Source organism: Zeus faber (genome assembly GCF_960531495.2).
Source record: "Zeus faber genome assembly, chromosome: 8".
Lineage (NCBI taxonomy): Eukaryota > Metazoa > Chordata > Actinopteri > Zeiformes > Zeidae > Zeus > Zeus faber.
The window spans coordinates 3,118,307-3,190,395 of record NC_137195.1 but is presented as its reverse complement, the minus strand read 5'-3'; the positions used below and the strand labels follow the sequence as shown (position 1 = coordinate 3,190,395).

General features: G+C 43.4%; 2 protein-coding genes across 2 annotated transcripts in view; one reads left to right on the top strand and one right to left on the bottom strand.

Annotated features, from left to right (window-relative positions):
• The window catches only part of fhl3a (four and a half LIM domains 3a), a 35,172-nt gene extending 19,580 nt beyond the window's left edge, over positions 1 to 15,592 (top strand). Inside the window, exons 2-6 of the mRNA XM_080005374.1 lie at positions 5,653 to 5,825; positions 9,212 to 9,386; positions 11,568 to 11,737; positions 13,213 to 13,399; positions 13,966 to 15,592. Of these exons, the coding sequence (XP_079861500.1) occupies positions 5,670 to 5,825; positions 9,212 to 9,386; positions 11,568 to 11,737; positions 13,213 to 13,399; positions 13,966 to 14,117 (840 nt within the window). The 5' untranslated portion in view covers positions 5,653 to 5,669 and the 3' untranslated portion in view covers positions 14,118 to 15,592. The remainder of the gene's footprint in view (positions 1 to 5,652; positions 5,826 to 9,211; positions 9,387 to 11,567; positions 11,738 to 13,212; positions 13,400 to 13,965) is intronic.
• Positions 15,593 to 34,148: 18,556 nt separating this feature from the next.
• rspo1 (R-spondin 1) lies at positions 34,149 to 46,807 on the bottom strand. The gene is made up of 5 exons (XM_080005775.1): positions 46,546 to 46,807; positions 43,722 to 43,913; positions 41,471 to 41,614; positions 39,595 to 39,804; positions 34,149 to 34,832 (listed from the first exon to the last, which is right to left on the bottom strand). Exons 1-5 carry the CDS (start codon positions 46,640 to 46,642, stop codon positions 34,693 to 34,695), a joined length of 783 nt encoding a protein of 260 aa, XP_079861901.1. The 5' UTR covers positions 46,643 to 46,807; the 3' UTR covers positions 34,149 to 34,692.
• Positions 46,808 to 72,089: the final 25,282 nt, after the last annotated feature.

Below are 72,089 nucleotides of genomic sequence, written 5' to 3'. Positions count from 1 at the left end.
CTCGCGCCGTCCTCTCCGTCACTGGACTGGACGGTGTTTATCTGATGCAGCGAGAGCCAGCGACGGAGGGCGACGCTCCAGAAGTGCAACCAGATGGAACCGACACCGAGACTGAGGGTCGCTCCGTCGTGTCTGAGCCCGGGAGTCCAGAGCGTCTGGCGAAAACCGATTCCCCCAAGAGCCGCCGGCGCCTCAAAGCGACGCTCCTGCGCCAATCCAGTCCCCTCCAGCTCGTGTTGTGTTGTTCGCCATGAACGAATCGTTTGCGAGTCGTGCGTCACCACCATCAGTATTCCATGACAACCGGCGTGGCTCTCTGTGTTTCTGATGTTTTGGTGGTTAACATGATGCTGCTGCCGTGGGATTATATCATTATTCTCAAAAGGCTGGAAACACAGCTCCAGACGTTGAGAATGTGAACATCCCGAAGCTTCTCCCCGAGCTCCGTGACAACGGGACGGACTGTCCCGTCACACTGTGACCTCAGGGACGGACTGTCCCGCCATCGCAATCTCTCAGACGCCCCCCCGACTCAAACAAACGTCGTGGTCCGCTGAACATCGAACGTGTCTTTGTTTTGAAATTCACTCCGTCGGCAGCAATGCGTGAGCGACCAAATGGAAAAGGCCCCCCTCTCCCCCCCAAGGGCGTCCCCGACACCGTGCTTCAGCTTTCGATGGCCTCAGATGATTAACTCAAGTGTGTTTTGCTCCCCGCATGGAGCCAGAGAGCGTCCGTCCGTCTGCTCCCAGACATCCCCCGTCTCGGTGGGATGACCCCACGTGTTTAACCGCCGCCTCTTCCGTTCCTCTTCCCCTGGTTTCCTTTGACTCCTCCCAGGTTGAAGATCCCGCTCCGACCTTCACTTGCCTCTGAAAGTGGCCCCCGGCTGCTTCCGGGTTTGTTTGTTTTTTTTCCTTTTATTTCTTGGTGCCGGAATCACTTTCTCTGGTTCCTTTGTTGTCGCCGTCTCTGGGATGTGAGGGAAAGCAGACGCTCGGGTTCCCACACAGACCTCCACTTTACACTTCACAATAAGTCCCACTGCAGGACAACTGTCATTTGAGATCTTTCGATTTTTTTTCGCCAAAAGACAAAAGAGAATCGCTGTGTTAGTATATGTCACAGACCTGCTTGTAATATGTGTGTATGTGTGTGTGTGTGTGTGGGGGGGGGGCTGCCTTCAGGGCATGCATGTACAGTACACTGTGTCACCATAGCCTGGAATTGGTAAGAAATGACACTAGACTTAGTACACTTTTACATTTACACTGTGTAACACATCGTGCACATATAGAGACGTAGGAGACATCAACACATAGAGACTGGAAGCCCAGATATTTGTTTTTGAAGTGTGTGTAGGCGCAGGAGAAGCTGTGTGAGCGTACAGGTCGTCAGATATCTGCTCATTTATTCCTCTTATTCCGAGAGTTGAGGGCTGTAACACGCCGTCTGTTTCAAGGCCTTTCTTCAAGGACCCTGCATCGAAGGAAAAACACAGACGGTCGTTCCAAACCTTCAACTTGACATTTATCTCCCTGTTTCTTAAAGCGGTGAAACCGGGGGAGTGACGTTAAGGCTGCGTCCCTCCCGCTGATGGTGACGGCTGCGGCTCAGGTTTCTTTCTAACCGTCAGAGCGGCTTCTAGCGTTGCTCTCGCTGGGCGGAGGCCCAAAGGTCGGGCTGGGTGTCTGGACCCGTCGTTGAGTACAGTCCTGGTCTCGCCCTGGGAAACCCGACAGACGTTTCCCTTGTGGATTCAGCTTGTGGGAGATGGCGGGTTGGGGGGGGTGGCTGGTGATGACGGCGGTGATGGTTTCATCAGCGTTTTCCCACTCCCAGTGAGGGGATATGGTCTGCCGCCAACTGGAGCGTGAGCAGAGTTTGGGCAGGGGATTAACGGGCCGGCCGGCGGGATCCCAGCGGACATGTTGTCCGGACAACAGGCAACCGCACGGGGCTCGCGGTGTCAGCGGCCGCCCCGGCATGGCGTCGCCGCCCCCTGGGTTCCTCAGCGCGTCCCATGATGCGAGCGTCCCTATCAAGGAAGTAGTTCAGTGACGTAGAAGTGAGCAGCCTCTGCCAAACGTCTGCGTGGGAGGGAGCCGCTGTTCTGATGCATCCGTCCGCTGGCCCGGGGAGGGTTGTGATGTCTGTGTGTCATAGCCTTGACGTTCCTCCACTATCTAAACAACCAGTATTTGGAACAACTGCCCCAGACCGGAGCACAGCCAGCACAGCCAGCACAGCCAGCACAGCCAGCACAGCCAGCACAGCCAGCACAGCCAGCACAGCCAGCACAGCCAGGCCTTGACACGGTTAAAAAATGCAGGAGAACAGAACAGGAGGGAGTATCTGCAGCGGAGTGGGTTTTTGACCGGTAGCTGCTGGGTTTCCCAACTACCCCCAGATGATGATTAGGAGAACTGGATGATAAGCTGGGTACTGCCTCCGCTGGATGTGGTAGTGATTTCCTCAAAGCCCCCCCCACTCCCGTGGAGCTGAGCGGGTCACAGCTCTGGTATTTGGGAATTTAGGAACGTTATGAAGGCAGATCCCGGTTCTTAGTCACTGCGTCTCACGGAGGAGACGTGGATCCAAAAAATCTGTGAGAAGCGTCTTCAGGACCCGGAGTGGATGCAGCCTCCCGACTGCATTTCCCTTCTCTCCTCCTTCTTATCCTTCCATTTTTGTCCTCTGTTCCTCCTTTCTGCTTTTTTTTCTCCTCTCCGCCTTTCATAAAACACACACACACACACACACACACACACACACACACACACACACACACCACCCCCCAACCCCCCGCCCTCGGCCTCCGCTGCGAGGCCGGCGCTGAGGAAGTGATGTCGGTCGGAGGTTTTCTAGGTCGCTGCTTTCTGGGTTTAGTCACGTATTTGTGCGGAGCGCCGGGAGGTCAGCGCCGACGTCATGCTCCTCTGGTTCCCGTGCACGACTCATCACTCAGAGCCTGTTCCTCTAAATCAGAACTTCCCAAATGTTTGTTTTTTTTACCCCAGTGCCAGGAGCTGGGGGTTAGAGTCAGAGCCGGAGCCGGAGCTGGAGCTGATGAAAAGAGACGTTCACGTCGGGTCACATGAAGCTGTGTTTTATTATGGGTTACGGTTAGAAGGCATTTAGGATAAACCCCAGGAGGTGGAGTCCTGCCGCTGGGGGTGATGAAGAGCTGCAACCGCTGGTGTTTTATATCAGAAATACCGGAAAAAAATCACATTTAAGAAGCTGGAATGGCAGATGTTGGGAAAATGATTAATTCATTGTCAAAATAGTTGGCGATACATTTAATAGTTGGCAACTAATTGCTTTATCGACTAATCGTTGCTCTGCTGTAAACCAGGGTGTGTCTGAGGAGGAGGAGGGAGTACAGGTGAGATAAGATAAGATGAGCTAAGATAAGAGAGTTTGTGTTTAATCCGTGTGTGTGTGTGTGTGTGTGTGTGTGTGTGTGTGTGTGTGTGTGTGTGTGTGTGTGTGTGTGTGTGTGTGTGTGTGTGTGTGTGTGTGTGTGTGTGTGTGTGTGTGAGCGTGTGCACGACACACCTGCGTGCGGGAATCTGTGTGGTAGTTGTGCGTTCCAAACGCAGGTGTGTGAACAGTGTGTGTGTCCAAGGCCGCTCATCCTTTTGTCTCTGTCGGGTCCTTGGATTCCATGACTTTATTCCATGACTACTCCCACTTTTATTATTATGATTATTATTATTATCCACTTCGCTCCTATTTTGTTGCTGTTGTGTAAGACAGGCAGCCGTGGCATGATGTCTGATTTATTATGGTATTGGAATGTGATTATTATTCCGCCCGGGCTTCCTTCCAGCTTTGCTGTAATGTGCTGGCACAAGGCGTTCAATGTTCAGGGAAGAGTCACCGCCACCGACATCACTACACTGCAAATACATGTTTATCGAACTAAAAATCTAAAAGAACCCAGCTGAGCTTCGGCACATCGCGGCGTACGGTAAATGTAGAGAATGATTCGGCAACGGTTGCCCAGTTGCCCCCGGGCAACCAGATTTGCGTCGGGGCAACCATCTTGTGTGGCCTGGTTGCCCAAGTTGTCAACCACTTTTCACATCAGATTCTTATCACTTATCAATTATGAAAATTGGGCAGATTGCGTCGTCGGTCTTGACAGCCAATGGCTGATGCACGGTTGCCAACTTGGCAAGTTGGCATCGTGGAAGAATTGAGGTCAAATCTCCTCGACAGCTTCTGGATTCCGTGTCACAATGTGACGTTGATATGAATTTCACCACAATACGACCGGACGCAAAAGGTTGATACTGACGAGTGATTTCTGCACCTTCTGTCACACACACACACACACACACACACACACACACACACACACACTCAGCTGGTGGTCCAAACATAAAGCTTCTTGTCTCCTAAATATTCACAGTGAAGTGGTCATAGCGTCTTCCTCATAAATCTGCCTCTCCCTCTCTCTCTCTCTCCCTCTCTATCTCTCCCCCTCCCTGTCGCTCTCTCTCTCTCTCTCTCTTTCGTCACCAGACAATAAAAGTTAATAAGAGTTTGTTACTGATGAAAGTCGAGTCACAATCAATCTCCTGTTACACATCTCTCTCTTCTCGTCCTTTCCCCTTCTTCTCCTCTTTCCTCCCCTTCTTCTCTTCTTTCTCCCCTCTCCTCTTCTTTCCTCTCCTCTCCTCCTCCTTTTCTTTCCTCTTCTCTTCTCGTCATCTCCCCTTCTTCTCTTCTCCTCTTTCATCTCCTGTTCTCTTCTTTTCTCTCCTCTCTCCTCTTCTCTTTTTTTTTAATTTCCCTCCCTCCCTTCCACCTGTTTGTTTGACTTCTCTCCCTCCTCGGTGGCGTCGTCTGAATGCATCCCAGCTCCTCGCAGCTTCCTCCCACTGAGTTGACGTCCTGTTTGGAGATACTGTGATGTCATCTGTAAAAATCCTTTATTTTAATATTATTTTATCCCAGGACACCACGATGTGGGACTTACCAAAAGGGTTCATGTCAAATGGCTAAACAAGACGAAAACATCTTTAATATTCATTTTTTTAGATCTATATATTTTTTGTTGTTCAGAGATTTTTCTTTTGTTTGTTTGAGATGTTTTTAGTTGTTCAAGATGAAGAAAATCTTTCTCAAATTTGCTTTTTTTATGATTCAATAAAGTGTAAAATAGGCCAAGAATGTGAGATTTGTGAGGCTAAATTAGCTAATTTTCACATGGAAAAATCTGAAAGTTTAACCATGAGATGTCTGAGACTTTGGGGGAAATTTCAGGAGTAAGAAAAATTATGAAAATATAGAAAATAATTGAACAATTACTTTGGGTCATAGGGAAAGGTGTCAGTACTCTGTTCATAAAGAAATCTTAAAAATGGTGGCAAAATAAGGTTGGTTCCCACAATGGGAAAAATGCAGCTTAATGTGCCTTAAAGGAGCTTAATTCTTATTCCCAGTCTCTTCTAACCCTCTACCCCGGGTCATCTCTCAGTCATATCACCTCCAGTTTCTGGTCAAATGTTTTCATGTTTTTGTGTATTATGGGCTCATTAAACCACCATGTTTGACATGGCCCTCTGCATCCACCGTGGTGATTGGTCTCTGCTTGTGTCCTCGTTCAGACATTTTAAAAGCCGCCTTCCTGTGTTTCAGGCTGAGACGGCGTCAAGATGGCCGACCGCTTCGACTGCGACAACTGCAAGGAGTCTCTGTACGGCCGCAAGTACATCCAGTCGGAGGAGAGTCCGTACTGCATCCCCTGCTACGACAGCCTCTTCTCCAACACCTGCGACGAGTGCAAGGAGCTGATCGCACACGACGCACGGGTGAATATGGAGCATCGCAGAACATAATCAATACAATATCACATTAGCTGGGTGGAGGACATTTGGTCCCACAGCCACAAGAACATGACGGCATAATAACAGCACAACACAGCAGACGAATGTAAAGTACATGAGAGTATTTGAGACTAACAATTATTTTCATTATCGATTCATCTGTCGATGAATTTCCCGATTCATTTATTAGTTGTTCTGTCCATAATATGTCAGAAAATGCTGTAAATGTCGACCACTGCTTCCCGAAGCCCGATGCCGCATCCTCAAATGTCTTGTTTTGTTCACAACCCATAGATATTCATTTTCAGTCAGGACTAAAGAAACCAGATAATATTCATATTTTAGAAGGTGGAATCAGAGAATTTGGAAATGTTCTTCTTAAAAAATGACTCAAAACAATTATTCGATGATCAAAATATTCTGTGATTATTTTAATAGTTCGCAACTAATCGATGAATCAACTATTTGTTGCAGCTCTACAGTGCATAGAAACAGAAGTCAAGTTAATTTATAATTTGTTGGGGGCATTGATAAATACAATATGCATTCTGTATATACATCCAACATATCAAATATATTACACTCATTTTTTGCAACATCCCAAAAATCTTTAGTAAAAAACTATTTGATATGTCAGAGTATCTCCAGTTTAAATATACTTGAAATATATCTTTTTTTTATGTTATTTTTGTAGAATTTAGGGGGGAAAAACAAATTAATTTAACATCCCCCAAGTTAAACAATTCCATGTAATCTAATTAATGGTGTTTATGTGAGAGAATCAAAGACTGAATCCTCAAAGAATCACCGCTAATTAAGGTTAAGTGGAGTTTAACTGCCTTTCCATACAGGGGTTCAACGCCTTCAGCAGCCGCGCCTTCACGCTAATGGTGCGTGAAACATGCTAAATGAGGCGCTTTCTATACGTTCAGTGCGGCATGACACAGTAAAAGCTGATTTAACATGCAATTACAGCGGCAATTTCCACTGTGTTCATGTTAAACTGCTGGGCTAATTTGTTTTCGGATCGGTAAAAAATAAAAAATAAAAAAAAATAAACAGGAGCATGAGTCTCCTTTCCCCCCCGTCATCGTGTCACATGTTTAATCCTTTTTAAATGGGAAACACAAACATGAGGCGGGAAGATCGTTTACTGCTGCTGCACGGTTTCTTGGAGCTGGAGACGCGTGATGAGCCACCAACAGCCTGGAAACACAGCGCACAGCTTTTGTTGCCAGTGAACACGCAGACACACAAACACACAAACAGAGCGTGGCAGTTCCGCCTACCACGCTCCACCCGAGTGGTGTTTCAGGGACCTCCGACAGAGACACAGGCGATGGCGTTGAAACATACCAGTTTATTGTAGAGAGTGGGTTGGAAGGAACAGGCCCGGCGCAGATGGACAGCATGTCATGACAAGGGCTCCTCTGCTGTGTGTGTGTGGGGATGGGGGTTTTACCTGTTGCTCGTTGATTTGTGTAAGGAGCAACAGGTGTATAGTCACTCGGATCCTGGACCCAATTACTTCGACCCAAGAGCGGTGTGGCTGCTCAAACCACACCCTCCCCACACCACGGACACAAACACACAAACACAACACACACAACGAGCAAATACACAAACACACATACGCAAACACACAACACGCAAATACACAAGCACACAAATACACAAACACACAACACACAAATACACAAACACGCAAACACACAACACGCAAATACACAAGCACGCAAATACACAAACACACAACACACAAATACACAAACACGCAAACACACAACACGCAAATACACAAGCACACAAATACACAAACACACAACACACAAATACACAAACACGCAAACACACAACATGCAAATACAAAAACACACAAACACTCAAACACCCAAACATACAACACACAAACACACAACACGCAAATACACAAACACTCAACACACAAATACACAAACACACAACATGCAAATAAAAAAACACACACACTCAAACACCCAAACATACAACACACAAACACACAACACACAAATACACAAACACTCGAACACCCAAATATACAACACACAAACACACAAACACACAAACTCGCAAGCACCCAAACACACAACCCGCAAACACACAAAATGCAAATACACAAACACACAACCACAAACACAGACGTGGGTGGTTTCCTTCATATCCTTGGTATGTGAAGTGGGCCTTACTTGCATAATGGTCTTAAAAAAGTCCTAATTGAACTTGTTGGAACGTGCAGAAACCCTGATTAAACTCAAGTCATTAAAGACTTTGGCTCGTTGATGTTAAGTTGATTCTTGGCTCAGTCCACGCACATGCACCGCCCGTCTCCTCCAAGAGGAACTTAAACACGAAGCGCAGAGCGACCTCGAGCCGTCACCTCTCAGCTGGTGATATGGAAGGTGTTTAGACTGCAGGACGAGCTGTGGTCTGTGTCACTCGGGGTTTGTTTATCGCAGCTATGGAAGAAGCATCTTTACACGTCAAAGCACCGCGTTGCTTAGGAAGCCACCAAAACACAAGGGGACGCGCCGCATGAAACCAGGAGTAGCTGTTCTCCTTCTTGGCTGCTTGGCTCTCATCGTGAACCTTGACCTGACCAGACAGAAGCAGGCTAAATTAAACAGATTTGATCAAAAACGTTGCAGGTTGGACAACGGGGTCTTGAGGCCCTTTACACTAGAGGACAATGGCAGACAGACAGACAGCCCAATTGGGGCTAGAATCTGAGGGTTTTTGTCGTGATGTGTGTCCAATAATGAACAAACATTACAAACAATTAATCACGGACACGGACCGAAACTAACCCTAAGAAGTGGTTGCCCAAATTGGCAACCATGCATCAGCTGTTGTTTGCCAAGTATGACAAAATGGTTGCCGAATTTTTATATTTTTTATAACTGTGATAGTTAGTGATAATTACACATATTTCAATATTAAGAGTGAAGTTAAGAAAGGGGAAACATATTAATATCTGTATATTATTTTTTAGTTATATTTAACGTGTTTCTTTTAATGGTTTATCTTGCAACTATCGATATTTTGACTGAAATCAAACTTGTTTTTTTCTGTTGTTGTACAGTTTGAACTGTGTTAGATTATGTTAAAAAGTTTTGCTGGGATGCATTATTATCAAAGCCTGTTAAAGTCCGTTTCTAAACAGGAAAGTGGTTGACCACAGTGAAACCAGAACGCACAAGATGGTCGACAACAGCCCAAATGTGGTTGTCACCGTTAATGTCCGGCCCTGGTGGACTACCCTAGATAACAGCATGTTGTGTGTTCATTATTGATATTACCATATCACCTCCGTGTAACCAACCTTGGCGTGCGCTCGTCGGCGCCTCCCGCAGGAGCTGTTCTATGAGGACCACCACTACCACGAGCACTGCTTCCGCTGCTTCCGCTGCGACCGCTCGCTGGCGGACGAGCCCTTCACCAGCCAGGACGACGCCCTGCTCTGCAACGAGTGCTACTGCAACGAGTTCTCCTCCAAGTGCGTGGCCTGCGACAAGACGGTCATGCCAGGTGAGGGGTCCCACAAACACTCTTCTGGTCTTGAAATATCTCCATGGGGGTCTTATCTGTCTGAGCCAGGGCTGCAAGAGGTGCATGGAGTGCACATGGAACACTTTAGCATCTGCCAGATAAGGTGCAGGAGTTCATTTTCTCCCATCGTCACTCCGTGGTGTATAGGAGTTAGGCTCCTGCTTATCACGGTCATGGCCTTAAACCTTTCATGTACGCTTCAAAGCTGACCGCTGACCCTGGTGGAGTCATATCGAGTTAAGATGACGTTCCTTGACAAACATGCTATCATCAAAGTGGGAGCTGATTCATTGATAACAGGCCAGAAGTTGGTTCTGCGGTAATAAAAAGATCCCAGAATGCAGTTCTTCGGCGACCATTGGTGTCATACAGTAAGTTTTTCTGCGGACAGACTGGGCGCGCTCTCTTTCTTGGGAATGTTTTATGCGTCACCTTCTCATAATTACCTTGTAAAAATAAACTTTCCCCCTGACGCACTGCATGAGATACAGTGGATGTAGATGCATTGAGAAGGGTCACGTCGGCCATCTTACACGGCTGTCAAGCTTCACCCTAGTGAACAGCTGGTGGAAAGGACCTTGAACAATGAAACAAATAATTTGAAATAATTTTGGACTGTGGTAAGGGTGGTGCCTACCAGCGCCAGAAGATGGAGGATCTCAGGCCTAATCTGGGGTCTTCAGGAGAAATATCCGGAGGTGGGGGCCGGTCCTGATCTGCAGAGAGCTGGTGCGAGGCCTCCAGGCCTGGATGTGACAGAATAATTGCCAGTCTGCTTGACTTGTTGTCTCTGGGCCAAATCCCCAGGGCTGGCGGGCTGCCAGCGGTCTGATGATAACAAGCGATAAGCCGCTAAACTATTTCAGCGGCGCTGCAGTGGCCACAGATCAGCGAATCGGGGCCAGAGGTGCTCGGCGTGGGACGGCGGTACCACGTCACGCCACGTTTCAGCTGCCAGGGCTGCATCTCTGCTGCAGAGCCCAGCTGGTCACCCCGAGCCCTAATGATTGTTTTACAGGATGATCACATCAAAGAGCTCCCTGGAGCGCCAGCTAGTCATTAGCAGCTCAGGGGAAGCTGATGGCAGACTGCAGGGTGCTGTGAGCCGCCCAGCTCACCCCAGGAAGACCCAGCTCACGTTGGGAATCCCGTCTCCTGCCACAATGGAGCCGCAGTCCAACAAAACGGACGCATACGAACAGTCAGTGTTTGAATGGACGCTTGGCCGGAGAGGATTCCACTGCACAGTTTGGGGGTTCACACACCTGGACATAAAGTGTAAAATGTTTAATCAGGCAAAAAAAACCAGATAGGTTTACTAAGGTGTCTGCAGGTCCTTAAAAAGTCTCTTAAATCCAGTTTGACAGAGATTAGGTCTTCAAAGTCGTAGTAGTAGTCGTAAGTAGTCCTGTATTTCTGGGGTATTAATTCCAACACAAGCATTGACCATAACCTTTGTTTTTGTCAAAATGAGTCAAGCTCTTCTGCATAAAGAGTCAACATTTCTGATGTTCTAAAACCTTACGCCAGCCGCTGAACCGGATCCTTAACAGACGATTTTGTCCAAAAATCTGCCTTCATATTTGTTCAAATTGGTCTTAAAAAGTTCTTAAAAAGGTGTATAATTCAATCCTTTTTGACACCCTGGATAATTTAACTTCATGGCTTCATGGGACGTCCAGGGAGCACAACAATGAACAGGAGCACACACAGCTGGGTTCGGACCAGCAAATGTCCAGAAGATCCTTCGGTTGAATTGGATGATCTGGGAGTCCTGGCAGACAACTAAAAATCATCCAGAACTGTGAAAAATCGTGAAAAATTGTAAAAAATCGTGACATTTTCATAAATATCATGAAAAATGCTGAAGTGCTGTGAAGGATTCTTGTACGTTGGTGTTTCACCTTATTTGGACGAGCTTCCAAACTGGCTGACTGTATCTCTTTCTCTCTTTCTCTCTCTCTCTTTTGTCTGTCGTACTTGCTGTCAACCTTTTCTGTTTTGTTAAATGGACCCTGTTTGTGTTATAGCATTATTGTTTCTTTCATGGTATCATATTACACTTAATTTTTAATCTCCTTCTGCCTCCTTCTCTTCCTCCCTCTCTCCCTCCTTCTGCCCCCTTCCCTCCCTCCTTCCATCCTCACCTCTCCATCCCAGGTACCAGGAAGCTGGAGTACGCCGGCTCCACGTGGCACGAGGCCTGTTTCACCTGCAGCAGCTGTGAGCAGCCCATCGGCTCCAAGTCCTTCATCCCCGACAAGGACGAGCACTACTGCGTCTCCTGCTACGAGGACAAGTTCGCCCCACGCTGCACCCGCTGTAAAAAGGTCCGTCCCTCAGAGGGGAACCCACTCAGAATCCCAATTTGTGCCACCTATTACATTGTCACTTCTATCTTCTGTATCTTCTATATTTCTTGCTTTTTTTCCCACCAAAACCATCACCATTCTGACATATTATATTGTCTAGAGCCCAGCCGATATGTTGGTTTGGCCGATATATCGGTCATTATTTGACGTTTTTGACCACATTGGGATTGGCAGTTATTCTTGGCACGGTGGCGCAGTGCCTTGCACTGCTGCCTCACAGCAAGAAGGTCCTGGGTTCAATTCCCGCCTGGGGCGCTGTTGGCACCGTGCTCCGGCGGGTTATCTCCCAAATAGGAGCCTTTCTGTGTGGAGTTTGCATGTTCTCCCCGTGCTCACATGGGGTTTCCTCCACCTCACGTCAGTAAAAACATGCACACATCATGGTCTGACCAGCGATGGACACTTATCACCTGGTCCCCGGGCGCGTCCACGTACGCTGCCCACTGCTCCTGGCTGTGCCCCCGGAGGAAGGACAAGCCAGGATGGTTCAATGCAGAGAATCCATTTCACCAGCACCATCAAAGCATGTGTGTGTGTGTGTGTGTGTGTGTGTGTGTGTGTGTGCAAGCATGTGTTGTAGTGTGGTGTGTTGCGTGATGAATAAAGACTGTTTCTTTCTTTCTTTCTTTCTTTCTTATGCAGCCGATGTTTCTCGACTTTAAATAAGTATAATAAACAAAAAAAAACATTGATTATTTATCCTGTACTTGGCTGTTTTACAATACTTTTAAGTTACTCACTCAAATAAGTGCAGAAGCCCTACTAGGCACTAGTAATCTATCCATGTTTGTTTACACTCGCGTTTGGACACGGACACAGCTCTCCAAGCAGTAAGCCATGATGCATTCACCAGAATATTCATATTTTTTACATTCTTTTATCTATCAAAAAGTTATTTGACTATTTATTGTTATGTATTTGTTTGCTTATAAGTTAAATGTTTTCAAAAATAGAACCTTTTATAAAAGTTTTTCAAATTAAAAATGTTGCGCTTTTTGACAAAACATCAGTGATTGATGACTCTCCAAAATCAGGGTCAGCATCAGACCCAAAAATCTGGCATTAGTCGGGCTCTTGTCTAGTTAAATCATGATAACTAACAAATAAATTGTTTGTTTATTTGTAAGGATTAATTGTACACTGCCAAATTCTCGTTCTTGTGATTGATAATTTCATTTGTTTTATTGTTATTCACTTTTTGGTTGTATCTTGCCAAATGTCTCTTTTCCTAATTTTGTTTTGGGTTTATTGAATTTTGAAATTCTATTATATAACTATACTAAATTGAACTCAATTCCTTTTGTGGTACATTGTGCAAAATTCCGTCTCGACCCAAAGCGAAGGGGTTGATTGCGATAGCATGTTCCTCAAGTTCAAAACAAATTAAACGGATCGGCTGAAGTGAAGATGTTGGTAACTTGGTGCTTTCCCAGACCCTGGCTAAAGGCGGTGTGACCTACCGGGACGAGCCGTGGCATAAAGAGTGTTTTGTGTGCGGTGGCTGTAAGATGCAGCTGGCCGGGCAGCACTTCACCTCCAGAGACGACAGCCCGTACTGCCTCAAGTGCTTCGGAAGCCTCTACGCCAAGAAGTGTGAGGCCTGCACTAAACCCATCACAGGTAAAGACCTGCACTAAACCCTAAACCCATCAGAGGTAGGGACCTGAACTAAGCCCTAAACCCATCACAGGTTAGGGTTAGGGTTAGGGTTAGGTTTAGGGTCAGACCTGCACTAAACCCCATCAGAGGTAAAGACCTGCGCTAAACCCTAACCCTATAACAGTTGAAGACCTGCACTAAACCCCATCAGAGGTAAAGACCTGCACTAAACCCTAAACCCGTCAGAGGTAAAAACCTGCACTAAACCCATTACAGGTGAAGACCTGCACTAAACCCAAAACCCATCACAGATATAGCCCTGCACTAAACCAATCAGAGGCAGGGACCTGAACTAAACCCTAAGCCTATCAGAGGTAATGCCCTGCACTCAACCCTAAACTTATCACAGGTAAAGACCTGCACCAAACCCCATCACAGCTAAAGACCTGAGCTAAACCCTAAACCCATCACAGGTAAAACCCTGCACTAAACCCTAAACCCATTGGTGTTGTATATGAGCCTTATTGCAGATTATAAAACAACTCTTTGATTCATATATGATTCATATTCTTTCATCCTGGCCCCAGGGTTCGGAGGAGGGAAGTACATCTCCTTCGAGGAGCGCCAGTGGCACCAGCCCTGCTTCACCTGCACCCAGTGCTCCGTCTCCCTGGTGGGCGCCGGCTTCTTCCCCGACGGAGAACGCATCCTGTGCCGCGACTGCAACAGCAACCTATAGAGGGCGCTGTCGCCCCTCTCCTCCTTCCTTGCAGAGTTCTCTCCATTCTCCACCTCCTCTCCGCCCCATCTCATCACCTCTTCAACTCTCACCCGAAGATCTGAGGCTGTGAACCCAGGCTAATACTGACTGCCCCCGGAGGCCTGGGTCACACACACACACACACACACACACACACACACACACACACACACACACACACACACACACACACACACATTCATTCTTTTGGGGTGGTTATAATTTAAATTTATCCTTGAAATAGTGGAGAGACTGAAAAAACATAATTGGATCAACTCTAAAAAACATGTCCTTGGGTTTCCTAGAAATGTATTATTATTAATACTCAACCTATATTTTCAAGGTTACTCAACTTAAAATGTACACCTTAATTTCCCAATTTTAAGTTGAGAAAACCCCAAAACATGATGTCAGCGGCCACGGACGTTCCCTTCGCTGCCAAAAAACATAATCCTTATATTCAACAAAGTTTGTGATGTGCCTTAAGAGAAGCACGGCGTGTACACGTCATGTGCTGTCCACCCAGGAACAGAGAATGACTTCCTGTTGCTTCCTCCTGACACTTTACGTGAGAGAATGTCCAGACGCAGGACGCTGACAGCCCCCGAGCTGCCAGTCTGCTTCTTTAACCTGTTTAATGTGGTTTTGACTGCAGGTTTGTGCATAATATGAATGTTGCTTTTTTTTATTTTAAACGTCACATCTCCACACTTTATCTGTCGTGCTGTCTTCTAACCCCGCCTTTAAATATTTAGCAGGTTTTTACGCCCACAGGCGTACAGATATTATAGAAAACGTAGTATTTCCACTGCGTTTTAGCCCCGCCCACAACCAAACAACGTTCTAGGAACTTGAATAGAAGCTTCTGGGGAACTCCATCCAGGGTGGAGCTTTCTCTACACAGTGTGGGTGGAGGAAGTCAGACGGAGCTTCTGGGAAACGCCGCCGTCGGGACCCGGACCCCCGTCAGGAAGCGAGGAGCGAGGCGGTGTCCTCCGTGTCTCCACCAGGGGGTTAGACGCGTCTCCAGCTTGGGGGACGGCGTCCGTACAGTGTTGTGTCTGAATGTGATGAAGACGCTGCACCCGCTGCTCCTCTTCTTCTGTGGTGTTTATGACGTAGTGTCGTGTTTTCCCAAAAAATCCAACTACGTGTGGACGAGGCCTCCAACAGCGTCGGTCACATCGCTCCATGTTCAATCAAAGCCATTTGCACTATGGACACCACACTCTGTGCACATAAACTACAACTCACCAACTTAAACACAAGTAACCACTTATTGTTTTGTTTTTTCCACTTCTACCGTGAAGCACCGAGTTGCTTCTGTACTTTTAACTCGTTGTACTAAGTATTATTCCGGCGGCTGCGTGAAATAAAAGAAGCTTCAGTTCTTCTTACGATCCCTCATTATTGTTTTGATACAGACGTCTTCGCTGATAATGCTGTTGCCTTTTCTTACCTTTGTACGTTTGTTTTATATATATATATGTGTATATATACAGTATATATATATATATATATATATATATATATATATATATATATATATATATATATATATAGTATATGTAAAAGAAAATCAAAATGAAAAAAATATTTTACCTTATTTGAGCTTTGATGCTGGCAAGTCAGAGTTGACAAATATGAGTTTGGGATGGAGCAGTTGAGCTGAATGAAGCTGATTCACATCAGAGATTTCACTCAATTCTACTGCAAAGTGATTTATCTGTGAAGTCTTGAAATAAAACAAAATGACAAACTGCTGATGAATGTGGACTTCTGATGTGTGTGTGTGTGCGTGTGTGTGTGTGTGTGTGTGTTCATGCACTTGTGTGCGCGTGTGTGTGAGAAACTGAGTAAGTGTGTGTCTGTCTGTCTGTCTGTGTGTGAAAGTGTGTGCAGGTGTGTGTGTCTGAATCCTGGATCGGTGTGTGTGAAGGTGTGTGCATGTGTCTGTCTCTGTGTGAAAGTGTGTGTGTGTGTGTGTCTTTGTGTGCATGTGTGTGTATCTGTTTTTGTGTCTGTCTCTGTGTGGAAGTGTGTGTGTGTGTGTGTGTGTGTCTTTGTGTGCATGTGTGTGTATCTGTTTTTGTGTCTGTCTCTGTGTGAAAGTGTGTGTGTGTGTCTTTGTGTGCATGTGTGTGTGTGTCTGAATCCGTTTCTGTGTGAAGGTGTGTGTGTGTCTGAATCCGTTTCTGTGTGAAGGTGTGTGTGTGTCTGAATCCGTTTCTGTGTGAAGGTGTGTGTGTGTCTCTGAATATGTCTGTCTACGTGTGTGTGTGCGTGTGTGTGTGTGTGTGCATGTGTCTGTTCGTGTGTGTTCGAAACTGTGAAAGTGTATGTGTGAAAGACCACAAATATGTGTTTAATCGATAGACTGGCAAAGCAAGAATGTATGTGTGTGTATGTGTGTATGTGTGTGTGTGTATGTGTGTGTATGTGTATGTGTATTTGTGTGTATGTGTGTATATGTGTATGTGTATGTGTGTATGTGTGTCTATGTGTGTATATGTGTATGTGTATGTGTGTATGCGTGTGTGTGTATGTGTGTGTGTATGTGTCTATGTGTGTTTTTGTGTGTATGTGTGTGAATGTGTATGTCTGTGTATGTGTGTATGTGTGTGCATGTGTCGGTGTGTTCAGTGCACGTGTGGATCTACATGTATGTGCGTGTGTTTACGCTGACTACGCTGTTCTGTCAGTGGGATGAAGCCAACGGCCGAGAGACTGCCAGAAACACTCTCTCTCTCTCCCCACACCCCTCCCTCCCTCCCTCCCTCCCTCCCTCCCTCCCTCCCTCCCTCCCTCACTTTCTTTCTTTGCTTCAGATTTTTTCACCAAAAAAGGAAATGGAAAACTCAGTCACTTCGGGGGAGGGAGAGAGAGGGAGTGGGTAGGAGGTGGAGGAGCCACATCTGGAGCTGCTCCACGGATCTTTTACCGAAGGGGGGTCAGTCCACACGCAGCCCCTCGTAATTCTGGCAGGGAGGGGGGGGGGGGGGGGGGGCTGCAGGAAGGGGTCGAGGTGGCCATCTTGACCCTTATCGCTCCTTCTCACTTCCTCCATCTCTCTTTCTTCCCGTCTGTCTCTCGTTCTCCATTCCGCTTCACCCCCCTCCCGGCGTTCCTCCACCAGCAGGAGAAAGAAGCTTCTCTCGCTTCCTCCTCCATCGCTCACACGTCGCTTGGGACCGGGAAAGGAGCCGACTGTCGGAACCACGCCCGCCGGTGGAGGCCGTCGTGCATGTCTCTGGATTTTGCGTCGCACAATATGTCGGAGAAACTCTCCGACGTCCAACGAGTAGTTTGGACGTTTACCGTTGACAAACATCTGCTTTACACCGAAGCCTTTAAAGAAAGTGAACATGGTGACACCCAACGCTGACGTTAATGACGTTTTATTATAGAAACAAAACTAGTTCTCAGCCCAGTGACGCAGGCCCTGTAGGTGTATCCACGGCTCTGATTGGTTGTAGGTCTATCCACGGCTCTGATTGGTTGTAGGTCTATCCACTTGCGTCCAGAGACAGTTTGGTCTGCACCCGCTGGTAATGACCCTTGGAAATTGAAAATGAACGATTGAGAGATTCCAGACTCATTTGGGGATGGGTCTGGTGATGTCAGGTTACAGTTCAATAGATCAAATCCCAGACTTTTTATTTTTGTATTTTTTGCTTTTCTCTTGCTCAGCTAAATATAAGTTCAGGTAATTTTTACTTACTTACCGTACTTACTACTTTTGACTTTGACTCAGGTATCGCGACTGTGTCTGCAATGTAGCTGAGCAAAAAGTGTCGATATGTTTCTTTGAAATTGGGTAAAAATCAAAACAAGTGTTTCCTGAACTGAATATACTTATATAGTTAAATATACACTCTATTCTGAATTTATAATCAAATATACGTGATACTTTTACTAGTTTAACCCCTAGTTTAATGCCACTATACTAAAACCTAGTAGTTCTCCGGCTGCAGGTGCACGTCTGTCCAGTAGAGGGCGTCGTTTCACATCCACGTCCTCTCGACGCGGCGCAGGACGGACTCCGTCGCCGTTGACCAGGCTCCATGTCTCCATGTTTCTGTCACTATTACAACGGCTTTTATTTCTCTGGAGGAGAACTTTTGTGAGTTTCCCCGTGTTTACCATGCTAGCCACCTGACGCCTATTAGCCTAGCGTGGCTAATTAGCCTGCAGCTGCAATGTATAACAAATTGGGAAATGCTGAGTCATGACTGGGGTCTTTCTTTATGAGTGTCGTATGATAATTGAAGCAGCCAGAGTGTATTGATGGCTGTTTCCTGTTGTGAGCTAAATGGAGATGGATTGGTAGCCACCTCTCACTTGGCTTTGACGGCTTGGCCTCCTGGTCTGAAGCGCTGTGTTGTGCTGCGCCCCAGGGTTCAGTCCTCGGCCCCGTTCTGTTCGCCTTGCACGGTGCATGCTTCCCCTTGGGTAGATAATGAGGCGCGATAAAGGTACTCGGACGATATTCAATTCAATCCCCAAAACCTAGCTTTACCGTCAGTTTTAAATAACTGCCTAAACGCAGTAAAAAACTGGATGGCAGATAATTTCTATCTGCCCCGCCTAGTCTTGTCCCTTAGATTAGGGGTGGTCTTGGGACTCTTACCGCGACGGTTAAATCCTCTGCTAGAAATCTAGACGTCACTATGGACCAGGCTCTGACTCTGGACCAACGTGTCAAGTTTTTAATTCGATCTGTTGTTTTTTTTTCCAGCAGAGAAACATTGCAAAGCTCAGGCCCGTTGTGTCTCAAGCGCAGATGAAAATGTTAATTCACGCTTTTATATCGTCCCGTCCTGACTACTGCAACTCCCTTTTCACCTGCCTCAGGAAATTATTCCTGGATTGTTCTACAAGTTTTCCAAAACGCTGCTGGTAACTCTTGACCTGGTCCTCCAAAAAGTCTCATGTGACACCGATTCTGATTGCTCTTCACTGGCCCCCCTTCAAATTCAGAGTCCAGTTGAAAGGTCTTATGCTCACCTACAGAGCTCTGCTTGCTCAGGCACTTGCCTACATTAGATCCACTGCAGCCCTTTGTCCCCAGCAGGTCTCAAAGGTCCTCTGATCAGGGTTTTCTGGTTTTTCCTCAATCAAGGCTTAAAACCAAACTTTGGAGCTCTCTCCCCTTGGAGTTTTGGAGATCTGTGGATACTGTTAACACTTTTAAGAAACAGCTAAAGGCCCATTTCTTTAAGCTTGCCTTTGGGAAAGTTGTCTATTTCTATTTTATTTCTGTTTTTATTATGTTTTATGTATGTATGTATGTATGTATGTTCATGATTATTTAACTCTGTGAAGCACTTTGTGACGTCCCTGCTCTTAAAAGGTGCTTTAAAAATAAAGGTACTTACATACTTACTTACTAATAAGGTGTATACGTTTAAATGAACCTAGCTCTGGATGCTGTTGTTTCTAGCTCACAAGGAAACATTTTGTCCACCACAAGGTGTTTTATTACCATGATTTTATGGCAATATTATGCGGTAATAATATATTTTGACTGTGATATATGGTATTTTGTCATTCTATTATGACAGTAGAAGGAATTTAGTGTAAATACATTTTGTCTGACTATTGTGTTGTTAGATCACATTACAGCTCTTTTTCTATACTGTTTATCACAGTGTTATGTTATTTCAATTAAGAGTCAAACTAATATGGTAACTAGTTTACTAAATACAGACTTTATTGCTTCTCTATATGTATGTGTATAGGTATATACACACCGATCAGCAACAACATTAAAACCAGTGACAGGTGAAGTAAATAACATTGATCATCTGGTTCCAATGAAACCTGTCAAGGGGTGGGATATATATATATATATATATATATATATATATATATATATATATATATATATGGTGTTATATATTATTATTAGATATTATTATCATTACATGAGGCAGCAAGTGAAGAGTCAGTTGTTGAAGTTGATGTGTTGAAGCAGCGTAAGGATCTGAGCCACTTTGACAAGGAGCACATTGTGATGCTGGACGACTGGGTCAGAGCATCTGCACAAGCACAGGTCTTGTGGCTGTTCCTGCTGTGCAGTGGTTACTACTACTACTGAAAGTGTCCAAGGAAGGACGACCGGTGAACCGGCGACAGGGTCATGGGGCCCAAGGCTCATTGATGCACGTGGGGAGTGAAGTCTAGCTCGTCTGGTTGGATCCCCCAGAAGAACTACTGTAGCACAAAGTGGTGAAAAAGTGAATGTTGCTATGATAGAAAGGTGTAGAACACACAGTGCATGGCAGCTTGCTGCGTATGGGGCTGCGGACACAAAGTACAGTTTTCCGAGTTCCCGTGAATGCACCATCACTTCCGACTAGGCTTGGGCATAATATCGGATATGGCTATATTTGCCACCATATTCTGTGTCCGTCTGTGGAACCACAAGGAGCGACGGACGGAGTAGCAGAGCGTGTGGCCAAAGCTCATTCACTTGCGCACACGAAGGATGTATGTGGACATGTGCGCCCAACAGCAAGGAAGCAGATGGAGGATTTGGACGTGGTGGTGCGGATATTCCGGTGTTTGAGTTGCGGCTCCAGGTTATAACTTGCATTACTAAAATGATAGTATAAAAAATATTTATTATGAATTGTTATTCAGAGCTGCCAAGTCTAATGCTTTGACCATGAGACTCACACATATCAACTAGTTCACACACTCGCACGACACACCTTGTATTTCTCATGCTCAGAATCCCAAAATAAGTCAAATTCATTTTTAAGTGTTTATTCTACACATATATTCCTCACTCACACTTGCGTGGTGCCCCTCACTGTTCGCGTGGTGAAAGGGAGAACTTTTCCACATGCACGGGAATGCCCATGCGCAACTACCTAGTTGGAGTGGCATAAAGCAATCCATTCTCCATATAAATGTTAACCGTTTATCCTAAGAAAACAGTGTTTTTATTGTAGATGTATTCAATGTAATTGAGTGAAACCAAAAAGACGCTGTGCGTAATGAACATTTTCTGACCCCCCCCCCCAATATTTGGGTGGGACTGAACCATGATATACAATGTTGGATATCTCCAAGCTTACTTCCTACGCCAATTACAGTTTTCGCTGTTCCCGTGAATGCAGTATCACTTCCTGCTGTCTCTTTACCTGATACAAACTTTCTAACCAGAGAGCAGTGTCCGCGTCGTCTAATGTAATACCAGAGAGTGAGTCCAGTTAATCGATGGGGGGTGACGTCGTTCTCGCGGATGGATGAAAAAATAAAGATAGAAAAATGCTTAAATGGGTCGCCAAATAAACTTTAGCGGCTGTAATACCCCCCCCCCCCCCCCCCCCCATGTAGACTGTGTGGGGAAACACCGGTCTTTGTTATTTTGCGTCATAATTTTTTTTCATATACTGTAAATCTTATCAATATGTTTAATAAATGTGCTGGCTTTTTCTACTTTAAACCGAATTTATAATTTTATTGTACTAGAGCAAACTTATATAAATACTGGTCAAGATACTGCCTCATCTATATTAATCAACATACCACTAAGGAATAGAAAAGGTGTCATACTAGTACACACAGATACTTGGAAAAAGTACTTAAGTACTTTGCACCACTGTTTACGTGTACTATTATCACAAATTATTAACATATCCTGTCTTTACCACCATTGGCTTCTTTTCATGTGTGAAAATAAAATTGCGAATTATTCCATTTAAAGACCATAAAGTGGGATCCCTGTGGCTCCAGGAAGCGTGGAGCAGCTGATCAGGGATTAATGTCTTTCTCAAATGGGCTCCATAAAACACCGCTGAGAGTGCACTATCCCCGTGCCCGTTCGTATTGTGAACAGATGTCTTCTTCTGCCCCGCCCTCGAGGGCTGGGCCAGAACTGCTCTTCATCACTGTTCAGGAGGAAGGTACTTCAGTAGAATACATCCAGTAAATATGTGTATATATTAACTAAACAAGTTCAAGAGATTATTTGTCACATACATACACATACGGTCGTATATACTGTATATCCAGTGAAATGTCATGACACCCGGTGATTACGCACAAGCTCTAAAAGCTCGAAAAATCAACTACATCAACTACATACTGCTGTGAGCTACACTGCGAGGGCCAAAACATAGGTTACTGAACGACAACAATGAACAAACTGTTTCTGTGCTCCTGTGGATTAACGTGACCGTGTTGGAAGTGTAGAGTAAAAAAACAAAATGTAGTTTGGACCCGACAGACTGGTCAGGGATTCCTCATGGTGAAATATCTGGTAATGTGTGACGCCCTGTCACCGATCAGTCATGTAGTGTGAAAGACCACAAGACTGAAAGTTGTGTAGTGTGAACCGTCCAGCGATCTGACCACTTGGTAGTCGTGTAGTGTGCCCATGGCATAATCAAAGCAAACAATGAAGAAAATGGTCAAATTGCGACCGTGTTATCACAGTGGGATTAAAGTCCTAGTATTTTTGTGTCTGATGTATGCATTTAGACTCCTGCGCCATATTGTAATCCCATAAGAATCTGTTCATTGTTTTTAAAGATTTGCGTTGAGAATTGACAACAATAAGGTCTTTGGGTATTACAACATACATGAGGTGACCCGAGCCTCGCTGCGTGTATGAGAGTAATAATAACAATAATAATAATAATCATAATAATAATAATGCTTTTATCAGACAGTAATGCTGCTCTGATAACTCACAATTAGGTGTTTGTCTTTTGGCTGCTGCTTCAGAAAGGAAAGGAATTACGCAGTACTGTATCCTTTTTTCAATGTCTACTTCACTGGAAGACTTAAAAAGCAATTTCAGTATAAGTACTTATATTACAAACCTACTTACTAATACTTGCTATAGTGTAAGACTGCTGTATATCTTGGTGAGTTACACAAAACCAAGTGTTACCTGTTTTTTTCCTCAATATCCAATTTGTGTAATAACTATTTGGTTAAAAAAAATGTAATTGGCTTTTAGCTGCTTATGAACGTCATTTTCGGTCTTCCCAGAAAATTGTTTCTTTCATTCATACACTGTGTATGTGTGTTCTGGCATCCACACACCATCTGTGTGAAGGCCTGAGGCCTGTTGTTGTGACCCTATATGAGTCACACATGTTTCTAATAGAATAGTATTTCCACGCAATGTCCTCATACTGTAGCTATTTTTTCTTTCTCTTCACTTTTTCTTTCTTATGTTTTTCAGTATGTGCAACGCTGGCTCTCACAGGCATCTGTATGTCCATCTCCGTCCAAAAGCTGATACAATTAGAGAAACCTGATCGGACATTAAACAGCCGGCTCGAGTCTCTCTCGTCCATGTCAAACCATGAACTTTGCGGTGGGACAGGTGTGACGCAAAATCAGACTGGCAAATTTATCTGCCATGAGCAATGTGCCACGATGGCTGGCTGACCTCAGTTTGAGGGGACAGGTGTCAGATGCCGGTTCAGTCCCACACCATCTGATCTGTTCAAGAAGCAGGTGAGCACTGTAACGTGCTGCAGCCTGGACAACTGGCATTCCTCAGATGTGCAACTGCACTAAAAATGCAACTGCAAGTGCCTGATGCAGTGCACACAGTGAGCAATGTGAGGCAACAACACACATAATATCATTTGGGTCACATCATAGCTAACATGATGTTAGTTTACCATTTTACATGTTTAATTGTCCTCAACGGCATCTGTCTTTAAATGAGCAAAACACTAAATTATTGGATGCAGGCCCGTGTGTGTGTGTGTGTGTGTGTGTGTGTGTGTGTGTGTGTGTGTGTGTGTGTGTGTGTGTGTGTGTGTGTGTGTGTGTGTGTGTGTGTGTGTGTGTTTGTGTGTGTGTGTGCGTGCGTGCGCAGAAGCACTGGTTTGGCAGGGAGCTAGGACACAATAAAGGGCTGAGTAAGCATTTGTGAAAATTATGTTGATTTAGTGAAGATGACTCCCGGAACCTCAGACTCGGTTGGAAGAGCTTCCACATGTCGGACATAAATCCACAGCCTGCCGAGTCGCCATAACTCACCGAAATCAGGGAGCCCATCTGATGGCAGCGGCGACTTCCAGATTCTCCACTCAGCCGTAGTTGGGCAGGTCCAGCCACTAAGTGTGTCCACAGGCCAACTGTCAGATGAGCAACGGAGAACCAATCAGGAAGCAAGTTCCACATTCAGTGGGTGGAGTCGGTTGTACTGCACTGGTCAGTCCTCAGTCTTAAAGGACTGTGTTTTTGCCCTGTGTCTTTTTGGCTGTCTTGCAGTTTGGTGTCCCCGGAGCAGAAAGGGGTCCAACCTCGCTGAAACGTAACGTGATGAGAATGACTGCACTAGCTTACTCACCCAGCGTCGTCATAATGTTTGTGTTTTCGAACTCGCAGCAGATGTATTGACGTGCTGTGAAGGGAGAAGGAAGCACGCACGTCCCGAGCTGAGACTCTCAAACCCTGTGCTTGTCAGGGCGGTTTGGACGGGGCCGCTGTGGCTTGGCAGTGGTCGCCGACCCTCCGTTCAGTCCTGTGTGAGGTCAGGATCCAGAAGCTCCCATAGCAGCTCCTAATGAGCCCTCCTCTCTGCAGGGAAACACGCCACTAAAAGCCCCTCTGTCTTTCATTGACCGATCACATCTCCAACTTATTATCGCAGTAGGTCAAGGCAGTTGGCTGGACGGGGAGCGGGTTTTTGGACCAATTTGGTGTAGGATTTACCACAATATGGATATATCAGACATAAAATACATAAAATAGTAAGGATCAGGAGTGAACTGTGATCTAAAATAAATAAAACTTTTGGCTCTAACTAAGCCCCCATTTCTAAATCTAGAACTGAAACTGTACTCTAAAACCCTACCATTAACTAAAACTAACACTGAGCTCTAAAACTAACTGTTATGCTCAACTAAACCTGGTCAATAAATGTGGAACTTTGGAATGTCGTTTATTGTGTTAGTTTTCCTTGTGTTTCTGGGGACATTGGATATTTTCCACATCAATTGTCAGGGTGCTGTGTTTTGCATCCGGCACTCAGTCTGCAGATCATTCTCGATAAAAGCATCCATGTTAATGTTTATTTGTGTTTGTTGAGGATACCATTCCATTACGCTCAAGTAGCCTTTATCAGAGCAACTACGAGCTCTATGCATCCTTATATGGTAAAAACCCTAATATTTAATTTACCTATTTGACCGATATGATAAAATAAGATTGTAAATAAAGGATTCATTTAAGAAAAAACATTTCTTTAATTAGTAATTCCTTTTGAATAAATACTAATTTATTCATCATCCATTGGCCATGTGAGGCCCTCGGGCCATAGGTTGTCCACCCCTGCTTTTTAACCTCTCCATATGCTTTCTGTGACAGCAGACATGCCTCTAAACTCTGGGATGGGCAGAGTTGTAAAAAATGTAATTGTGACATAAAACAGGAACATTTATTTTCCAACCACAGTCACAGTTTCTCACTAACATGACTCAGTCTAGGAGTCCTGCAAAGTACAATCATTCATCAGATCTTAAAAATGCATTGCTTGGTCAAATCTCATGAACAACAAGAGGTATTTTTGAAGAGCGTTTGAAAGGAAACTCGTCCAGAATTTCTCCGACCATGTAGCATAAACAAATCCCCATCAGGCAGAAAGGAAATCAGCCTCCATCTTTGCCGTGGATGGTAATTTAATTTTTGATCTTCGATAGTTACTACTTATCTGCAAGGGTGGAAGTAACAACCATTCACATTACTGTAATTGAGTTGATCTTTTTTGGTCGTTGTCCTATTTTTTATATATTTCTAAGCCTGTAATTGTACTCATACATAAGTATGTGATGTGAATTGATTTTATGAATGAATCAACTGTGTTATTTACAGAAATATATTTGCTGCCGAGTATTCTATCCAGGCCATGCTTTCAAACCCTTTCTTTGAACACCATTTCATCCCATCTTTCCTGATCTTATATAAAGCTGTTGATGGAGTGAACGAAGAATTACTCTGTAGAAAGTAATCTATAATGGGAACACAATTATAAATTATTTCATTCAATGAAGGTGAAACATTCCTTTTTTTACCTCATCATTTTTGAAACAAGCAGTTGAAATATTTGATGTGCATGTAGCCCTCTCTTGTGGCACACAGCTTCATTGCACATTCAGGATTCTGCTTTAGCAATACTGTAGGGTTGCTGTTCTTACCAGATTTGACTTTTCAATATATTGTTGGACATTTGTATATCCATGTAGAGGAAGGAAGACGCCTGCAGTAAACTGCTAGGTGGCACTTTCCTGTTGCTTGACCTCCACCTATACTCGCAGGACACCGTAATTCTATGTTCATTTTGCACTGTCTGAAAGCAGCCTGCAAATATGTTGGAAAAATAACAATTCTAATTTACATAATAAGTTGTTTGGTAATATACTCATGTGGATTTGAGCAGTGGAGGAATTTATTGATAGTTATTTTAAAGCTAGGTTTTGTTTTGCCATGTGCTCCACCTACAGCCTATTAGGCGTGGGCTGTGGGTGGAGCGCTTATCAAGTTTATGTTATTTATTATTAATTTTATTTTGTGTGTGTTTGGTATGTTATTTTTGTTATTTACCTTGTAATATCTTACTTTATTGTAATTTTCACAAAGATCATTTCATCATGGACTTCTTCTTTCGTATATCATCAGATGGCCAACTCAGTGTCATATAGCCACGCCCTCGTCTCCGGTCCTAGGTCAAAAAGGCCAGCTTCTGAGGGTGGGCTGTATAGGGGGCAGCTGGTGATTATGTGCTCGGCAGTCTGTTCAGGTTCGCCGCACTCGCATGACGCACTGTCGGATAGGCCCCACTTCTTTAGAGAGGACTTGAAGCGCCCGACGCCAGTACGCAGGCGGTTCAGCGAGGTCCATAGGTGGCGTGGCATGTCTTCTCCTTTTACACCTCCTCCTGGGTCCCGGATGTATCATTGGATGCGGGAGGGCGCAGCTGACTCCCACGATTGTCTCCATGATGCTGCCAGCCAGGCGTCCTTGGACAAGTCGTCAGGGATCGACTGTAGCATCTCTTGTGCTGCCTTGTTGTAGGGATGGCGAGACTTGAGCCTGCATGGTGGTGCCGGTGTTGTTGTGGCTTTGTGTAGGATGTGCCAGTCGTTCTTCTGGGCTTTCCTTGCCAGGGCGAGGGTAGCTGCTTCCCGTCGGAGACTGGGTGGGGCGATACCATCTAGGACTGGCAGGTAGGACACAGGGGTGGGTTTCAGACAACCAGTTACTATCCGGAGGGCGCTGTTGATGACAGTATCCACCTTGTTCTCATGTGGACTTCTGCTCCAGGCAGGGGCACAGTATTCCGCTACGGGTAGGACCAGGGCTTGCGTGGATATGCGTAGGGTCTGGGGGGAAGCTCCCCAAGTCGAGCCTGCATCATGGACTGTACGGCAACTTATCCATGTTTGTTTTGCGCTGCCCCAGGGTGATGCTGCTGAAGAACTGCACTGCGAGGGGATCATCGATGCTGCTCTGTTTCATCCACAAATCCCCAACCGCTCTGTCCTTTTCTTCACAAGACAACCACACCAACGTAGCCTGGCACGAGACCAATTCCCAAATGCATATTAGTCCGGAATCTCTCAGTTCATTTTCAATTTCCAAGGGGCGTTACCAATGGGCGCAAACCAAAATGTCTCTGGACACAATTGTATGGACCTTCAACCAATCAGAGCACTCGATAAATCAACCCTCCCCATATTAGATAAACGGTTGTGATTGCCCCGACCCAGGCATGGGCGTGTGGAAATCTGTTTGAATGGTAGGTTGGCCAGACGTATTCTGCAGAACAAATGGAACATGAGCTGCAGATTGGTCTGGTTCCCAGCATATCATCAACGCCAACACAACACATAGTATTTTCAAAAGACTATCAGAGCGTGAGGGGTTCATTCTGTCCGAGCCGTACCACTCATTTGATATTTGCAACTTAATGAATAGAAAATCAATCACAGAATATACTGATTTATTTCTAAATTACCTTCAAACCGTCAGATACATAGGCGCTCTTGTTTCAGTGTGATACTAAAACGGAACCATGTTATTTCTATTCAAACAATATACACTACTCACAAAAAGTTAGGTATATTCGGCTTTCGGGTGAAATTTCAGGATGAAGATAAATTGCACTGTAGCTTTTACAGGTGAACTTAAAACTTAATATTTGAACTTAGAACGTCCAACTGTTCAATGTTTCAGTACTTTTTGCACAACTTGCTGTTCTCTAACAAGGAGCTGAACGGCAAAATTCACAACAGGTGTTTGATCCATGAATCCACCAATACATGTCCTGGTTCAATTAGAGTTGGTATTTAAACAGTCCTCTTCATCAAGCTGTTCACATGTTGACATCATGAGACCAAGACCACACCGAACAACTGATCAACAGCACCTCGCCTTGCGAGGCTTCAAACAGGATGTTGTCAGAGGGAAGTGGCCACTGAGCTTAGAGTGTCACAGAGTGTCATCAGCAGCTTGCAACAGAGATACAGAGACTGGAAGAGTCAAAGAAAGCCATAGAAGTGGACGTCCTTTGGCCACATCCCACACTGATGAGCACTTCATTGTGAACAGTGCCTTGCGGAACCGGATGATGATGCCGCTCAACTCCAGGCACATTTAAGGGAGGTGAGAGGCACCAAGTGTCACGTCAGACCATTCAAAACCGTTTACATCAGCGTGGTCTGCGTGCTAGACCACCTGCAAGGGCACCTGACCACACCACCAGGCACAGGCATTATGGTCTTGCAGGGGCCAGGGAGCATTTACGCTGGACGAGGGACCAGTGGCCTCAGTGCTGTTCTCTGATGAAAGTCGAATCACGTGGAGCAGAAATGATGGAGACGTCAAGGAGAGCGCTACGCATCAGCCACTGTTGTCACCAGACGAGCCTTTGGTGGTGGTGGTGTTACAGTGTGGGCAGGTGTGTCTAGTCATACAGAACTGCCCTACACTTTGTGAATGGTACAGTGACAAGCCCATACTACCTGAATAACATCATTAATCCAGTCATTGTGCCCCTGCATGAACAACACAGGCCTCATTTCATCTTCATGGACCACAATGCTCCAGCTCATGGAGGTGGCATCATTAGGGAACGGCTGCTGGAGACTGGGGCACCTCAAATGGAGTGGCCTGCACTTTCTCCAGACCTGAATCCCATAGAAAACCTATGGGATCAGCTGAGTGGCCGTGTAGAGGCTCGTAACTCTATATCCCAGAACCTCAATGACCCGAGGGCCGCCCTTCAAGAAGAGTGGGGGGGCCAGGCCTCAGCAGACAATAAGTCGACTTGTCAAGCTCAAGGGCAATTGATGCTGTGTTGTGGTAAACCCACCACTGTTGTTGGCTTTTGTTTCAATAAATTGTTTGAGATGAGGAAATCACCATTGTATCTTCTACTTAAATGCCCTACTTTCATGATATAATATCACTGTAGCGTGAACTTTTTACATTTTCCATAAATTTCACCCGAAAGCCAAATATCCCTAACTTTCTGTGAGTAGTATATATGAGACGGAGAGATGCACTTTATTTTGGTCATTAAATTCCTCCTCCTCCTTTTGTAATACAGACATGTTCCAGGGGGGGGCACCCCACATCAAACGTTTATTTCCGTCACAAACTGGAGCCCCAGACACATGGACACATTCGCTTTATACTGAGCTACAAAAAGTAGTGATGTTTTTGAATGTAAAGCATATGTTAAATCATATTTCTAATTTGCATTGCAAAATGGCTCCAAGGCTGTTGAGCGTCGATCCAGTGCTGCGGCCTTCACAGCAGCACCCAAAGTGAGACCAAGTCAAGAGGGTCTTTAGTCGCGCCATGCCGAGTCTCAGTCGCTCATCTCATCTGAGTCAATTGCAAGATATTAAGATGATGTCACCGAAACAGAGAAGGTCAAACTGCAGTCCTGTGTAATTTTTGCCAAGTCGTTGTTCAGATTCATATAATAATGTAAGTTAATGAGATTTCTCTTCAAAGGCTGTGGAAAAAAGAAAATTTGGAAACACCTGACAACCTAGTCACATCAAGGACCGAGTGAGGAGGAGGCCCGCCCTTTCAGAACAGCTGCAATCCCTCTTGGAATTCTGTCATACACTCCTGGACTGTGTGTCGTGGAATATTTTACCATTCTGCAAGAAGAAAGGCCTCCAGTACTTTGGGACGGATGAAGGACGTGGAGATCTACTTTGCACTCTATGCTCCCAAACTTTTCATAAAAGTTTAATGATGTTCATATCAGGTGATTGGGTGATGGGGCGGCCATGGTAGGAGGTTGACTGCCTCCTGGCAATGGCTGCAGATAACATTACGAAACTGCCACCATGTTTAACAGTTGGAAACAAACATTGTGGATTGAAGGCATCCTTTGGCTTTCTCCAAACATAAACCTGTCCGGATGAAGCAAATAGGGTGAAAGATGAGTCATCAGACCATAGTATGTGTTTTCCATCGCTCAGGGGTCAAGTCCAGTTTGTTTCTTCAGCCCTTAATCACAGTAAAGTCTCGAAGGCCTTCGCACGCCCACATTTCAGATAGAAATCAAGGCCTTCCCATGTCTTAAATCCCATTCGGGCAAGGAAAACATCCCGGAAAAAACACTTGTGGGGGGGGCAATGGAAGAAATTTTGAGAAGGACAACCAGGCTGTTATGGATGCAATACCATGGACACGATTAGCGTTGTTTAACAATTATTATGTTGTGTCTATTTTGCTGATGCATGGCGCTGCAGGAGGCGTTTTTGTGTCCCTTACACCAGGCTATGCTTCTTTATGTGTTGGTCTTAGGTACAAGCTGTTTTCAAATGGCAGCCCTGCCTTGACTCCCAGCGTTGTGAAGCTCTCAACATACAGTTTTGTTAAGACGGTCTCAGATGTGCCGATTCAGTTCCATGCAAATTTTAGTGTCGTTGATCCAAAAAGTGTTTATTACTGATTGTGAGCTTTGACTTGGGACCACTGAGCCTCTTTGCTAATGCAGTTTGTCCATGTTTGGCCATATACTATTATTTCCAAGACCGCTCCCCTTGAAACATTAAATAATTGTGCAGTTTTTGTGACTGGTTCTCCCGAAATTCTTAGTATTCACTATTTGGCCAGACATCACAGTACTGTTTGTTAGACCCATGTTTGTCCACTACTTGCGGACCTACCTTTTATTTTCAGTATTCATTGAAAAAAGATTACAAAAAGTTTACAGTTGTACCGGTCTTGCACTGTGAGCGAGAGTCCGTATCACACTAAGAACCATGGACATGGGTCACTGTCAAGTCATGAGATGAGATCGAGTCTGCGGACAGGAAACCCGAATGGAGACCAAGTCCCAAGTAATACAGTCCTGGGGGGATCCTGGTTTATCATTACGGGGGGCTTGAACCATCTGTCTACACCTCCCTGCTCCCATAAGTCTCCAAAATGTTTTAAGGCCAAGCGTCCTGGTGTAACAACCAGCTTCAGATGTCGACTGTCAGTTCCTGTCACACAATCTGGGTCTCCAAATCTGGGTTCGATTTATCTTTGGCAGCTCTGCATTTGTAGGTAACATTTGCAAATTTAACATGTCAGGCGTTCATATTGGATCGGAACAGAGCTCTTCTCTGTGTACATTTCCAGTTTATAATTCTCAGATCTAGAGCCGAGCGAGCGAGAGAAAAAGGAGCAAGATGATCCTACTATAATGATGGAACTTATCACGGCTCACTGGTATCAGCAAGGAGAACGTCTCCAGAGGGTTCATCTCAGACCAGCTGGAAGCTGCTCCACAGGATTTGAGGAGGCTTTGCGATTGGGAACAGTTGAAGGGAACTGGTTAGGGCTTGTGGATGCTAATTGCATTTGGAGTGCGGCATAAGAGGGAACATGAGAGTCCCTTGACCTCACGTTACCCCCAGACCACCATCAATCCCGACCGATGACAGTGTAACTGGGGAAGATCAATGCAAGACACTCTTGGCTCGCTGCACTTGAAAGGCCGCAGAAAAAGAAAATATACAACCCCGACAATGTGAAAAGGCATTTTCGGATCAGTACTTTGAGTAAAGGCTCGCAAGAAGAACAGGTAAAGTAAACAGTCTGTCAGTGACATGACTGAGCTCTGCCTGGTGAAATGTTTTATTCCCCAGGGGCCGGTTCTGAAAGCCAAGCTAAAGTAATGAGATCATCAAATGTTTATCATCTTGGCAAATGAAGAGCACCCATGCACTCTAAAAGATTTACCATTAATTTCTCTTGGAATAGAAGGGACTGCGCGAGAGGTGCAAGGTGAGGTAAAGTTACGTCCCGCAGAGGTGGGTGTAACAATCTATTCTGAGGAAGAGGGATAGATGTGTTATATATGCTGCATGTTCCACCACTGCTTTTGCCCTCCCTTTTGGGTAATGAGAAACGGCTGTTTTGTTGTTGGGTCCAAGGGTTTGCAGACCCCCTGCCCCAATGGCTATGACACATCATTAGTTTTTATTTCTGTCTCTGCTTTTATGACTCAGGCGCCAGCATTGGCTGGTGATCGAAACCTGCTTGAGCTGAGCCCTTCCATCTCCCAAGGTGGCCTGCTCAGACTGGGACCACTCAGTCAGCTGGAACATGTAAAAATAAACACGTTTTAATTATATGATGTATATTGTACAATTAATTATGTTTTACCTGTAATTAAGTCCAAAATTTTTTTTTCAATTTTATTAAGTCTGCTAATAGGATTATATATAATGAGATGTTTTTTGGAAGAGTACAATTTTTGCTTGAATAAATTTAATAGCAATCACTATACAAGTCATTTTGTCAAGTCATTATCATGGCCTTTTTGACAGAATTATAACAACCCGAGTAAAATAAACTGCGCCGGAACCCTTGAATTTCCGAACCAAATAGGGAAACGTTTGCATACGATACAATAATATGAAATAATTCTAACAACACATTGAAAGCTAATTTATATAACTGAGCAAGTCTCACGTCACATCTACACTGTTAAATTCAGTTGAACTTTATTTATGCTTTCTCAGAATAAGATACACAGTAGGGTACTACTATTCATTATGATCAATGATAAACAGAGTTTGACATATTCAGCCTGGCAAGCCATAACATGATTGAATAATGTCATGTAACGGTGCCTTTCTCATGAAGCTTATATCTCGTGTAAAACAAACAGACCCAGGGAAAACCTCACTAGGGAGGAAACGATAACTCAAACGCGTAGTGTCAAACAGTACAAATACCTCAAAAAAGTACTTTCTCTGCATTTGTGATGTAATGAAGCCAAGTTTAAAATGTAGTATAATCATATAAAATGTAATAAAACTCAAATAGAAACACTATGGATGTGCAATATTTCAGACATTCTTGCAAACATTAATTGTCCGACATGGTACTTGGAGGCTTACAGTTTTTGGAAACAGTATGTACATATTGGTGTGTATTTACAATGACTTGCTTTCGGCATTGCATCGCCTCAATCTGCGAGAACAACACCAGCACAGGCGAACAAACCCCAAGTCTCTGTGCGTAGACGCGTACAAAAATAAACACAACCACACAAATATACATTGTCTTAAAGAGTGCTCACTAGGCCTACTTTAGAGGGAAAACTGTAATGTTAGCCACACAAACACACTCTGCACACACAAACAAGACACATACAAATACACACACACACGTGCAATTCACTACTGAGCTCTTCCCCGTGTTTGTTTATTGCTTATTGCAGAGGTTACCCTCCGTTACCAACATTAACATTTGATTGGAAACAAACAACTAAGCTATCAAATTACTGAACTTCTGTCAAACACTGTAGCTGGATTTGAGCTGCGCTGCCACTAATCCCCATCTTCATGGTTTCTTAAGTTTGTTTCATAGAAGATGATCTCTCTCTATCTCTCTCTCTCTCTCTCTCTCTTATATATATATATATATATATATATATATATATATATATATATATATAAAGAGCTTTTCTCCTTTAAAAACCACAGATGTGCTCCAGTGCCTGTGTACATGTTTCATCAACGTCAGGAATAAAAGGTACAGAGACCCCTTATACTGCTAATGTTCTCCACATTTTTTGCAGCAGCTCTGGAGAAAGTCTCTCAGCGAACACAAAAACCAATGAACATAGATTGAGTAAAATCACATTTGCAAAAGTAATACATCATAGAGCAGAACAGATTCAGAAGATCCCTTGATAATTTTCAGGCAGTCAGACCTTGAACGTGTACGATCCTCTCCTGGTTTGATAGATTTTCCTCTTTTGTCATGAACCACATGGATACATATTGCGTCCAATGGGGTTCTGAAGCACAGCGTGTATACTCGGTGGAAGTCCACAAGTCTCTCCCCGTCGTTCCACCAACTCAACATCCTCCTCAAAAACTAAAAGTAAAAAATTGTCTTCATTGCAGCAATCCGCCCGTTCCCTTTGTGCATCTTCTAACGTGCATAGCAGCGTTGGTTTGTCCCTTTGTGGTTTTAAATACTCAGCCTGTTCCTTCCAGGGATGTGTGGTGTTTGGTCCCGGCCGTCGCAGCCGGGGGGAGGGCTAGGTGACAGAGCTGGTGGTGGCGCTTGGGGCCACGGTGGCTCTGTTTTGGCCCCTTCTCCTTTTTCCTCCGCCTTTTCCCTCTCTTCCTTTTTCTTTCGCTCCCCGGCTCGGATCATCCTTTCGTTCCTTCTTCCTACCTGGAATGAGTAGAAAAAAATATGAATGTAACAACATTCCACTGAAGTAGATAAATAGACAGATGGGTAGATAGATGGATATTAAAACAGTTTTACTATAATGACTACTTCCATTATAATACATGATATTTAATCTATGTGGCAGTTCTGCCTGCCACACGCCACCAAGTGGCGTTTTCAGGGCCCTCCGACACAGAGACAGAGATGTTGCAAACGCACGTCATGTCAGAGGCTTTCTCCCTGTGCGTGTGGGAATGGGTGATATACCTGTTGCTCGTTGATTGCTCTGACGAGCAACAGGCATACAGCCACCTCTGATCCCGGGCAAAATGACCTACAGTAGACCCAAGACAGGTGTGGCTGCTTAAACTACACCACCCCCACACCACAATCCAATGTTTACATCTTTGGGTTTCTCTCAGTTCAATACTCAACCGTTTTCCTGGTTAAAAACAGTAGAGAAAACACCTCAAGCTTCTGGACGCAGTGTCATGATAGAAAGTACATGTTTTTTCCAGCAATTAGGAAGGTTACAACTGGAAAAATACTAAAACAACTTAGTTTTAAGTACATTTTTAGCTCTTTGTTATACATTAGTATAATACCCGAGCCACAATACAAGCATTTTTCTGATATGTTGAAACAAACAGTTTCAAACAGTTGGGATAGTAAACATTTTCCACCAATCAACTTTGCCATTACAGTTTAGTGCTCATTGTGTCTGAATGCATATCTCAAAATGGTGTTACAAAGAAGACCTTCATCTATGTTCTCTATATAGGCTCTGTTTCTGTTGCATAAGCACTCTCTTTGCTATGGTAGTGCAGAAATATTACATACAATCTATACAGAGCATGTTTAGAGATCATGTTACACAATTTCCAACTTGGATTCTCGAGGGAACGAAGGGGAACACAAAGTCATTGTGTCAGACCAGAGCTCCTTGTTGTGGTTAAACCTCAAGAGTATGATGGAAAGCAGTGCTGTACCAAAACTCTTAACTAGAATATCCAGAAGAGTCCGCCTTTACAAAGCAATTTTCTTGCCTATATAGAAACAAATTGCTTTAAACGTGAATTCTTGACTCACACATTCCAACAAAGAAAGGCCGTTTCCAAAGTGCTGACTTTGTCACATTAGCAGATGGAGGTACAGTAAGTGCCTTGCTTTACCTCCTCCATACTTTACCCCCTGACTAAAGTGGCCGCCCCTGGCACGGTGAAACGCGATGAAGTCCTGTTTTAACAGTTTTACCCAAACACCATGGGCTGTCGCAGTGTCAGTTTGCATTTGGTCACGTTTTGGTCAAAATGGAGATAGAAAATGCAAACTTGTCAGTCGTATTAAAGACATGGTTACTCCCAATGTTACTCCCTTTTTCAATGTGCTGTAAAAATGACAATGCTTAGTAGTAACGTTAACAGACGTTTAGGTTTAAATAATATTTAAGTAAGTAATATTGAAGACTAATACCTAAGCCTTAAACATAACCGACCCAAAAACCCACCACCAACACCCTCCACCCCACCACCAACACTCTAAAGGCCAACACCCTCCACCCTACCACAAACACCCTCAACCCCATTGCCAAAACCCTCAACCCAACCACCAACACCCTCCACTCCACCGGCAACACCGTCCCCTCCACCGCCAACACCCTCAACCCTATAGCCAACACCCAAAAGCCAGTACCCTCCATCCCCCCACCAACACCCTCAACCCTACAGCCAAAACCCAGTACTCTCCACCCCACCGCCAACACCCTCAACTCTACAGCCAACACCCAAAAGCCAGTACCCTCAACCCCACCGCCAACATCCTCCAACCCACCGCCAACACCCTTCACCCCACCTCCAACAACCTCAACCCCTGAAAGGCAGTACTCTCCACCCTACCACCAACACCCTCAACCCCGCTGCCAGTACCCTCACAATTCTAGAAGACTGTTTCTTGTGAAGTGTCATTGTACAGAACCACTAAAAGTGTGTGTGTGTGTGTGTGTGTGTGTGTGTGTGTGTGTGTGTGTGTGTGTGTGTGTGTGTGTGTGTGTGTGTGTGTGTGTGTGTGTGCGTGCAGCCAGGCTGATGTGAGATATGTGATACTCCTTATCCTTCATCAAGCCAACTCCAACCCAGGGTTTCCTTAACTGTGGTCCGTAACCCCCGTGGGGTCCTTGACAGAGTTTGGACCGTTTAAAATATTTAAAACATATATATTCATATATATATATGTATATTTTTTCGTAAAATACATTGACGACTAAAAATATATACACTCAACCTCACTTATGATGGTGAGGTTTTTTTCAGCAAGTTTTTTATTCAATGTTAATCCACACACAATTTATTACAGGCAGAAGAAATTTCTGCCAAGAAGGCCTTACCATGAAGGAGTTTGGGAACCCTGGCTATAGTCGATGGCTCTGTTCAGCACACAGCTCAGTTTTGCATACATTAACTCAAGTAAACGCCTTCCTATGCAGGAGTGAGATCATTTGGGTTGCATTTTCACAGTGAATCCAGATTGTAACGTGTTCAGTCCAGTCCCTTGTTTAAACCCCAGTAGTGTGTGTTGCCGTCCAACGACACCTCACACATCACACGCTTCCCGTCTCATCTTACAAAGTTTCACTGTTTTCTCCCAAAACAACAGTTTTAAAATCTGGCAGCCGCTGTAGAAAAAAATAGAAAATGGAGCAGTTTATAATATTTCACTGTTAATTATTCTACTCAAAGCAGGATGGAAATTCTGTCAAGGATGCTGTCTGAGTCAGACACCCAAACACACCATTTATTAGCTTAATGTCTACACAGGACAATCTCCTATAATGTCTACGCAGAAATCCTATAAGTTTTTATATACATTATATATACTATATATTTCAGCACTGTTGGGAAGTGTACAATCCTCTAAAGTTTGGGGAAAACAAGTTGTTTTACAATGCACCTAGCACTCGTAAAGAGGTGAAAGCTTGTTTAAATTTGCACAATAATGACAGAAGAAGAATTGGTGTTGGCGTCCAACCTACAACAATTCATTTTCAAATGCATAAACAGAGATTTACAAGTTTTCCACTCTTCATAGCTTATTTCACAAAGTCCAGGCCAATATGTCCAATAAAGTTCTGAAAACTCTACTTTTACCAAATTAGGAATGTCAATGTGGGAGTTTTACTAGAGTTTTGTTTGTCAGGGTATTTGTACTTTTACTGAAGTAAAATTAGTACTTTTTTCCACCACTGCACATTTGCAACATAGTTCAAAATGTCAAGGATTAAATAAAACATTTCTTGTGCAAATTATTATTTCACTAAAGTCGAGGGAACATCACTCTACAAAAACTGTTTCCGCTCAAACTGAATGTTCTTCGTTTTAGGAAAGAATACTGCATAAAACGGAATAAGCACAGCATAAAACGGGCTGTTAAAATGTATTTCCCTGCACGGAGCAAACCTGCCGACCGGCGCTTTGAAGGCACCATGATGGCCAGTGGAAACGTCCCACTCGGGCGAATGTTGAAACAAACAGCTCTGGCCGCTCTGATGAGCGGCCAGTCCCGCTGGGCCGTCATCGCACTGGCAATGGAACGGGCTGCAGTGTTTACAAACTGGGAAGTCGAGAGCATTGGGGTCCGTCATTGAGCCAGGCCAAACCAAACCCAATCAACACGCTGTGGGTCGGAGACAGCTGGCCTTGGCTTGTGAGTCATGACTCCATTGTTTGGTTTAACATATAGACTCCTGGAGTGCGTTTATTGGGCAGGTGGAGGCATACTGCTGAGAAATGTACTTAGTGTCACTTTGTCTGATCTTTGTTTCGTCCGTCAATAAAACCTTATTGTAGAACTCTAAGGTTTATTTTAAGTACTTTTTTGTAAACTGCACTCTGGCCTTTTTATTCTTGAGGCTGACCAGAGGTTTAAGTTCTCTGAGGTTCTGCTGGTAGAGCCTCCTTTTGATGGTACTGTTTGACACATCTGTGCCTACATCCCAGAAAGTGTTCTTTTTCTCTACACTAGTTGTAAAAGGGTCTTTCTTCACCATTTGGCATATCTTTCTGTCATGCACTATATGTTTCTGTCATGCACTACGTTTGCCATTGCTTAGCTCAACAGTCTGTTCTTGCTTCTTAATAATGTCTCAAACAGTTAATTTTGGCCATGCCTTTGATTGCTTTATTTTGGCTTCTCATCTATATGCTGCTTTACTGGCCATGACAGTTCTTTGGTTCTCATGTTGAGGATAAAATAACAATAACAATAACAATAACAGACATCTGCCCAAGAAACAGCTGAGCAGCCATCTGTCCAATGACTTTTGACCCCCTAAAATAGGAGGGCTATGCATAAAAAATATATAAATCCCACTGACATAGATGGAAGTACCCTTTGAGTCTTTGAATCTTAAGAGTCTGAACTTTTATCTCATAGTGATTTTTTCATTGCTTTGGTTTGGAATACAGAGCAAAAGCAACAAATCACTTCACTGTTGATGCCTTCACTGTCCAGTTTCTTATGGTCAACATCAGCACTGCATAAGTTCAACAAGATAATGACTGAAAGGTTCAATGAAGAGTAGAAGGTGGAGGTAGAGTAGACATAGAATAGTAACCCTTTCCTCTCCTCGAGAAACAACAGATATCACTTCCTTTTGGAATAAATTGGATTTTCCAGGAGAGGGATTTGATGTGGATTTTTCATTTGGAGGAATAATTTTGTTTTTGTGACATTTTGTGCCACTGGTATGTGTTTGCATGCACTGTACCTCTCACACACGGGGTCTTCGCCACCGTGCACTTTCTTTTCTCGCTCAGCGGCGTGCACGTGGCCTGGGAGCCCTCTGGGATGGATGCGTGCATGAGGGGCGGGCGCTGCCGGACCTGCGAGCCCTTTCTAAAGCCGCATGTCCGGTTCCTCTTGACGCAAGCACTCCACGGGCTCCAGTCCCCCAGCTCACACTCCACCACGGGCTGCCCTGCGAGGCACCGGAGCAGGGGGAGAACCAGGAGGTGAACAGAGAAAGCATGAACTCGGTGAAGTAGGTGAATACAGTACATTTGATACGTGTGTTTGTGTTTTGACTTAACAAGGCCAAAGCATCTTAAATGGAAAAACAATGACATTTTTACCACTTGTTGGGCAGCAAGTGTAAGTACAGTAAGTGTACTGAGTGTATCACTGGTGAGAATAAAATTCAAATACAAAAATATGAAAATTTAACCAGACATTGGGTCTCATCATGTCACTGTGGTGAAAATGTCAGGGGTAAGAAAAGTATAGAAATGTAGAAAATATGGCAGCACAATAATCTCACAGTTCAATGTCGCTAAATGACCTAAATTAAAAATTAAATTAAAAATGTATTCAGGTCATGTGTTGATACTGGAATATTTGAAGTGAATCAAAAATCTTAAAGATGGTCCAAAAATATAAACTTTATAGTTTTTTAACTATTACCCCTCGCCACAATTGGAAAATGTAGCTCAATGTGGCTTAATTTGTATATCAATAAAAATATTTCCCCGTCTCTTATAACACTTTACTTTGTGTCATATCTAAATCCTATGATCTCCAGTTTCTGATATAGAAATGTTTATGTGCTTTATTGGCCATATTATTATATTTAGCCAATATTAAGCCATATTAAAAACGCTTTTGGCTCATTTTGAGCTTAAATTAATCCATGGAAGAAATATTAATTAGAGTTATATTTTCAATTTCTTTTCATTAATGGTAGTTCCTCACAGTGCCCTACAACTGGGTGAAATTATTTAATATTCACAGCTTCGGGTTGGAGGAGCAGGAGTCGAGTCTGTGCTTCCAGAGCTGACAGTTAATGCACTCTTTGGTTATTTCTGCCAGAAACACTTTCCAGTTCACACAAAAAAAACCACCAAAAAAACCCCTTATTCCTACGCAAGAATACATTTGAGAACATTTGTGATTGAGGAACAGGGTTACAAAATGTGAGAGGAGGAACAGGGCTGGAACCTCAGGAGAACACATTAGCTTCTCTGAGGTTTTTCAAGTGTTAAACAACATTTTTCGAGGATGAGGAACATATCCGAGCTGAGATGAAACATATTTAGCAGCAAAAAATACTTTGTTCCATTAAAATGACACTTTAACACTTAATCCACATTCTATAGTATAGGTAACATACTCAATGTACTTTTTTATAAGTGTACTTACACTATACCGACAGCATATTATTGACTACTATACTAAACTTGTACTTTTAATTAGTACATAAAGTACATAAGAAGAATCAAAGAAATCACACTTGCCTACTCACAAAAAAGTGAAAATTTGTAGAAATATACTTTTATCAGGGGGGATGGTAGCTCAGGAGGTAGAGCTGGTCGTCTAGTAATCCAAAGGTCGCTGGTTCGATCCCAGGCTCCTCCTGCTAGCATGCTGTAGTGTCCTTGAGCAAGACACTTAACCCCTAATTGCTCCTGATGGCTGCGTCCGTCGGTGTTTGAATAATTGTAAGTCGCTTTGGATAAAAGCGTCTGCTAAATGACTAAATGTAATGTAAATGTAATGTTATCACACTTTATACACTAAAAATATATACTTTGAGAATGGAAAATTAAATCAGATTGGGAACTTTGACTTTGGTCTCGGCCAACACTTACCCACGCACTCCGTGGTCCCATTGGCGCTGGTGAGGCCGGGAGGGCAGGTGACGTGACATCTCCCTCTGTGTGAATACAAGCCCTCCTTACATTTTGTGCAAAAATTGCGATTGAAACACGCCTCACAGTTTTCTATTTTACATTCTGAAAGAAACAGAGAGAGAGATCAAAATGAAAGGTTGATTGTAAAAGTTTGTGTTTATTGTGTATTGCCAATTATTTTATTATTTATTTTTGTTTATTTTTAGTGTTTTTAGACAGAAATTATGAAAAAGAAACCTCTCATTCCCTAGAAACGCGTGCATGCCGTGAGCCTCATTCTAGTCATTTAACAAACAAATTCATAATGTAGTTTTACAACATGTCCTGAATCACATCAGAGCAATTTAAAAACTGATCTTTCATTTGAGCAAACAGCTTAATTTCAGAAGTAGAACTGGGACAATGGAAACCAGACACATCAAATCCTTCTGGAAGTTCTCTCATCCTTCTCTATATTCAGACTTTTCATTCTAATCACCACTGACGCTCTGACTGAAAAATGCCATGCCATGTCTAGAGCACGGACTCCTAGAACGTGGAATCCTTCCGAACATTATTTTATTTGAGTTGTATTTGTTGACATGCTGTGAGCTCTGAGCTACCATTATTTCTCAGACCTCAACATCTAAGTGTGACAGCGCTGATGTTCGCAGCTCTAATGGGGGACGAATGCTGACAAATTCTGAGGTAATTTGAGAAGAAACATTTCACCAGAGAAAATTAAAACAATAGAAATTTCACTTTATTAACAGAACTTCAGTTTTGGTTTTTAACGATTTCATTTATGTTCGTCTTCATGGTTTCTCAGTTATGATGAGATGAGAGCTGGAAAGCATTTGCAATAACTAATCCTACGACGTTAGATACAGAGATTCAACAGGTGCCACAGGGAAAGTAAATATGTGGATTTAAATCTTTTTGTTCTAAATAAAGTCCATAATGACTTGCGGCTCATGCTTCCCCCTCATGAGGTTTGTTCAAACTTATGGCTCTTGGAATTTATTGGTGCAGTTGGCAGTAAAAAGTAATGAGACTATTATCTAATCTGACTGTAAACACAAGGGATATAAAAGACAGGAGGACATTTCTGTTAGGAAGTCTGGATTCAAACTTGGGCTCCAGCTAAAACCCTAGCTATTGCACTACTACTAATTTTAAGGCATGTGTGATACGTCATAGTGGTTAGTGTGTTAGTTGTAGAGGAGATTACTGAACACATCTGACAGATAGGACGCGATGGAGTGACAAACAAAACAATTCCTACAAAGGAAGCAATCTGTCTCCTTCTCCTCAAACTAAAATAATCACTGGAAGGTGCTGGTGCTCGACTTCCGAAACTGATCCATAATCTGAGATAGCACAGATCGCGTCATGTTTTGGGCTCCCAGCTACCCATCAGTGTGCCCAAAATGAAGTCAAATTTGAATCCAAATAACTCATTTTTTTCACTCACGGAGACTGTAGAAAGAAAGCACGCTAAACGGCAAAAACATGACGCGGTCCCCGTAAAAGGGAAAACCAAACAAACAGTCTGTGGACTGGACTGAACCCTGCACATTGTAAGCCAAATAACAAAACACAGACATCCTTGCAAAAACAGATAAACAAGAGTGAATTAGAAATGTTTTCATTTGGATTTTCTTACAGTCCACTTTTTTGCCCACAAGTAAAGGGAAACAGACCAAGGACTGAGCTTCTGGCAACCCTGAGCCAAAAACAAGTGAAGGCTGCCTGCAGAGGTGTGTACACTCTGCTAAGGGTGCGTTTAGTCAATACTGAGTGTGGACACCCTTCCAACAGCTGTCCAAACCAACCAAACCCCCCGGACAACCAGTGAAACAAGGTAAAGATAAGTTCCACTGGCATTTGTACTAAAGGCACATCTGTTTGACTAGTTGGTTCTTACAATGTGCTGTGCCAAGATGTTAAGGCTCAAGATTAGTGATCATTCATACTGTTCATTCTAACTATAGAAATACTTGTTCTTGAATTTTGCTATTTCCCTCCTGGTTTCCTACCTCAGTCATTATTTTAACCACGCTCAGTTTACCTCTTTGACATGTCAACAGAAAGGTCAAAGGGGAAACGGAATCATTTTGAAATACCAACAAACAACACTAAATATGTGCTATGTGGGGGGGGTTATGGATTGGTCTTACCACTGCTATTGACCTCAACAATCCCCAAAACCTGGTGTCCCTGAACTCACGGGTGCATCTGTTGGTCTCCGGGTTCCTCATGCCAAAGTATCCCATGGGACAGGAGGCCAGGCACACGCCGATCTGACGGATGTCGTTACGCTCCAGGAAGATGAAGAGCTTGGGCTTACATTTCACACAGCCATTATACTCAGAGCAGCGATCGCATCCCTTGGGACAAGATGGCGGCCCCTCAGTGCTTACTGTGGAGAGGAGAAGTGAGATAGGGGTGCATGGGAGGAGAAAGAAAGTCATTTTTATCAGTTTTAGAGAAAGACAACATGTTGTCATGGCCACCTAAAGCTAACCCCAGACTGCTATAAGGGTAAACTCTTGCATTTTCTCAAAAAGTAGGCTTAAGGTGCAGTGCAACTAAAAACACCAGGCCACTTTTATAAATCTCCCTGGCATCGGTACATGTGGCCTCAAACCTGCTTGCACTTTATCGCCTCGGCTAGCAGAGGTTAATGTTTGCCCTGCAGTCTCACAAGGAACTAGGCCAAACATCTTTGTTTGAACAGTTAGCAATTGTTAGCTTGAAGCCGCCTCTCGGAGGTTCTGTACAGAGCTTTTGGGTTGCACAAACTCTGCTATTTTGTGCAGACCTCACAGAGGAAGGGTTTGACCTCTGGACGAAATCAGAGGTGATGTGGTGACTACAACTGGCAAAGTACGTTTGACAGGAGTCAGAACCAAGGAACCAAGAAGTAAGATCAAATATGGGCAAAGCATAATATCTTTGCTTCTATGTGGAGCCCCAACCCAGAAATGAGAAAGTAGCCCAGAGAACCACCACAGATCCACCGCTGCCTCAGCTTGACTATTACGTAAGTCCCAATTTCCCAAAATTCACAAACTCGAGGTGTGCACATTTCAGACATAAAACTGCAGTCATTGTTTGATTTGTAGTCTGTGTGGTATAAGCTGACTCTTCCAGAGGTTTGTTTTCTAGAGTATCGAGGCTGTTCTCCAAGTCTTGAAGCTTGGAAAACAGCCTGAGATTATCAGCAGAGACTTGCACGGAGCTGATCCATTATTTCTACTGAAATGTGTTGTTGGTGTCAATAGAATGTAATGAATGAGATGTCTCATATAATGAAATGTCATATTTTTTGTCTTAATTTTTCTTCATTAAATCCAACAAAGAATCTGCAAATCAAATTGCTCTTTATTGTATGACTTTTTCTACATGGCCTTTATTTACTGATATGATCTCTTGTTTAGAGCCCCTAGTTTAAGGAGAATTTCTACCCCCAGGCTGCTGCTGAACCCCCAATAAGCTACATCTATGTTTACATTTAAATTTCACTTAATTTCATTCTGCTTACTTTCCCCAATTTTGTAAAAAATATACATCTTACTTTACTTTATTGGATTCAATTTCACCAGGTGCTTTAGTCACTTAAACTTATTTTTTTTCTATTTATCTGGACTGTCGAGAATGTGACAAAAACTAAGCGTTTCAGTGCTAACACAACACTTGATGTAATACTACACACCGAGAAATGGAACTTTAAAGCTTTGAAACTAATGCGGCCGGTATCAGACCACCTCTCTCTCTCCCTCTCTCTCTCTCCCTCTCCCTCCCTCTCTCTCTCTCTCTCTCCCTCTCTCTCCCTCCCTCTCTCTCTCTCTCTCTCTCTCTCTCTCTCTCTCTCTCTCTCTCTCTCTCTCTCTCTCTCTCTCTCTCTCTCTCTCTCTCTCTCTCTCTCTCTCTCTCTCTCTCTCTCTCTCTCTCTCTCCTTGTGTCCTTAGTCGTAGGCTCTGATGTCGCTCCACACAGTGGAGGCTGTGTGGCTATTTGACATTGTGACCACTGGCTAGCGCAATAACTGAGATACTTCACGCAGTCTGAAGCGTAAGGAGCAGCGATGTGACTCTGGTCCCTGGAGGAGACAGTTTCACTCCCAACCCCACATTCCATCCCTGCATTTATTCTCCATTCCATGCATCAGTGGATGAAGACCCACAAGGGAGGAAGGATATTCAAAAATGCAATTCAAGTAATTGAAATTTACCCCTAACATCTACTTCTGGTGGGGGCAAAGCCTGTTAACCATAATTCACTAGATGGCGCTCATGCATGTTCTACACAAACCTGGACTGCCTCTGCCCTCACGACAGAAATAAAAGACAAAGCTTGAGTACTGGATAGATATTAATCATTTTATGATGCACAACTGGACTCTTACACTTAGCTGAAGTTAAGGTTGAAGCTGAAGTATAGTGGAAGATGGTGCTTCACTGAAGTAGAGACCAAGCTGGTATTACTTTTAAAGCTCTCTGTATATAGAGGGAATCTTCAAAACAAGCAGCTACACCAGTCACCCCGATTCTGAGGCCATGGTTGCACAGCAAGTGAGCGTCATGTCCATGGGTGCATGGGGTCAGAAAAATGCTTCCAACAACACAGGCAACGCGGTCCAAGAAAGAGCTAAGAGCAGTCAGGTATCCGTTCCAGTCTGTGCCCACACAGCCAGACGTAGAAAGAGTTGGAGCTCAGAGAGTGAATCCATTGAAAATCCTCCTATAAACATTCCTAATACCCACAAGAGCTTAACATAAACTGAGAGAGACATAATCATAAAAACAGAAAGAAATGTGCGCCATTCAGGGAGAACAGTAAAACTACCATAACCCCTCTTGGCAAGACGTAAAACAATAATAACAAGATAAACAGGATGCTATCTTTACTGTGCATCTTAAATATTTAAAGATGTTCACCGCATTGACTTAGACCACAGAAACCGAAAGCAGTGGGACTGAAGAGGAAGAAAGAGACTTTTAAAAGAAAGTGAAAGCAATAAGGAAAAAAATACTTTCTGGTGTACTCACTTCGTCTCTGTCTCCTGGCCCCGGAGAGCTTGAGAACGTGGCTGTGACCCATGGAGCTGAGGAAGACCATTGCCAGCACCACCAGTCCCAGCTGCATAGTCCTTGCTACCTTCTCCCCCTGCAGCCAGAGAGACGGGGTGTGCTCACCCTTACAGTCCACAGCAGGTGAATCCCACTGGCGATCCAAGAAGATCCTCACTGCTGCTCCTGCCGGGTCGTCTGAGAATATCTTCCACCTCTTTCTCTCAGCCTTATCACTATGTTCACTGGCTCCTGTTTCTGCTACTCCGTGGTGCAAAGGGTGAGACTGTCACTGTCGGTCCGGAGGAGCCCCAAGCCATTACGCCGGCGGCAGCAGCAGCAGAAGGATGAGATGGAGCAGAGCTGAGGAGGTTGAGGAGGTCTTCGCGAAGGATCAACGGCACGATGGAAAGGGAGGTGGAACGGAGGACAAAGAAGATGCCAGTGATGCACTTCTGGCAGTTCAACCCATTAATCTTCTGGCTCTCCAGCCCAGTAGCTGGGAGCTTAGGACCGGGCCAGCGGCGGACAGGGTATGGTGTGAGGGAGAAAGCAGCTAAAGCCCTGCAGCATGGGTCTTATTAAAGATGCTCCGAGGAGGTAGAGGGCAGAGCAGAACAAATGCCTGATGAGACGTGGTGCTCCTTTCCTTTGCGTGACAGCGTGCACGACTGTGCCAGGATCTGCTGAGGAGAGAAGGAGGGAAGTGGGGAAGAAAAGGAGGAGGAGGAGGAGAGGCCAAGGACTTTAGAGCTGGGAGAGAAGAGGAGAGGAGGGTGGGGGCAATAGGTCATGAAAACAAATAAGACATGCACAGTGAACATAATATCATTAATTTAGCGTGACGATAGTGTAGTCACATCTTGGCAGCAGCCAATATCAAAAACAGATTGTTCAGTGGAGATGAAACCAATAATCAATGGTAGTTATTAAAATAAATTATAGAAATGTATAGAAACACAAATTATTTTATGTAAAAAAAAAAAACTCAAAATGCCTAGAAGTACTTTTTAGATTACAGCTTTCCACCTTAATTTCCCCAAAGAACTGTGGGGTCTGTTTATTCTATTCTTATGCAAAGTGATGAAAGTGCAATGGGGCGAAATTTCCCTCTTGGGGAAATTCAAAACACACTTCAGCTTAAGGGCCTTGTCGTATTTGGTGTTTAGATCTTGTGAGATAATGTCAAGGCCTGGATTTATAACTGTTGTGTGAGGAGGACATGCAGTACATGTTGGGATCTTGGCATCACATGGGGCTCCCCTGTGGTTGGAGACAGAACAAACAGCGCCATATTAGGGTGCTGAGCCTGTTGTGTTGCAGATCAGAATCACTCAAGACAATGTCGCTCGCTACATCCAAACATTCCAACAGGCGACAGTATGTTCTTTGCTTAAGTAAGGGCTCGAGGCGGAGAAAATAATATCTAACCGTGGTTCTTTGTGACAGCTCGTCTGCAAAGGGCCTTGACCCCGCACTCCAAATAATCCTTCGAGAAATTCCAGATGAACCAAAAACAAGAAGACTGTAGATGTCAGAAACGCGCTGCCAGGAATCACATCACATCAAAATGAACAAAATTCAAAGTGAAATACGTGAAATTATCTCAGTTTCATCTCCCAGGAAGAGTTATCATGAACTCAGAGTCTGCAAGTGATTGGGAATTATTGTGAAACTCTACTGGCAGAAGCCAAAATGCTGTTTGTTTAAATATTCACCATCAAAAACATTAGTTGATGGTGTGATGGCGGTTTTCACTTTATTCTATAAGTCAGTAACCCTTTTCCATACTTTTTACTCTGTATTGAAGAAAAAGTGTCAGTCATCAAATCAACTTGTTTTATTGGCATACAACTTTTTTCTTTCTCTTTTTTATAAGGATAAAATTACCTAATGGCGCCCTCATAATGAGTTATGATACTTTCAATACCTCTTGGCTTAAGAAGGAGACATAAATGTGGAACAGCTACTTGTTAGTTACTTGAGGGAATGAGGCAGGACACATCAGGGCCCTGGACCAGTCCAACCCCAGCCTCACAGTCAGGACTGAGTGGATCAAGATGTCTGTACAGCTCTTCATGGAACTCAGACACTTTGCAACCTGTCAGAAATTCCACTATCTGCTCTTCCATCTCACAGATTAGAGAAAGAAACTTTCTGTGGTTTAACTGACTAATAGCGGAGGTGGAGAACAGTTAGGGCGAGCCAGGCCTTTTGATGGCTGAACTTGCTTCACCTAACGTCATCCAAACTGGGTCACAAGCGGCTAAAACATCCATCTTTATGCCCTGTGACCTAGAACACACTGGGGGGATTATAGCTCTCAGTTGGCCTAGAGGAGGCTTGGGATCCTCCAGACAGCCGGCCTCGGCTGCTGAGTTAAAGCCTGTGCAGGCTCAAGCAGGTTCATTTCTTATTCACGGTGGATTTTGGTGTGTGGTTTGTGTGCAAACTAGAATGAAACAGCTTGTTGATAAAGTATATTGTAGCTTCAGACTCCCAATAGCATATTGTAAAGTCTTGTATGGTCTGACCCCTTGGCCCGACTGCCACCATGACCCTGAACTGGGTGGATTGAAAATGTGAGGGCGGATAGATGGACAATTGGTACCTACTCCTCTTTTTGTCCAATATAGTACCTATTCATGTCTAATTATGAGTCACTCACACCAATCAGGCCACTTTGGCATGTTTTCAACTTAAAGATGTGGACAAATTTGTTGGTACCCTTACAGCTCATTGAAACAATGATTCATTCCTCCTGAAAAGTTATGAAATTAAAAGCAATGTTCTCATGTATACCTGCATGCCAATGGTATGTGATAGAGTAAAGCAAAGAAACTCTGAAAAGAGATCAATTATTTTCTAAAATGGCCTGGACAGCTTTGTCGGTACCCCTTGGAAAAGATTATAATTTATTGGATCATAGTGATATTTCAAACTAACTGTTTTCTTGAATTGGTATCACACATGTCTTAAATCTGATAATCAGTCATTCAGCATATTTAAATGGAGAAAAGTAGTCACTCTGCTGTTTGGTATCACCGTGTGCACCACACTGAACACGACCAAAGAAAGCAAAGCAGAGAGTTGTCTGAGGAGATCAGGAAGAAAATGATAGACAAGCATGTTAAAGGTAAAGGCTCTAAGAGCATCTCCAAGCAGCTTGATGTTCCTGTGACTACAGTTGTAAACATTATTAAGAAGTTTAAAGACCATGGGACTGTAGCCAACCTCGCTGGACGCGGCCGCAAGAGGAAAATCGACCCCAGGTTGAACAGAAGGATAGTGCGAATGGTAGAAAAAGAGCCAAGGACAACTTCCAAAGAGGTACAAGCTGAACTCCAAGGTCAAGGTACATCAGTGACTGATCGCACCATCTGTCGCCTTTTGAGTGACAGTGGGCTCCATGGAAGAAGACCCAGGAGGACTCCACTTTGGAAAGAAAAACATAAAAAAGCCAGAATGGAATTTGCTAAAATGCAAATTGACAGGCCACAATGCTTCTGGGAGAATGTCCTTTGGACAGACGAAAAAATTAGGCTTTCAAAGAAAAGAATACCATACCTACTGTGAAACGTGGAGGAGGCTCGGTTGTGTTTTGGGGCTACTTTGCTGCGTTTGGCACGGGTGCCTTGAATCAATGCAGGGCACAAGGAAATCTCAAGACTATCCAGGCATTCTGGAGCGAAACGTACTGCCTCAACAGGATAATGACCCAAAACACACAGCTAAAAGCACCAAGAGTGGATAAGAACAAAACATTGGACTATTCTGAAGTGACCTTCTATGAGTCCTGATCTGAATCCTATCAAACATCTATGGAAAGAGCTGAAACATGCAGTCTGGAGAAGGCACCGTTCAAACCTGAGACAGCTGGAGCAGTTTTCTCAGGATGAGTGGGCCAAATTACCTGTTGACAGATGCAGAAATCTCATTGAGAGCTTCAGAAATGGCTTGGTTGCAGTGATTGCCTCTAAAGGTTGTGCAACAAAATATTAGTTTCAGGGTCCCATCATTTTTGTCCATGCGATTTTCATTTGTTTTATTAAGTAAAATATTCTGTTGAATCAAAAATCAAAAGCAAAGTCTGAATTCTATTAGGTATGGAATAAACAATGATGGATACCAATTACTTTTGTGAGTTTCAAGTTATTTCAGAGAAAATTGTGGGTTATTTTTTCGTCCAAGGGTACCAACAAATTTGTCCACGTCTGTCTATTTGTCCGCTCGCTCGTCCATTAAAACTGCCACGTGCATCGTGTTTCTTTCCTTGCCGTCGGCCCCAGTCGGCAGAGGCCAGCGGAACTAAGACCCGCTCATCAAATAGTCAGGATATTAAATTGCCTGCTTTGTAAGTCCTAAGTTTTAATGTGTGAATTATTAATGCATTGAAAGGGAGCTACCACACTGGGAGTTTACTGAACCTGAGAAGGTGCCACAAGCCAGAGCTGCAGGTCACAGACGTAACCCGCCAGTGAACCTTGTACCTTATTTTATGAAGCTAAAATAAAAGTAGGACTACAACGATAAACAAACAAGAGCTCTGGAATAATGTGTTCAATGCACTTAAATGCCTCCGAGGTCTGTAAGGAGAAGGCAATAGTGGTAAAAGCAAAAAATAAAGACAATAAAAAACTGCCAACAGACAAACCACTCAGTGATAAAGTAGACAGTGGATATCTCCTTTTGTCCATTTTATTGTTAAAAAAGTGCAATATTCCCCAAAGCCCTTAAAATATGTGTTTTTTTTCCTACTGGAGGAAAAGACCTTGATATTGGAGCCAACGTTGGCTGTTGTTGTGATTCTTGCGGCATCACACTAACCTCCAAATCCTCTTGTTTTCGTAATAGAATTACTGTTAATTGGAGTCTGCCACATGGACAACACAAGTGGGATTGGCTGCACATTAGATGCTTTAACTTTGGTATGTTTTCCATCCTGGATTCTGAAGTAGAGGCGAGCCGCGACAGAGGCTGCTGTTGGATTTTTTCACGCAGCAAACAGCCGATTTCTTCCGATTTCAATGCACTCACTTATCTCTACATCACAGCTTTTAGCACAAAGGGGGCTTCACAGTTATTATCTCTAGGTGGCCAAGAAACAGAAAATCTGAAAAGAGGGGGTTAGAGAGAGGAAAACAAGCAAGTAGATAGATAGACGGACTTACACCACTGACAGAAGAGAGAGAGAGAGAGAGAGACCTTTACTACAGACAGACGGGCAGACAGACAGATGGACAGACCTACACTACAGACACACAGAGATAGATAGATAGATAGATAGATAGATAGATAGATAGATAGATAGATAGATAGATAGATAGATAGATAGATAGAAAGATAGATAGATAGATAGATAGATAGATAGATAGATAGATAGATAGATAGATAGATAGATAGATAGATAGATAGATAGATAGATAGAAAGATAGATAGATAGATAGATAGAAAGATAGATAGATAGATAGATAGATAGATAGATAGATAGATAGATAGATAGATAGATAGATAGATAGATAGATAGATAGATAGATAGAAAGATAGATAGATAGATAGATAGAAAGATAGATAGATAGATAGATAGATAGATAGATAGATAGATAGATAGATAGATAGATAGATAGATAGATAGATAGATAGATAGATAGATAGATAGATAGATGGATGGATATATAGAGGGATCCCTTGGGGGGTATATCTGTTATAAAGCAGTAGAAGTTGACAGAACAGTCCACGTCGAAATTGAGATAAAAATTAAATAAAATATATGTACACATATAAAGAGAAGTTAACAGTTGTATGGAACCAGAAGACAGTCAGTAATTCACCCTCTTTTCTTAATAGTACATGAGGGCCTGAATGAACCAAAATGCCATAATTTAATACTTTAATTTATAACACAGTATATTGTGCTTTTGGAATAAACTCCCTGGAACTCACAGAAATGCTGTGGAAGAGAGTAAAATGAAACATTTTCTGGGGATGAAAAGCAAAATTATTTAAAACCACTAAGGATGAACCCGGCACTAGCTGGAGTTCAGGTCTGAAAAGAAACCCCAGAAATCTGAGACCTTTTCTGAACCCTTTTCATCCAATCCTCTCTTTGAAATGAGAAGAAGCATCTCTAAGATAACGTAAAGTAAAACTAAGTAATATCCTGTGTGTGTGAATTATTTGGATATTCCTGCATAAAAATAATAATAATTACAACAATAATGTAATAATAATAATTACAACATTTTAATAATAATCATTATAAACAAGATATCTTTGCTGTTGAAATATAGTAAGTCCTAAAATATTACCTCAAAGGCCTCTAAATGATTGTATCATTATTATTATTATTATTATTATTATTATTATTATTATTATTATTATTATTATTATTATTAATAATAATAATAATAATAAGTATAATAATAACAATAATAATAACAATAATAATAATAACATTAAGTAGGTAGAATATCAGAATGACCCCCCCTGTAACTACAATAGTTGTTTTTTTATATCTTTGCTCTTGAAATATCAAATAAGTAGATATCAAGTGATAAGTAATACAAATAATAATAAAAAAAATAATAATAATTCATAATAAATACTAATAATAATATAATAATAATAATAACATAATAATAACATAATAATAACTTTAAGTAGGTAGAATATCAGAATGAACCCACCTGTAACTACAAGCCTAGGTCGACGTCCTCCAGTCTTGTGGTCAGGACTCAAAAATCTGCTTTTTTTTATAAGAGAGAAGCCTCCTCCCTCCTGCTCCACGTGCTTTACATGAGACGCTCTTTCTGCCTCATTATTATTATTATTATTATTAAAGAAGAAAGATCAACATAGAGATATGAATAAACCCGGTTCTGCGGCAGGTTCATGCCAATGTGCAGCGTCCCGCTGCGTGAGTGCCGCTCCCGAGGAGCCGCTCGGGAGCTTTATTCGGTTGTTCGCAGGAAGCTGCGGCAGCTCCCACCGAGCGCCGCGTTGCGTCAAACCCGCACTGGCGTTTGCGTCCGAGTCGCAGCCGACTTTGACTTGGACTCCCTCCGACCCGCCCACACACACACACACACATTTCATCCCAACAGTCCTTGATGGTTTGTCCTGAGACTTAAACGTTTCATTTCACCACTTTTTTCTTTTTTAATTATTATAATTTTTTATTTCTTTGTTGGTTGAATATTAAAGGGTAGGTTCTTGATTTTCATCATTTGTAACTGTTCATTCATTCAGTCTGGTTTTATTTGGTTTGTGTCATTGTTTTTTCTTCCCTTTTGGCTTTCAGCAGAATTTTCATCACTCTTCTTTTTATTGCTTTATTTCCTGAAACGATCCCTCAGCCTGACGCCCGCTGGGAATGAGTCTCACTCTATCATGTTGCAATACTCACGGTCTCATTTGGGATTTGCAATTCAAAGTTAAAAGGCACCGTAGAACTGTTCACAGCACAACGTCGCTGAACGCTTTACTCGGAGAAACGTAGCCCTCTGCTGCAGCTTCTCACCGGACCTGGAGCCAGTCCAATGGGACGAACAATTAAGACGTTATAAAACAAAGTCAAATCTCCTTTTCGAAACCGTGAAAATGACATGATTCCACGTGTCTTTGGGTATTTACATATTTTGAACAATATCAGATTTTATTTAGAATTTGTTTTTTGCTAATGCCCCCATGCAGCCCAGTGTGTAACGTTGGCTCCAGCAGGTTCCCAGTAGGAAGCAGCACAACTTTCTGTGTCTACTCTTGTTGGCTGGAGCCAAAACAGCTGATTTTTTGGAAGTGAAAGAGATCAATTAACCCCTGAGAAACCTTACAAAATGCAACCATTTTATTCAATATTACATGTAAAGACTGACTGTATCGTGGGTTTCCTGTTTTCAAAATTGAGAATTCATGTTGTTTTTGGGCTTAAACATTTGTCGCATTGAACTACATTGAAGCACAGTAAGATGGTGGACTCCTACAGGTTCCTGGCAGAGGAAGTGGAGATGGTGGACTCCTACAGGTTCCTGAGGGAGGAGTTGGAGATGGTGGACTGAAGATGCCAACAGGCTCAACAAGCTGGAGAGGAAAGCCAGCTCCGTTCTTTGGCTTGCTCTGGGCAGCGTAGAGGTAGTGGCAGAGCAGAGGACGTCGATACCAACCCCATCCTGGAGAGTCCCTCCACGGTGGACAGTGGAGCATTTCCGGCATTGCTTCCCGATCAGGAGGTAAGAGCCATGAACAATGAAAGGGTAGTCCAAGTCTGGCAATCAATGCCCCATTTCAGGGAAATAGTTGCTCCAGAACCCTGAACATCCCCTTTCCACTTCAGTGAAATATTTTATGTCTTTCCAGTTATAATTATATGTTATTATTAGTGCTTCTACCATTACTACTACTTCTACCACTATTACTATCATTACTACTATTATCCCTATTATTATCATCGCCATTTTCAGGACTGCTGTTGTGATGCCACATTTCCTGTAATGCTGTCATACTGTATTACTGTAATACTGTAATTCTATCTCATCAGATTGTACATATATTTACTTATACAATGTGGCTATACGCATATATCTTTTAAGAACACAGCAGTTTTCGGAGCCACTCCTGGCCGATAAAAAGCGCTGTAGAGACCATTCCAGACACCGACACTCGCTGACGACATATAAGCAACTTGTCGGGGAATTCTAAGTGATTTGCGCCATTCTCACGTGATAAATTACAGCAGTATTAACCCGGTGAGATTACGCCGACTGGGCCCGTAATCCCAGAGCACGGTGAGGAGGAGCTGGGTTTATCGTTAGCCTCGCTGCGGCCCAGCGCTAAATGGAAGCGCCACACTTCAGCTCGCCTGCCAAGAGGCTCCCCAGGAGAGCCCTAAAACCCGGGCCAGACAGTCTCTTTGTGTCAGGAAGAAGATGCTTATGCATGCAAATATTGCGAAATAGACTTTGTTGAAGTTGTAATTTCTGCCACAGTCTGGAAGCCAGGGGTAGTTGAGGGCAATGCAATAGCTCAAGGAGTTGACTGCAAAGTGGGCAGTTTGGCAAAAAGCACAGGATTAATGACGCCCAATGATAGGTTTACGATTCTGAATAAAACACACAGGCATCTTCTTCAGATCCTTCACACTAAAGGGGGAAAGTGGTAGCGCTCTCACAAAAGTAACAAATGGAAGGTTAGAATGAAATACGAAATAAAAATAAAATCTATTGTTTGGCAACTCTAGCCATATAGAGACATCTCTGCACACAGGCGGACTAAGGGGAAGATTCTCTATTGATCCGTTGTTGTGGCTCATTCCTGTGTTTTTGTATTCCTATCTAAAACACACGCCATGTCAAACAGCGTCGGCATCAGCCAGACTGATCAGAGTGATCTGAGCTGCACTACAGCACAGAGATGAGCTCCCAGTCGAGATTTCTGTCTGAAGATAACAAAGAATGAAAGGTGCACTCATAACTATGGATGTAGTCATGTCAACAAACGATGAATCGTGGCTAAAATTAGTTATTTCTGATTTAAAATGGATTTCAATTTTCAAGCATGGATTTGGTGCAAATACAAAGAACTGAATGTGAAATACCTACATGGATTTACTGAATAAATTGAGTTTGTTTCAGAAGACTGAAGTTCAGCCAGAACGTGGAGAACTTGGAAGGTTTATTTAGTTTTATTTGCTTTATTGGCGTCTTTTTTCCAAGAGACTCCAGAAAACCTGACTTTTCGCCACAACCAAAGATCTGACCCTGAAGATCTGAAGTCTAATTGTTGTCAAAAGATTCATATTTTATGGATGTCTGAGGTGATGATGTTTCAGTTTGTGTGTTTTGGTAGAGGATCCACACAAAGCAAACATTTAAGTGGTAATCCATCAGATTGTCTGTGTCGGGTGGATTTCAGTACATTTCCCAGAATTCCATTCAAAACTTAAAAAACAGATCATAAAAACAAAAAGACCCAGTTGAGGTCATACAACAAAATGTTAAAAACTGACAATTTATTCATGCAAGACAAGTTCAAGTAGTAGATCAGACAGGCACAAGAGATATCAAATAAACCTTTTTTTTTGTAATTTGTTTTTCTTGGTCACTTGAGGTTAATGAAATTCATCACAAAGGCGGACCCTGCCACCAACAATGGGGAAAAAAGCATTTAGAGGAGCCCATGCAGAACGCAACACCTTGAACGTCTGCTTCTCGTAAAATACCAGCTAAGTATCAAATATTGGATTGTATTTTTTAACAAAGTAATCGTTGCGTGCGACTAACTTTGCTCTTAAATAAGGAAAGTATTATTTCAGCCCTGGCTGGTTAGTTTCCCTGCGCTTGGGTAATACTTGGTGTTTTTGTCAAAGGCAAGGCAGCACGTTTCATAAACAAGAGAAATTCAAAGTGCTTTACATGAGAATAGAATCCATTAATATCAAAGCAACGAGGAATAAACAGAAATAAAAGGCTCAAAACAGAAAAAGACACTTCACAGAGACAACACAGTTTCAAATTAAAAACAGGCCTCCACACTAAAACACGGCGGGACTCAAACCTAAATCCACTTCGGTGGTTGGGACTCTAACCAAGCCTACACCGTTAAACATGCTGCACCAAAAAAAAAAATGAATTGGGGTTATTGGATCAACTTAAGAATAATTTTGTCAGTTTTCCAGATGATCCAGTGACTTGTATACGTTTATGACACTGTGGTTTCCTCTCTCCTGGCTGCAGATCTTCTGCCCAGTCATCTGTGCAGGAATCCCCGTGACCCCGTGTCATCGCGTCCACGGCTCGGTTCGGTCCCTCGCTTTGGATTTCACGGCTGTGGTGCTGATGGAGCCGGATCGGCCATCAGCCGCCGTGGGCTGCGCCCGGCCCGAGCGACCCGCCCGGCGGCGCACACTGGTTTCACTGCAGAGATCTGCAATTAAAAATGTTGGTGTCTGTTGTTTGGTTTCTCCGGGATCTGGAAGGGCCACGACGGACGAGTGTCAGGAGCGAAGCGCTGACGTCTGCACTTTTCATTGGATGGATTTGGAGGAAAGTTCTGCAATAATAATTATTACTGTGAGTTGTGATTCTGATAAACCATGGCTGTATAGGGAGGATGAACGGGTGGAGGGATGGAAATCCAAACAGATGGATGAATGGCTAGACAAACGGATGGATGGATAGATGGATGGATGATAGACGGAAATACAAATGGATGGATGAATAAATTTGAACTTGAATAGATAGACTGGATGGATGGATGGAATTACAAACGGACGGATGGATGGATGGAAATACAGACGGGTGGATGGATAGATAAACAAATGGATGGATGTTATACCATTACAATTGACCAAACTACCAATTCTTTTTTTGAGGTGTTGGATCTCTGCCTTCCTTTGTCATCGCTGTCGACTGAATCGATTGATAATTGATAACTACTGATCATCTGTCTGAGGGGGGAACATATTCATCAATAACAACTGTGTCATTTCATATAACGTCATTTATGACTGAGTTTTACGATCTGTTATTGCCGTTGGAAGCCTCTTTGGTCCTAATGGGAGCATAATAATTACAATAATAACGGCCTTGTTATTTTATAAACATTCTTACAGACTAATGATTAATCTGGAGGAAATAAAAATATATTTCTTAGGTTCGATGTCGCAACCTTTTGCAGGGAAAATCCACAGATCGAGTCTACAGAGGTGACGCAATGCTGACCCTTCAACGGCAGCGTTTATATTGAGGGCGCTGGTTGACCGCGCCCTCCTGTCAGGGCAACTGAGGATATATATGGCCAGCACAAGAATGTTATGGGAAGCCTTTCTTTTGAACACGTTCCCGCTAAAGATTGATCGCACTGGAAACAACGTGCCCAGAACCCAGCGCCGCTGCCAACATGTGGTCGCCATATTGGTTCTGCAACGAACTGAAGTAATACCACCAATTACACCTTGTTTTCATGCACGTCAGACATCATCGTCCCACCAGAGAGGTGCTGCGACACCTTCTCTCTTTCTTTTTGTTGATTTGTGTTATTGTCCTGTTGATTTCACAGGTGGAAAATTCCAGCTTCAGAAAGTCAGAATGAGTTTATTCCCTCAGGTGCATATACATATGAGGAGTTTGTCGTGGGGCGTTACTACAGACGATTAGCATATTAAAAAGCATAACAGACAAATTTTTAAATAAAATAATAAAATATCATAGAATAAAAAAGTAAAGTAAAGATCAAATAAAAATAATAATTGCCAAATTACAGAAAATGCCAAATAATACAAAATAGAAATGATCAAATATATAAAAAAATATACAAATGCAAAGTTACTGGTATGGGTATATAGGGTATAAACTATAATTCTCAAGTGAGAACCTCTGGCTCGACGCTAATTGAAAATGGAATTTTGAAGTGGAATTTTACTTTCTGAAAACCTGCAGGATTTTCTACCTCAGGTTGATTTTATTTACAGTTATACCGCTGCTGTTATCAACTGAAGTGGTACAAAAGCAGATTATAATGTCCTAACCTTGAACAAATTAGGTCTGATCTTTTAAAAGCGATCACGGTAAAACCATGTACTTATTGTGCATAATATCCGGGGGCGTTGCAATGACATTTCACTACATATATGTATGTTCGTATGTATATGTATGTGATAAATAAACATCTTGAATTGGAATAAACTTCTATTTGGTGCCTAAAAAAGAATAAATCTCCCTATTTTTATACGGTCTTTTATTTTATCTTATACATTTATTCTAAAAAGCCTCTCCATTTTCTGATTCTTCTCCAGATACTCTGACCAATTTCATGTGTTCTTCCCAGACAATTTGAACCAGGTGAGCTTGAGGGCTCAAACTCGAAAAAGTCTGAAGGGAAAGATCTCGGAGCAAACGAATCTAATTTACTGAAAACAAGCGACTATAAATACCTTGCTGGCCAAACCTTATACTTTAGAGGGCCAAACCTGAGGCCTGAATCTAAGCGCTGAAGCCAAGGCCTAAACCTGAACTCCAAACCTAAGGCCTAACCCTAAGAGCTAAAGCTGAGGCCTAAACCTGAAGCCCATAAGGCCGAGACCCGAGGCCCAGGCCTGAGGCCTAAACTTGAGGTCCAAAGCTTAGGCCTAAACCTGCCTTTACCTGAGTTCTACACCTGTTCTACAACAGAGGTCCATTGGCCCATTGTACGTAAAATAAAAAAATGGTATAAACTAGCTTTTTCTGTATTTTTCTGCATTATTTTATTTATTTTTTATTATTTCGATTTTTCAAAATGTATGTTTTAACCTCAAAAATGTTTATTTTATGCTGTTTTTGGATTTCAATGGAAATGCACCAAACCATAGAGGATGACCAAAATAGCGAGTACGTTATACATATGGCAAGAAATGTCAAATTAAACTTTTATTTGCTCCATCAAGCAAAAAATACATAAAACCACATTATTATTATGAATAATATTATTTGTTATTATTATTATTATTATTATTATTATTATTATTATTATTATTATTATTATCATCATTATTAATAATAACAACACTATACTATTATTAATGATAATAATAATAATAATAATAATAATAATAATAATAATAATAATAATAATAAGATGATGGTGATTATCATTATCTTCACTCGTCACTACAATATAACAATAAATTAAAAATCTAGGAATCTAGAAATAATAAAATCTGGATTAACATCAAATCCTACTCCAGGATATTCCACAAGTTGCTTGTACTACTTACTTGATGTGTTTTCTGCTGAAGGAGAAATGTCAATGTGGTTCTTTCATCTTGAATCTTTAGTTCAGTTAAGGCTCAGAATAGATCAGAATCCTCCTTCCAGACACCTCAGAGGTATTTTAAGGTGAAGCAGTAAAGCTGCAGTTTTGCTCCGGGGGAGACAGTGATCGACCCTCGTCGGTGGAACATAAAACGCTTTTTTTTCCCTAACCAGTAAAACAGGTACAGACGCTTTGAATCAGTGGATCTCTGCTGGTTTGTTGATTATTATTTGAATTATTTGTATTGTTATTGTGTTAACAGTATGAGGGCGGTGATTATTATTTTTATTTATTTATGTATTTGTTTGTTTGTTTTTATAACTCAGTAGTGCATCTTAAGAAATCACATTACATAACCTTTAACAGGCTATATCTTAAATTGTGAGCCCAAAAAAAAAAATCGATTTTGTGAACTCATTTAATCTGATCTAATCTAAACTGTGTAGGATTTTCTAGTGCAGCTGTTTACACGTTGAGTAAACAACCTTGAATTTCAATAGATTCATCAGTTTATCCCTTTTACCAACACACCGACATGCAAGTGGTCCATGCGCAGAGGTTTAATGATAGAACTGATAGAACAAGATGACAATCCAAACAAATATTGATAAATCAGTTGATCCTGATCTGTGGTAAGTGTCAGTGAATTGGACCCGGTTGGGGCTCAGTGGAGCACCCAGTCCATCAGGCTGTGTTGGTACCACATCAAACATGGATCTGGAGCTTTGGGACCACTCAGACACGCTCTGGACCATAAATTCTGCACAGACCTCTCTGTGCCATTACAACATATGTGGATCCTTAAATTATGTGTTCCTTTCCTCTGTTTTACAGATGTTCTGACTTTTCTCCCAAAAATCATCTTGGTATCCATTGTACTGTCTTCATCGTTGACCATAGACTCACCTCTCAGCTTTTACTCGTGTTGATATAACTCTGAGGAAAGGATGCTGCAGCTCACCTCATTGCACATCTGAGTCTGAACCAAATTCGTAGAAAATGTTCCATATTTTTCTTTATTTTTGGCCAGACAGTCGAGCAATTGATTTCTAGGCACACCACAAATGATACGACACCAAAGTGATCCCCACAGGAAACACCCAAATATGCAACTCAGAACCCAGTGAAACACCATTGCACAGACATGATCCGGCTGAGGGCACGTCGCAGATGTCCCAAAATGCTCAAGGATTTACGACCTCCTAATTGAACTGATTCTCAGAGTGGAGTCAGTGGAGACAATGGAAACCCTTTTATTATTAAATTGTTTTCCTCCTGTATTGATCTATTACCGAGATTTAGTGGAGACTAACCGCCACTATTTAGCACAGTGCTACTTCAACGCCCTCGCGCAGCCAATTATTCCACCTTGAAAACACTTTAGAACAGATTCAAGGACCCCAGGAGGAGACATGGGAGGTCCTGACGATACATCATTTTTCAGGACTGAAACACCTTCTACTGAAGTTTCAGCCGCATTATTTTCTTTCCCTCTCTTTTCTCTCTCTCTCTCTCTCTCTCCCTCTCTCCAGCGTTCAGACTTCTTCCTCCCGTAGACCAGACGTGTTTGTGTTTCCCCCATCCCTCGTGCTTCTCTTCCCCTCCCCCAGATGTTCTGGAAGCGTCCGAGGCGTTAATCACCGGTAATGTCCTTTGGGTTGTTGTGGTGTGAAGCAGCCTGGACTCCTCTCTGCAAAGCCCACGGAGCATTTCCATCCCGAGGCTAATGAGTTCATTCAGACATTGAACCCGTCCTCCTCAAAAGGGGAAATAGACGTTTGGCTGCAGATGTTCTTCACCTCCATTCGAGGGCATGTGCTTATGGGCCTTTGGTGGTCGCTGTCAATTAGTGCTGATTAGTTCTTCAAGGGATCTTCCCAGTGTCCCCCCACCCTACGTGCCCCCAGCCTACATCCCCCACACCTATGTTCCCTCAAGGTATTTTGGGTCCTATGTTCCCTGAGCCTCATGTTTTCTCAGCCCTGTTTCCTTTATTGGGTTCCAGTAGGATTCTAGACCATAGAATTAAATGCATAGAACCACTTTTTGTATATTCAGTATATTTTTGTATATTTGGCTATTCTTTGTTGGATTCTATGCAATGCACCAATCTTAACTTTAATTTACTTTACTTTACTTTTGTTAAATGTACTTGGCCGTATATACGTATTCTGATTCTGATCAGTGAATGACTACCCACTGTGAAACAGGTGCTTCTGGCTGGTGTCCAGTAGGTTATTGTATTATTGTCTTATTTCCAAAAAATAATTAATATATTATTGGTAGTACGTAACTTTTAGGATGGGGTCCAAATGGTTTTGCTTGTCACATCAGCAGTTTTACCGAATGTATCTTTGGTTTTGGGGTCTAGGTAATTTGGCCTGGGAACAGGGGTGGCTGTATGCCTGTTGCAACTCAGAGCAATCAACGAGAAACAGGTAAATCACCCATCCCCACACACACACACGGAGATCCTCTGTCATGACCTGTGTCCATCTGCTCCCGGCTTGTTACATCTGCCACTCGGGTGCATGTGGCAGGCGGAACTGCCACAGTGACCCCTGAAAAACAGGTAAATCACCCATCCCCACACACACACACGGAGATCCTCTGTCATGACCTGTGTCCATCTGCTCCCGGCTTGTTACATCTGCCACTCGGGTGCATGTGGCAGGCGGAACTGCCACAGTGACCCCTGAACAGGGATGGGGAAGGGACACTGAAAGGCCTTTCATTACATTTAGTCATTGATCAGACACTTTTAGCCAAAGCGACTTACAATTGTTCAAAGACCGACGGACGCAGCCATCAGGAGCAATTAGGGGTTAAGTGTCTTGCTCAAGAACACTACAGCATGCTAGCAGGAGGAGCCTGGGATTGAACCAGCAACCTTTGGATCACTAGACCACCAGCTCTACCTCCTGAGCTACCATCCCCATGCTTTCAAAGACGCACTGGAGCCACCAGCAGGTCAACGGACGGCCCCAGCACCAACCCTCTCCGGATTGGCAGCAGCCGCACCCAGGATGTCCAGTGGAGGACTGAGGGAGAAGCAACCGCAGCAATCACCATGCAGCTAGCTGCTCCCCCCAGCAGCCACTGCCGGGAACATCCAGCAGCCCAGCAACCAGGCCACGCCTCCAAACAGCCTCCGCAACAGCCAAGCCCGGCTATACCTCCGGCAGCCAGCAAAGCAGCTGAAGGCCCCATGCTCCGGAAGGGAGGAGGGGTGTCTGTTGTCGCCCTGGGGGAGGGTCAACCATGGCCATGTTCTGGAGAACCGAACTCCAAGAAAGGGGAATGTTTCTGTTTTGTTGGACGTTTTTGTTTTTTTAGGGAATGGGAACCCCGTGTCAGAGTCTGGTCGTTTTAGGTATGGGAACCCGGTTTCAGCGTCTCCCTCTGCTCCCGGCTTTTTACATCTTGCCACTCTCCCCAGTAAACTGATGTGTTTGCAAGACCTCTGCTTGTGTCCCTGCGCAGGAGAGCCTTGAAAGCACCACTCGGGTGGCGTGTGGAAGGCAGAACTGCCACAGTAGCACTTACAGGAATCGAAATTCATCCCTGTAACCGCTGGTCCAAGGACACATCTGCCGTATTTTAGGAGGAAATGAACCAACCCAAACCGACGTTCTGCCAGTGTTTTTCTGTCTCGTAAGGCACGGGGGGGGGGACAGCGCCGAGCTATGAGTTAGAACATCGCTTCCCAAAAAACAGACAAGGAAACCAAATTAGATCAGAAAATGGACTTTGTTTAAGGTCCCTGAAGGCACGATGGTGGCGCCGGGAATTCCAGCGGCTTCGCGTGACTTCACCATATTGGCTTCAATGATGTAAACTCCCTGAATGTCTATGAGCTAGAGAAGACACGAGGTTTCGTGAGCCACTCGGAGCCATCGCCTCCAAAGTTTGAACTTTTGTAGTCGAGGAGTCACTGAGACACTGTGGACGGTTGTCAGGTTTTTAAAAGAAAAAACCTGGGAGGCCGTGCTCTGGTTTTGTCCACAAAATTCCTTTCATGTGGATGAATCCATCAGTTGAGGCATTTCAGACAGTGGTTGATTTATTAAACATTGATTACATTTGTTGCTGTGTGGGGCTTTGGTTTAAAACAAACAAACAAGCAAAAAAATAAGGTTTTATGCGCAAAGCGATGAGTAGATTCCACAGAATCCGTCTGATGCTCCAGCTGTGGAGAAGCCCCACCAGACACATGTTTAATTCTGGTTGAATGGTAGTGTAGCTCCACCACATGCTCTGTAATTACAGTCCAGAGAAGGCTGGGGTTCGCTAATTAACAGCTATTAAAATCGTTTATTGTTCAGCAAGACAAACCAGAATAAGCATGGAGGACTTTGAAGTCCACTGCGGTGCGTGTCTCGCACATTTCCAACTGTCGTAAAATCCCAAAACGTGTTGACACTCAATACGTCGTTAAAAGGGGAACTGGCCCAGATGGACCCAACATGGACGCTCCTTAGCAGAGGATCCGAAATCATCTTCGAGAATGTCACGCTTTGTGGATCATATGCACATCGGCCAAATTATTGTTTTGTCCAGTATGTGTGGAGCACCATCATCATTTTTTATCATCTTTCAGTGGGGCTGTATCGTTATTGTCATATTGCTATTTGGTACCATTTTTGAATAATGAAAATTCATCAAGATATAGTTTAACCAATATATATAGTTATTTAGTTACTTAGTCTGATATCGTGCTGGAGTTGCCGTCAGTAACGTTAGATAATTAGCGACAAATAGCGCCCCTTAAAGGAAGCTGTAGAGAGTACACCAACGTCATGCTACTCCATGAGGCTTCGATGCAGAGAAGATTTGTAACACCTCTCATTTGGGGCTGAATTGTCGTCCACGCTGCTCAGATCAGTGGACTGACATTGACTGGCATTGATCAACATTGGTTCATACAGTAAATAAACAAACAAGCGAATAAAAAATGATTCTCACTCATTGTGCCATTATTGGAGAATTGTATTATTCATTAAAGAATATATTTTAAGCTTTGTTTCACAAGGATTTCTATCACTGTTTCCTCTTAAGAACTCTAAGGCCTCGTCCACACATATAGTGATTTTTCCGAAAACGCATTTTCCCCCCTCCGTTAAAAAAAGCAGAGAAAATACTACGTTTTCTTAAATATCCGTAAACATATGGACAGGGCCTAACTCTGCTAAGGCTACTTATTCCTCTCGAAGGTTTGGCTGTGACTGCGACACACAGTGGCTTCATACGACTGAAAAAATGTAGATTTTGGACAAATGTGTCCAAAGTGCTAATCAAAATCATGAAAACATCATTAGCGTGGCAATAAATTGTCCCGTATGGCCCGGGCCAAGGCTCCAGCCGCTCCAACGGGAGCCAATTCCAACTTGCACATTCATTGAAATCCTGTGGCTCTTCTATTTATTTGGGCCTTTGCAGATAGCAATTAGCCAGCGAGCCGTATCCTCATGCAACCTCCTCAGAGGGGATGACCCCGGGTAAACAAACACACCAAATATCCCACACTCTGGTTCCATCGCACACCACGGAACCCGCTCTGTAACTGAAGTCCAATCGCTCGCGGCCTTTGGGCTCGCTGAGACTTTGGTGCAGTTTCCCTTCCGAGAGGGGGCTTGTGGGTAATCTCCCCTCCAGAAATATTTCCCCCGTTCCCTTTTCCGACACCCAATGATGACCTGTTTTTTCCCTTTTTGAATCCGACGGTAAACTTAAGGACGATGTCTGAAAATGTGCAGCTGTTTCTACAGATAAGTGGGGTTGTGAAGATCCAGATGGTCCCTTGGCTGGACGGCGGAGAAACTAAATTATACTAAATTAATTGTGCTCGTACGGTTCCGTGACAACGTTTTTGAAACGATTCGTCCTTAAACCCCAACTCCGGCCAATTTCACATCCTTTCTGCTAAATTTCCCTCCAAACACTGAGAAGTATTGCAGTAATTAGCAACACAATGGGAGCCATGGCGACCACTCCAGCAACATTTTTAGATAAATCCAGCTGAGTCGCTCGATAGACTTATCGTCAGAAGTGGGCGTGGCACCTTGGGTAATCAAATCAAATCACTTTTTGCAGGCTAACATTTTAACAAGAGCTTTAAATGTTTTACTTTTGGTGCTAAAATCCATTATTTGTCCGAAATGTCTGACTGTAGGATCAGTGTTTTGTGAAAGGGAGTGCCACAGAAAACATGAAATACAAGTCATTTTTTAACTTTGTTTGCTTTGAGTTCTGCTTTGTAACGGGACTTGGGGGACTGTAAGTAAGTTTAAGGTATTATTTTTATTATTATTACTGTTGTTATTTTGTTATTACTTTTATAAATAATAATAATTGTCATATCACCTCTCTACCCCAAACAAACCAATGTTTTCATGTAGAGCATAGTTATTTAAAACCTTATTGTTTAGGAATATCCCCTTGATATGTGCTTTTCTTTAATAAAAATGTAATATCATGTAAAAATACAATTAGAAATACAGATACAATACAGTAAATTACAATAATATTTCACCCATGTATTCAACATGTTTTCTATGCATTGCTGAAACCGAGAACGTTTCTACCTGTTGACGTGTCTTTTTAAATGTTTTTATTCTGTTTTTCAAAATGTGCATATGGAATAACTTTCATCTTGTATTCCGAGTCTCAGGAGGCTCGGGTATCGGGAGCAGCCGGGTGGTGCACTTGTTGTTAATCACGGCAGAATCTCCTCCTCCTGCTCCTTCGCCAACGCCGAGCTGCTCGGGAATGAAAAGCCGGGTTTGGAAAAGTTATTACCCTGGAAAGAAGCAGCAATTCTCCAGGTGATTGAAACCTGGCTGCTTCCTGGTCTGATCCACTCTCCCCAAATCTGCCCCCGGGGATTAGTTAAGTACTTCTCTTGTTTCAGCTCATCTAAAAGGGGTGGAGGAGGTGGTGCGGGTGGGGGTGGGGGTGGGGGGCATACGGGACAATTTATTGCCACGCTAATGATGTTTTCATGATGTTGATTAGCACTTTGGACACATTTGTCCAAAAACAACATTTTTTCACTGTGTGTCACAGTCACAGCTAAACCTTCCAGAGGAATAAGTGGCATGAGCAGAGTAAGGCCCTGTCCATATGTTTACGGATATTAAAAAAAACGTAGTATTTTCTCTGCGGCGGGGGGGGGGGGGGGGGGGGTATCATGTACGTTTTGTAAGGGTGGAAATTCGATTCCATATCTCGGTGGATATGGAATCTCATAAATGTACAAGAAATAGAGTTTCTTACCCAGATACTAAGATACTCTTTGATTTGAACGGTGTCTGACTGAGTTTTGAGTTGGACTGAGTTCATCATTCATTGGGATCTTGTGCTTCTTTGCTTTAGCTTCTTATTCTTGTTCTTTTTTTTTCCTGACTGTTTTATTTTCATTCTTGGACTGTTTTTATTTAATTTTATTTTGATGATGTCCATGATCCATCACAAAACAATCTGGAAACTGCTTGTAATAATACTTAGTGTTCCTCACGTACTGACTTTCCGCTTAATCAATTGTGGCAAACATTGTTCATTGAATCACGGAGTAAATCATCATCTCCTCTTTAACCCAGAACAAGCCTCTCCCAGAGCGCCTGCAGCTACTCCCTGAGTGGAATTTAAAGGCGTTTTAATGGCTTTAAAGCGACCAAAAGGCCTTAGTCCACGTATGAACCCAAGCATTTACAAAATCAATGTGACTGATTACACCAAACAACACAGAATGCCTTGTTTCCCACAACAGAACCCTTCAGACGTGGAAAGAAATGGGAAATACTCACTTTTGACATGTGTTTTCATTCATTCCATTGAAATTCTGTTTAAGGGACTTCGTCAGTCGAATTCGGAATGCAAATTTGTGTGTTTGTCTTTCTGCGGCGAGGCTAATCATTTAAGGACCTCTACTTTGCAGTTAAATGTGTTGTGCCGCTCTCGAGTTGCAGCTCAAATGAAAACATGTTTCCTATCGTGCGCTCGAGACGCTCGCGGAGCCTCTGAACCGGTCAGGGAGCGAAGGCAACGCCATCTACCTGCCGGTTACGCACGCTCCGCAACTTGTTAGGATTGGAACGGCCGCCGAATACATAATCCAAAATAAACACATTTTTGCAAGTTCACTTATTTCCCCCTTTTTCCTCCCGTGAGCCAGGAACAGATGTCCTATCAGGCTGATGAATCGAAACCACCTGAATCAACTCCCGCAGCCTCACTCCAGTAAATACGCCTTTCAACACATTAGGAGTGCGCTTATTAAACAGAGAGACAGGGCACTTTCTCCTGGGCGATAAGTATCCCCGTGACCTGAGCGTATCGCCCGTCGAGCTGCAGACAGAGCCATCCATAACATGTTCAACGGTTACATTTTTTAGATTGCTACCAATCGGGAAGGTTTGTCTGGTGGTATTCATCATATTGGGAGACACCGGTCTACTTGAGAAGATGGACGTGAGGTTCGCCCGCCTTGGAGAGAGACGTACGGCCCCTGTGACAGCAGGACGAGTTACAACGGGTCTTCGCCAGATATTAACCAGGAACAGAATTTCGAGATGATGGGTGGCGTTTCCTCATGCGAGGGGGGAGCAGGTTTATCTTTGATTTGATAAAGATTCTTTCTTTTCAACCTCCTGAGAGCCGTTTGCCGGGGTACTCCCACGACCCAGCAGGTGTCGAGCAGGCCTTCCCGCTCCGAGTGGCAGCGCTGTTTTTGGTGGAAGACGATGTTTGGAGAGCGTCTACCTCTGCCCTCAGCGCTTCACATCTGCTCCTGTCTCCGAGCCACAGGGTCCCTGGACGCTCAGACCAGCTGAGGTGATAACAAGGTGTGGCCAGATCCGCTACAGCTGTGCACTCACTGTGCAACCACTGTGCAGCCGCCGTGCACCCAAATATTGCACCTTTCAACATTGGGTAGTGACTTGACTTAGTTGCATTGACTCATATAGGTTGGCCCATACTACTGCCATCTAGTGGACAACAGCTAATGTGCTCGTTGCATTGATTGGATAGTCAGCCAGTCAACCAGTCAGTCAATTAACCAGTCAGTCAACCAATTATTCAGTCAGTCAGTCAGTCAATCAGTCAGTCAGTCAGTCAGTCGGTCAACTACTCAGTCAGCCAGCCAGCCAGCCAGTCAGTCCGTTAGTAAACCAGTCAGTCAGTCAGTCAGTCAGTCAGTAGCTACTTTCACTGATCTGGGCGATAAAACTTTGAGTAAGCATTGGAAAGACACCATTGAGGCCTGTTCTCCAGCTTGGGTTCCGGGTTCTTCATTGCTGGTGTATTATTTTTGGTTTTCATCCCCAGAAAAGGGTTCATTTAACTCTGCGCAGGAGTCTATTCCATGGTCCCTTATTTACAGTCAAATTGGGTTTGTTGAGACTCCCAGAGTCACAGCCGTTCATTCTAAAGACCAGAATCTGCAGTCTAGATGGGCTGGTGAAGTGAAGAAATTTGCAGTAATTTAAGGTGGTCAGCACCTGGATGTGTGCTTCATTGAAACTAAACTATTTTGCAAAAAAATGAATTTCTTATTAATTGAGATACTGTGGACGTGTCGACTGGTAGCAGGCCTCCCTTATGTAAGTGGGATCACATATGCACAAATCAAAGATGAGAAGTTCTGCGTGTTCTGCGAGACCGTGCTAGTCATTAGGTCTGTCACTGTGTCGTAAACATCATGATTCAAATCCACTTCTTCTCCGCAAGCTAAATGTGTGACAAGCAGAAATCTGACTTGCCACCGCAGAGAGCAGCGCTGTCTGCTGCCGAGAGGATCCCCAGAGACACCGCCCTCACTCGCCCAGCCAGCACAGTACTTAACCCTCCAGCCACCCAGTCAGACCTGAGCACTTCAACGTATCCTTGTTCTATCAATAACATTTATTTGATCCTTCCGACATTTATAAATGACTAGCTACTCAACCTCTACTGCACCTCCCTCTACTGTCCCTCTACTCATTTGAAGCTCTTAGCGTGCTATATATCCTGTTTTTAGGGTTTTCTTGCAAAAAAATCTGCAGGTGTAATGAAACAGACCCTCTTGTTTGGACGTAATTTATATACAGCCAAAAGACTGAATTCATGTGAAGAAACTTTTGATACGTTTGAATCAAATTTTGATTTATTAATTTATAGGTTCATAAAATATATTATGATTCTGAATGCAGTTGATGGCTGAGGCTGTGGATTTACAAAGTGCAATAAAATAATTGTGCTCCAGAAAATGGATTAATATTGGTAATAAATAATCATCCTCACAATATTGACTACAATAATCACGATTAGCTATAATCATGCAGCCCTACTTCAGAATGATAACCACCGTTAGTTGCGCCTTAGGAAACCCACCCGCAGCCGCAAACACCATCCCATCATAGAATTACACTGTAACCAGGCGGAAGGGACGAACTTCTGCAGTCACAAAACACACCGTAACAGAGAGACAAAGCACACCCCAACATTGAACTTTAATGAAGGGCCGACTACCCTAGACCCCGTATTGCTGCCAACAGCTAGATTCTCCAACGATACAGTTTCTGGTATTGGGAAAAGCAGGCAACCAGGTCTAATCTTTTGGCCACCTAAATAGATTAAAAAATCCTTTCCAAGTCATGTGCATAGTCTCTTTTCACGACTCTGACCATGAGCACACATCTTGATGATGCGAATATCCAAAATATAATCAAAATACAAAGTTACGACCAGAATAATTTAAAAGGTTAAAAGGTGGTTAGAAGTGACGCTGCTACTTCCTCTCTGAACGCTCAATTTAAACATTTTACCATATTTGAAGTTCTTCTTAATTTCTCTTTCCAGCTGATCGCTTCCAGATGTCGTGCACAAGGGAGAACAAGGAAGCATGTGCACACACACACACACACACACACACTCTCTCTCTCTCTCACTGTATGAAACTGAGCTAAACTAAACACACACACCATTTGTCATTTTACTCGCTATCTGCTCTTGCCTGCTTGAACCACTCTTTCTCACCCCCCCCCTCTCTTTCTCACAACCCCACCTTCTCGCCTACCTCTCTCTGTGTCCTTGGCTTCCTTTCTCCCTGCAGTTCCTCACCTGGCCAGCAGGCGTCCTCAGTCTTCGTCCATTCACCTGTTCTATCCTCTATCTGTACATTAACCTCTCACCCTCCCCACCTTGACAGAGGTGGTAACAACAGGACCATGGACCCAACCTGCTATCTCCCACTCTCTCCTTACCCCTCTCCGACTCCCTCGCTCCCTCTCCCCTTCTCCTCTCCGGTGCTCCGTGCAGTTCCTCACCTGGCCAGAAGGTGTTTGCCCATTCACCTGTGACATAAAAGGCAAAGGCATGCATAAAAACAACACGTTGTCAGAATATTCAGTTCTTCATATGTCATTCCGGGGCACTACCACTAGGGGGCACCTATTTCAAGAGCGAGTTGCCGGAAACAGAAAAAAAAACAGCAAAACAACAATGGCATCGGTGAAAGAAGCACAGATGCCAAATCACCGCCTCATTTTGTTCTTCTCTGGTTTTGAACACACCGTTTTGGTCAAAAAGTTCTTTATGACTATGCCCTTGCCTAAACTTCGCCCTCAGCTCGCCCCGCCCTTCCCTCCCTCTGACTCCACCCTCCGCTATCTTTTTCTAAATACTTTATTGGTGCAACGAGCTACTTCCAGATACGTCGGAAGGGAGAAATTCAATAACAATCCATTTGTAACCGCCCC

What these genes read in the sequence shown, in the direction of transcription:
- rspo1 (XM_080005775.1), bottom strand. Translation starts at nt 46,642, where the DNA reads ATGCAGCTGGGACTGGTGGTGCTGGCAATGGTCTTCCTCAGCTCCATG. An exon ending in GGCCAGGAGACAGAGACGAA is followed by an intron (nt 43,914 to 46,545) that starts GTGAGTACACCA and finishes TCCTCTCCACAG; the next exon opens with TAAGCACTGAGGGGCCGCCA. An exon ending in GGAGACCAACAGATGCACCC is followed by an intron (nt 41,615 to 43,721) that starts GTGAGTTCAGGG and finishes TGTTTCTTTCAG; the next exon opens with AATGTAAAATAGAAAACTGT.